The following is a 60,948-nucleotide window of genomic DNA, read 5'->3' as shown; positions in this document are numbered from 1 at the left end:
CCTTGTTAAAGTGCCATCTCAGCAGTGGCTGGGATCACTGTTTGCTTCCTGATCTGCATGTCCTCTATCCACATGGGGAGCTTCCAGCCCGCTGTATGGCAAGACTGTGTTATCTGCCTAACAGAGGGAATAGCGATATGCTAAGCTCAGTGTACACTAGTGCACAGGGTTCTTGTGTGCTGGACTGATTTCAAGAGCTTCAGAATTCTGTCATGCCCAGCAGACCTACATCCATCCACCTTTAATTAGGTAATGTGATTGATGCTCATGTGAAATTGAGGGCAAGATTGTATGACAAAGTATCTTTTGAAAGGCATTGAGCAAGTTCCTCTACTGACTTCAATGCAAGCTGAAGGCACACAATTCCCTCATTGTTTTTCACTGGGCTTTTTATCTAGGCCCATGCTGCAGAATGACACACTCAAGAAATGAAAAAATAGGACTTTTGCTACCACTCTGATTACACTAGAGGAGGTGCCAAAGTGATTTCATGTATTTGGATCTTTTAAAATATTGCTGTATACACAGAAGCTAAGTTAATGCTTCTGAAAGACTGTATCATATTCACGTCTTACTAGCTTAGGGTTTTGATAGTAACACTACAGACCTATAAATCTAGTTTTACTCTGTTCTCTGTTAGCATTAGTTCAAGCAGCTGTCAGGGAGGTGAATCCAGTGAAAAAAGTAGAATTAGAAAGCCATGACATTACTACTAGTAACTTGTCTAGATGTTAGTCTAATGACTACATGCCTTACAGCGGCTTAGTGCTCGGGGTGAAGTGGTATTGCTTTCTTTTCAGCATGGTAGGAGTCCTTTACACGTTTATAGCAAGAAAACAGTCTAGGTTTTGGAGGTGCTTTTTCTCATTTTCATGTAATGTTAATACATTTTTCGACGAAATCTATCCCCCAAATTGTCATCCTTTGTTTTCAGTCATACTCGCACTTTGTAAAACCTGTTGGTGAAGCAAGGCCCTAACCACTCTCCCATCTGAAGCTGTACACCCTAGTTAGGCCAAATATGAATTACAAATGCAACTCACAGCTGTGACTTAAGGCTTTACACTGTTTCTATTTAAAACAATAGGATTTTAGCCATGAATTTATGTGAAGACAAGCTATGATTCCTAAAGTCTCTTTTTTAAAAGTGCTGTCTTCTCATTTTAAGCTGCTGTGTACTCTCATCTCCAAGTCATTTTGCAAAGAGCAGCCAGCATCTCTGGAGATGAAATAACTACAGATCAATATGCCACGCACCTCTATAAAGCGATAATTGCCTCAGTGTTCACCAAGAGATGAGGTTGTTTAGCACCTTTGAAAAAAGACCTTTAAAATGTTTGACTACATAAAGGCTTAAAGATAATTTGGTACTTCTGAAAGTCCCACTAAGCCCTTAATACTTACCTAAATCTGACCTTTATGCTTCCATTTTAAGCACTGAGGTTTGAAAGTTTTGGACTACAAAAGCGGTTTAGTTTGCAACAGTGATAAACTTTGACATCTGATTAAACTCATACTTACAAAATTGCCTAAATTCATAGAAGATGCCCAAGAATATTAAGTATTATCATGAGAAATCACATTTTGATTCATCTTCAGGGTGTTATAATCTCAGCAGTACCAGCCTCTATTGGCTCATTAGAAAAGGAATGAGGATTTGCATTTTAAAAAGCAGATTTTAAGAAAGGGCCATCCACCTACATTGTGTTTCAGGTAAATTAAAAAAAAACATTTCCACCATGAAGTCACACTATGCCTGTTAAAAAGATGCAGACATTAAGAAAAAAATTACCATTTAACAAGCACATGTAAGCATTAGCATTGTTGTAGATATGTTTATGGTTATTGCTCTAAATTTGGTTGGAATTTGACAGGCTTTTAATGACATCATTTTGGAAATGGTTCTGCTTGAAGGAATGGCTTTGTGTGTATGTTTCTCTGTATAGCTCTCAGCTCACGTACAAAAATTAAAAAACAGCGTATTAACACTATCACCAGAAGAGTGACCATTCCCTGCTTGGAATGATGTTGTACCATCCTTACACTTAGTTTTTTTGTACAAAGCTTGAGTAAACAGATGACATTTTTATGTTCCCCCTGCTTGAATTCATGCGCTGATAGAACTATTTGAAAAGGGGAATTGAAGTTCTGCCCCAAGCCCTTACATAGGCAAATCTAGAAGCAGCTGTCCTGCTCATCTCAGCAATTGCAAGAGCAGTGCATTCCAGGTGGCCACGCTCCAGACTGCACAGGGTTTCACAGATCAAAACCCAACATAAGAGTTGCACTGCAGACACTACAAACCTTTAGTATCACATAGAGCATGTCTCAGGCTGCCATACTCCTGATCAGCTCAATTGTCAGAGCTGCCCTCAAACACTAACTCACCAATGCCTCACATTTCAGCAACTCAGTCAGGCATGGATAACTTCTGAGGCCTGGCAGAGGGCAGGAGCAGTTCCAGATTTCTGGCTAAATGCATAGGCCAACACAGCCAGGTTTTGTGATTAGCCTAATTTTTCAAAACACTACAGCCACCTGGAATCACTCTGTATCGAAATAAAACTATTACTGACCTCAAAGAAAGGGTTACATCCAGAGAAAGGCTGGAACATCTGAAAAGGCCAGCATCAAGTCAGTAACAAAATGCAAAGTTCATTATCATGTGGCATTTAGGTTTCATTTAAGCTTTTTGAGGTCTTTTCTGGGGCAGGTAGGAACATCCCTTCCACACACAAACAACTAGTCTACTATTGGGCTTAGTTTTGAATCTAATATCCATATAGTTCATTATCATATACATGTGGTCCAGTAGCACCTTGATTAATGTACAACAAATACAAGACATAGTCCCTACTTCATATCATTTGTAAGGAAATGGTGAACATGGTTTAGATCCTAAAAATAAAAAAAGAGAAAAATGGTCATCTGCTCAAGAATGACAAATACTTTAGTGCATTCATTCTAGTCTGAAACCTTTTGTCTTTAATTTAGAGCATACCATGTAGTTCTCAAATTCAGAGCAATTACCTCCCCCTTCCTATCCTCCTAGTGTCATGTTACAAAATAAACAGTACTGTATTAATTGGAACCCGATAGATTTTTTTTTTCCAAATGGTAATGCAGTATCATTTTTCTTTCAGTGTGATAAAACCCTCTAAAAGATGCATCTCAGCATCAACAAAATTAGGGAATACACTACATACATTAGAGGTTGAGTCCAGAGTCATTTGCTTCTTCGGTTCAGCTTTAGATATGGTTGTGGTGGTGGGTCTTTAAGGAATACCATCTACACTCTGTGCCCTCCTCAGATTTGCCAAGATTCACAGTAAGAAAAAGCAACAACAGTGGTGGGAAGAATAACTAAGCAATAGTCATACTTCAGATTATTTGCTGTAAAAATTCATGGTGTTTGTATGACTGTCCCATGCTGATGTGGTCTATATGTGACATACATATGGGTGAGCGATGTCAGTTTTCATCTACTGGAAGCTTATACCTGTAGCAGTCAGTGCTTTGTTCAACAAGGCTTGGGGACTGCTAATGTAAGATCAAGTTGTTCTTTCTTCGTTCAGCAATTAACCAGATTGCTGCTGTGTCTGTGTTTGATTTAATTTTACAATCCCCAGAGGGTTTAAAGAGCTGCTGTCTGAAGCACCTGCTTCTGAAATATTCATGTGTGTTTTCTGCTTTCTTTTTTTTATACTTTTCCATTCTCTTTCGCAGTACCATGGTTCGCCATGCTCCTGATTTTCTTATGATTTCCTTCAGAGGCAAGTTACAGTGGTCCTGATGCAGTTTGGGCACAGCCACAAATAGCCTGTCCTTCCTCTCCATGTATCATAGTTAGAAAAGCGTCATTGTGCACACAGTTCTGTTGATTTCAGTGGATGAATCCAGTTCACCCATCAACGTTAGGCAGTCAAAAAACCCAACAAAAAACTCAAACAAAAGAAATTGTCTAAATCCCAAACAGGCATCTTTGGAATCAGTAGTGCAAAATGTTTGCGGATTTCTTTTCCTTGACCTACTGCAATAATCTCTTAATCTTCAAGTCTTTCCTAAAATAGTGGATCTGTAAATTTAAAACATAAGAACAATGAAAAAAGCAAACATAAAGGTGGTTTGTTTTTTTTAAATCACTCTCTTCAGATTCTCACTTACACCAAACCGTTATACATCTCTAATAAGAGATGTAAACTGTAAGAAGATAACCTAGGGCATTTTTCATCTGCACCAGGCCTCTTTTGCATGGGTGCAGCACTATATAAATGCTCGAGTGGAGGGAATTCTTTAAACAGTGGATAATTTGAGATTACAGTTACCTTTTATCAGTGCAGCCTCAGATCTGTAGATTAGTCTTAAATGGAAAAGACCTCCATCAGAGGTCACATTTTAAATGCCAGCGCTTTACAAGCTTTGACTATCAGTGCAGCACTTTGGAGGTACTTTAGAAATGAGCTGATAAAATGAGTAGTCACCTTAAGGATTTCCACCTGTCTTTTTCTGTCTGGTTTTCCGGACTTTCACTTTCATAGGAAGCCAGATACAAACCTGGAAAAGGGAAACGTGTTATTCCAACAGCAACAGTAATCCCCCCGTCCCTGCATTTTTGTATGTCTTATATTGTACCACACAGCAAGAGAAACTTCAAAACTTCCTGGTCCATCAGGTAGCTGGTAATCGGTAGGAGACTGATGTTTAGCTCAGATGTCTACCTTTGGAAAGCTGCTAGGTTAATTTTGATGGAACAGTAAAGCAGCTCAGAGTTAAAATATGTTAGCATGACCTTCTTAGAACAATATTAAACAGTTACATCGTCTCTGGTTTTGCATATAGAGATCTGGCCCCATTTACTCCTTCACAGCACTGCTACCAAAGTGTTATATGAACATTAAAAAAAGAGACAGCGAGAACTGACAGCTAAACAAATAAACTTGTTAAAATTAAGGATATTCCCATTACTTAACACAACTTTATCTTCCTCAATCTTTTTAAAGCTTATGGGGACATAGTATCATAAATGAATACCAAACACCTTCAAGATAAGAATGAGTTACAGAAACCAGAGAAGGAACACAGTAGAAGAAAATAAACAAGTCTTTTTTTTTTTTCTGCAAAACTTTGCATTGTAGAATGCATTTTATGATACCAAAATGTGTCTAGGCTGTAGAGTCTCCTCTGCAAAAGCTGGCGATGCATTAATATCTTACTGTCTTCACAGATTTTTTTAAAAATTGGCTGTGATTTGCATTCACACACATTTCCTCATTTGACTGTTTAGCAATGCTTTTAGCGACGCTTATTCTTTAATGCTCAAACCATCCCAGTATTCAAGTCCGTGCTACAATTCAATTGCATTTTAGTATTCAAGTGTTGGCCCACTATTCCTCCACACTGTGACAAGTGTAGCGCAGCATTTCACGTACCACTGCTGCATCTCTAATCTACTCTCTCACCGTTTACTCACGGCAGGTTTTTCTGCTCTGCGCTTCCCCTGGGTAACAGGGGAGGCCTGCAGTGGCTTCTGCAAAGGGCATCTCATGAAAGCAGCATGGATATATAGGAGGTCATGAGAGAGAAAATCTGCAAACAGTTACTGGGTTGAGGTCACCCTTTTTTGGTCCAGCAGCCTGAAAACTGTACTTTTAAACACCACCTCTGAGATACCTCTGACTTTTACTTTCTGTCCCTTTAGAGTCTAGAAACAGAACAAATGCCTCCATACTATCTCCTTTCAATACATACTACTTTAATCAAATTAATTATTCTATTTTGGTAGCCATTATTCTTAGGATTTAGGTAGGATTTTTGAAGCAGTATTTTGTGTTCTGAAGTAGTCTGTGAAATAAAAACTGTCTTGTCTCCTTAACTTGCATTAGTACAGAAAGCTGCCTCTAGAATAAAAAAAAAATAAACCCAACACCAGTATAGCTTATGGGAATATAGCTGTAGACAATTCTGTGCGTGACAACGTACCAAGAGGCAACTAATGTGAACCAATATGAAATGATACGGTCTGACATGCTGGATACCAAACTGAAGAGGACACATAAGTATAAAAAGACAATCAGAGAAATAATTTCAGGACAGGGCTTTCATAGCTACAGCTTAAATTGATTACTAGAAAATATTTTTCTTTAAAACTCTTTTCTGTAGATATATTTCTTTGGTGTAGTGGCGGAGGTCAGCTGGACTACCATTGCCCTGGGCTGTGTTCACTGAAGAGATTAGTTCTGGCTCCATCTATCACAGAATGAGCGGCTAAGGGACAGCTGACATTCACAGCAGTCCATGACATGGTTGTGTGGCCTCTTTTCTTGGTTACAAAAATAGGGCCACAATGGCAACTTCCTAGACAGTGCCTTATGGAGAAGCTATGGACAAAAGAAAAGCAATCAGGCAGCAGCTTCATGAGCTAGAAGGTTCTACTTGCAAAAACCCATCGATAGACTGGCGATAAACATGCTGCATGACAGGAAAGCTAGGAAAGAACCGGGACTGGTCAGTGAGAGAGATCACCAAAGCATGGATCAGAGTGTTAATTAGTAATGAGGAAAAAACATATTTTCAGTGATTAGAGATTGTACAGAGGCTTACCATCTTCAGTAAAAATGGGAGCAGTATGCAAGTAGTGGATAATGTTAGGGTCTTGTTCAAAGGGACACTCCACTTGCTTCCATGTTATAAATTCTCCTACTTGCTTAGCCAGTTCCAGAAATTTCTGTAAACGTAAAACCATTACACTCAGATACAGTAAGATTATCTAATACAACCACATCCAAGCAGAAGACTGATTCCTCATGCCAACCCCAAGGTTATTAGGAGAAAAGAGCCTTGCATGTGTTAGATGGGTACATTTTCACAGGTCATTTACAGGGGAAAGTGAGAGGAAAGGGTGCGCTACATTCCTTCTTGCAAGCCAATTCAGTTTGTACTTAGATGAAAATGTATCCATTAACAAAGTTATGGGTTACACATATGTACTTTAGAAGACAAACTTTGATGAAACAGGAGGGAGCAGAATTAGATATAAATTACATAAAGTGGAGTGACTCCAATGCCTCATAACTCTTTAGGTCTTTTAACAGTTCTGATACTAAGGCAATGCCAGGCTCAGTATTTTATGCATTACTCACTATCTCACAATGCCAATAACGGAAGGAGAAGTTTAATGCAACCAAAGTGATGCTGAAAAAATGATTTACAAAGAATCTGAGAGCTCAGAAAGTATTTTCTCATTGACACTGGGCAGTTCTTTCAGAAGGACCCCACCTCTGCCCTTCCACCAGCCTACAAGAACACAGCCACCACAATGCAGAAACCGGAGTGCCTGCACACTGCCACTCCCAACAAGTTGTACTAGTGTAAAACCATCCGCTCCAGCACAAAACTGGGATTACTCAGGATATGGGACTAATACTACCTAGTTCCAGGCTGTGAGGGAATATAAATCCTTCTACTGCATTTAATAGAAATTATTTTGTGTAAAACCTACAGGCAGGAGATAACACATTCAAATCCTTACATCAGCGGCATGACATTTACCGTGGCTGTGTACTCCTTATGTAATTCTGTTTGTATTCTAGTTTTTCTCCAATGACCACAAGTAATTTATAATTTACTTTGCCAAACCTCTTTATTAAAAATGAGAAAGGGATAAAAAGGCAGATAAAATGAAGTATAAAGCATTTTATACTGACTTGTTTCTCTGTGTGTGTTCAGGAAAAATAGTTTCCCATGTTTTCTGAAAAAGTTATCTTGCCCTCCAAGCCGTAAGTATAATCATTTATACTACTGACATTATGTTTCTAGCAGCCAACCAACATAAAGCAAGTTAGGATGATCTGCGTGTAATGTTTATCTTAAATATACTTATTAATTCTTTTAAAAAACATTCTGGGATTGGTTTAACCTTCACACAGTCACTTGAGATCATTCCTTTTGGCATATTCAGACTTTGTTGGCCTGCACTGAAATTGCAGGCCAACAGTCTCAGATAGTGCTGTCAGAATGGGATAGATGAAAACAATTTTCAGATCTTACTTCAAAGTTGACGTGTCCATTTGGAAGGCGATTAGCACATCCTTCGTTCAAAAAATAAATGTCTTTGATCAGTAGGCTGAAGAAGGGGATCACAATCTGTGAAGAGAAATGACATAACTATTATCTTTCCAGTTCACTATTTTCTCTGCATGAAAGAAGAACTCAATCAGGAGAGAGAGGAGAAAAAAAGAAATACTAACTTTTCAGTGTTCTGTGCACTTAAAAAGCAGTATAGTGACAGGCAAGCATAAGGGCAGTAAGGTACAGAGGCACCTTCAGCCATCAGGAGGATGTACGCTGAAGTGAATATGAACTGAAGACAATGTTCACTCAGCAAAGTAACATGACTAAGAAAATGCTAATAACCGAGCTTATTATTAGCAGCCTCACTGTTTGACGACAAGATCAGACAGCAAAGAGCAAAATAAAATGGCAGAACTCTTCCTTTCTCTGTTGGGTCTTTATAAGCAAAGATGTTGAATACACAATTCGAGCAATTTAAAGACAGCTGGGAACCAAAGAACCAGTATTGTCCCTGAACAAGGAAAGACAGAATAAAATTCGATGACAAAGGACTTGCCTACAAACAGTTAAGGAGCTGTTTCATTTTCAACAGCTCCATGCATGGCTACCTCTCGAGGCATGTAATTTCCTTCCTGGTGCCTGATTAGTACAACCTGCTTCTCCAAATTAACCTGCAGACAGTAGGATTGAAAATACTAAGTTAGTTGACACGAAACTGCCAACAGTAGCCAGAGAGATCATTGTAGTGCTCAAAATAAGCCCTGAGCATCATTTAAGGCAAAGTGGCATATAGCAGTGATCCAAGCCTTCTCTCTAATGCCATCAGAGGCAGGTCGTAATTTGCTATAGGAAAAGTCTACTTCTAGGTAAGACTCTTGAAATTAATGGAATTACAGCAGGGATAAATTTGATGCCAGATGTTCTACGGCAAAAACCAGCTACAGCACTCTTGAAGTGCATTCCCAGCACTTCAGCAGACTCCCTCTGGGTCCTCTTGTGTCATAACTCAAAGGGAAAAGAAAGATAATACGAAGGACCAGTCCCTGACAAAGCTGACCCCCAGGGCTCTGGGATTCGATAGTCAAATCTGAGTCTACTCATCGCTCCAGCACTGGCACTGTGATAGAAAAAGGCCACTGGGAGGGTTTGAGCTCTAAGGTCAACAGCCACCTCAGTGAGCATTTTCCTGTGGCAGCAACATCTGTCTTTTAAGCCACTAAGTATAAACTTAATCACCATGAACTTAAAGGGAAGCACATCGCATGGTAGAGTGTCCAGTGTTTCCACTGTTCGGTTTGTAAATTAACTCAGCTGTAGCTTAAGTGTGCAGCAAAGTTACAAATGCTCTCATGGCACGCAAGACAGGCCAAGGGAGCAATCCTTTAGTTAAGTATTTAATGTCTTACTGTTACTCCATCTCATGCTGTACATCAGCTGTAACGGGATATGAAATGGACCTAGAACAGGATTGGCAGCTGTTATTTTCCAGTCTACAGCCTTCACGATGCAACAGTGAGTGTGAGCAAGTCATAGACGTGACAACACTTACTGAGGCAAGGAGTCTACAAGCCACCACCAACTCTTGCTGTGAAAATGGAAGCCAATTTCTGTTTCAGATAAAATACCACATGCAGTAAACTGCTAAAGATCTGCATCTCTGCTGGCTTTTTTATGGGACAGCCATAGATAAACTCTGTCATGTCAGTGCAATAGCCATAAAAAAACCCCTGGACTGACATGCCAAGAGCCACCGGCATTATCCCGATACATCCCACTGACATAATATAGGAATGGAAACAAAGCACAGCCTAACCCCTCAAAATCCTGAGCCCTCCTATCAGGGTGAGGTGGAACAATTTCTAGTCAAACTGAGCTAAGTGTGTTTCAAGATTCACTTCTATATCATCCAAACTAGATCAATCAACATGAGGTAAAGAATGCTATTCAGTCTATGTGGTATATTTTCTACCAAAAATGATAACTCTATAACCAGTGTGATTTTCTAAGGTGGAAAGATACAGAGAGCTGGAGCCAGACACTGATGCCCAGCTAGAAATTACTGCCAGGTTCTCTGTATGTATTTTTTGCAGGCAGATGTGAGCTTGTTCTGCCCTGCTCCATGCTGCCAGGGAGCTAGGTCACGATCATTAGTGGTACTAAACATAAACGAAAAGCCTTGCTGAGAGGGAAGGTATATGAATGTGGGCTCAATGCCATGCTAATACGGCTACAAAGCCACCAGCCAGCTCCAAGTGTGGGTAGAGCTTGTGCTCATATGCATCCAAAAGGCATCAGAGACATAGGCATCAAGGATACCAATTCTCTACAATACCTAGGATACCAATTCTCTACAGATTTCCAGGGGATTTCTGTCTTTGGGTCACCATTTATTCCCCCAATAAAAATATGTTACCCTGTATGTTTTTTTTTCCAAATAGGAAAAGCAACAAAAGTGGATATAGTTACACTCTAATGTTGGCTTCAACCCAGGCACTTTGCTAGCATAAAATCGGGGTTAGTGCCAGAAATTTCACTCGTATTTCACTCCCTTTTGATTCCCCCCTCCGTGCCATCCAACCCACCCACATGCTGAAGGACAATTGCCTCCTGCAGAAAGAAGAAAGCTAATGAGATCGGACATGTTCTTCCTCCATAGTATCAGGCAGAAACAACGCACAGTACTGCACTGTACATACTTCCAACATTTCAAAGCCAGAGAAATGTCATTAGCACAATGCAGGGTTTCCCAGTGGAATGACTTAATTTTGGAGATGGCATAGGTCAGCTGACTGCACAGATAAAACTAGACTTAGTTCCTAACAAGTATACCTCTCCGAATTCTGCATGAAACCATCAGCCCTTCTTCATTACCAGTTCTCTTGCCCTGCACTTTGGAAGGTTTATCTTCTGCTGCTGTATTGAGGGCTGCCTTGCTGTGCCTTTTTACAAGCCTGCTCCTGAGCAAGTAACGAGTAGTTATAACTATGCCGTTTACACACAGAGAGAAGGGCTGTATGAGAACAGTGAGGACTGAGGTCAGGGGATTCTCCATGGGTATATCGAGACCCTTCTCCTCCAGCCTGTGCAACAGTCTCACATGAGCACCCTGAGGATGAGGATGGAGCAGGTGACAAAATCAGGCAGTGCTCTTTGTGCCAGAAGGCCGGTGTCACACGAGGGATTTGGGTGAGATGTGTGCACAGAGTAGGAGGAGGGAGGGTGCCCCAGGTCACTGGCTCACCCTGTCTCCCTCAGGATATAATTTAGGCGCTGAGCTGTGCTTCTGCTCAAGTGCTGTTCAAAATTCAGCAGGCCAAGACACCAGCCCTGAGGAGAGAATAAAGTAATGTTTCTGGTGAGGTTGCCAGTTAAACATTAGCTCCTCTGAGCCTACACGCAGTTCTTCCTGTGAGACATAACCCACTGCTTAGTTTGTTGGTCTGCAACAAGAGCGCTCCCTCCAGAGCTCCTTCCTTCTCAAGCAGATGGACTGAGGCCTGATGCCTCCACCTGGGCTTCTGGGGTGGCCACTTGTCGAGAAGAGGGGTGGAGAAGATCAGATCTCAAACTCTGGTAAGCACAATTCAGTTTCAAGATAAAAATTTTCTTCAGAGTGAGCTCTGCCACAAGTTTGCCAAGAAACAACATTTTCTGTCAAAAAAGTGACCATGTTCTTTCAATTTTATTCAAACTCATTAAAATAAATAACCAATAATCTATCTTATAAACAAATGTCCTTAATTCATCCAGCAAGAATTACAAAATCTTGATACAAATTCTGTTGTATCTGACACTGTAAAATACCCAGTGGGAGTAGCTACCAAATCATATGCTTGAACATTTTCTTGAACTAATGTTACCTACACAAGGGAAACAGAACATGGGCTTTTTCTTATGTAAAATAGATTCCGTTCAATCTAATAATCTCTCTGCCCTCAGACTTAAGCCGCTAGGGGTAGAGATATGACAGAGATTGCTAACTTCTGCAGGAAATTAAGTAAAATGATAAAGCAACTGTTTTGAATATATGACGGTCGCAGAAGAAACGAACTGCAGAAGCATCTCAGACTGACAGGTCCTCACTGCAGAGTGTGAGAATGACAAGAATTTCTCTGCCAGTCACAAACATACAAAGACATTGACTCTTCTTTGCGCAGAGCAGTGCTTTTCAGAACAACTCGGTATACTCCCATTGCAGCTGAGTCAGCCTGCGACCAGATGCTGATCTCATTGCACTGTAAATGCTGTGAGATTCCATTAGCTTCAGCAGATTTACATCAAATTTACAGCGATGTGAGAGTAACATCTGGCCTGGCTCCTCTAGTGAATGAATACTAAATTCCATATTATGCTTGTTCATGCAGCATCTACTTTACCTTAGCCACGCTCTGTGCAGAGAGTACCCATTTATGACTATGTGCAACTGAAATGTTAAAAACAAACCCTCTTTCATAAAACAAACAAAAAAGAAGAAAATTTAATGGAGAAATAAGAAAATTAACAAGAAGCACACTGGGGCACAAAGCAGGAGGATCCTGCACTAACATGTCATCAATCTGATTTTTGCAGCATCAATGACATCTCAGAAAGCTACATATCTGCCACAAACACTGATAAAACACTTCAATATTTGTTCACCGAGATGGCAGCAACAACCAAATGAAATGAAAATTCATGAGGACAGAATTTCACCCCAAATTTGCTGCAATGGATTCAGACCAGACTTCTTTGCAGGACTTGTGGTAAGTCATCTTTCCCTAATGCAAATGGAGAACCACTTCATCTCCGAGTGCTATGCCCTTTGCTCTCTATCTCAAATCACACGCTGCGCAGTAGGGGCTTGTTGGCACAGAGGCCTGGCTGGCACAGTTGTAACAAAAGCACAGTTCCACCTGGGCCTGCCAGGCTGATGTTCCATACCAAAATAAAAGTAATTTTAGTCTGGAATACCTGTTCCATCACGTTTTTCAGTTGATGTGAATTTTCAAGGAGTACAGGGATTCTTGCAACAAAGTCCTCCACGCTGTGTGTCCTGACCTCCCTAGCTCCCCAATGTCTAAAAGCAAGTCCAGAAAAGCCCTGTGATCCATCTCAGACTCCTTTTGGCCACAGATTTACATTTTCAATTGCATTTAGCAGTGCACAACCCTTGCACTGGTGTCCCATGGAAGGGAGGAAAGCATTTGCGTCAAGTCTTTGAGCCACTGACCCTCAGCAGCAATGCACACCATCCATTTGGGGATAAATGAAATGTGGTCACACCTACCTTCTCCCTATTGCTGTGTGCGGTGAGCGATCTGTGAGCAGCGCCCCGCAATGCTGTTCTGTAATTATAGAAGTTACCAGTAGGGTCCATCTGGTGCTAGATACACAAAAGACGACACATTGGTTAGGAAGCGACCTGAGTCCTCTGAAGACAACTTTACCCTCAGTTGTAGCAAACCCTGAACAGAGCCTAGCCTACATCTTCAAAAATCCACAAAAGCCTTGAACCGAAAATACAGTGAAAGATCTACAGATTGTGGCTGTTTGTACCTTTGATTTTTCTAGTAACAGCTTACTGGGTTTTTATGTGAAGAATAAGGACTGCATGTTTTGTATATGCCAAATCCTGGTATCCTCAATACAAAAACCAACCTTGGGCCTTGTTCAGCTTGTTCAACCTTGAGAGCTTTACACTCAGCATTGTGTCTGTGGCCAAACAAAAGTGGCATCAGTGGAAGCACTATGGCTTGCAATCAGGCTCGTATTTTTGTTCTTTTTCCTCCTCTTATTTACTTGAGTGCTCCGATTTCCCTCTACGTATCAGCAGCTTCACACCTTCCTCACTACACCTGAGAAACCTTAGCCAGAAACATGTCTATAAACATCTTGTGCCTGGATAAAAATGTCAAAATTCACAAACAAAAAAAAATCCAGAATATAATTCAAGCAGTTTATCAGCACTTTTTTTTTTTTTTTTTTTTTTTTTTTACCTCAAGAATGAAAAATTTGGCTGTTTTCACTTTTGACCAAGTCTTCTTTAGCCTGGAGACTGGACTCATGTTCATCCCAGCTGTGAGTGAGAAAGAAGAAAAGAAAGCCATGGATGAGAATCAGGTTTCCCCTTTTCATCCATGACAGCTGATGGAGAGACCTGGTTAGAAGTTGTACTTACAAATGATTGCCATCAGCGAATTAAAATTCCCTATGTTAAAGCACTCTCGGGCAACATCAATGAAGAATTCGATGACTTGTGCTCGCTGTTTCTTTTTTGCAGGCTGCAAATTAAAATAAATTAATATCTCTAATAAGCATATGCAGAATTGGAGGGCATCTTGGGTATTTGTTACATACATAGCAGGGGTCCATGTACAACTTGGGTCATCGTCTGTCACTCACTGGCCCTAATTCTGTTCCACCAGTCCAGTGGATGCTGGTGACTGGCAGCCTCTAAAATCAAAGCTTTCATTGCAGTGACACAGAAGAAATTCACGGCAATTCCCAGGCTTGCCTCAGTTAATGTCTTAGCGTTGGAACAGGCAGGCCAAACAGCCCCGAAGCAGTGCCTCAGCTCCCTGCTGGCCTCCCTCACGTCAGTGGGCACATCAGCACAGACATTCCTAAGGGCAGGATTTCACACCCATGTAACAGCAGCATCTTTGTCCCAGAAAGACTTTGTTTCACTGTATTAATCCCTTTCCCCTCTCCTGGCTCTTTCGGCAATATGGCCAAGGAAAATGGTAGCTTGCATTTTAAATACACATTTTAACTGGACTGGAATCACCCCACCTTTTCCAAAGATGATTGTCAAACGGTAATGCTTTTGAGTCACGGGCTATCTAGGCTGTTTATAGCATTACTATTCCCCCCTTCCACATCCTTTTCAAAGGAGAAAACATTCATTTCATTTTGATGGGGCCAAGTTAATAAAATCACTACCAAGTTAAAAAAAAACACTAGTCACAGCTACAGTATTGGGCAGCAGGACAAAGAGCCATGCAATGGGAATTCACAAGCACAACAGAGTTTTGAATGACAGATAACAAATACTGCTCCACTAGAATCTTTTCCAGCAGAAATCTCACAGGATAATTCAAGGCGTTTTTCCCTGCAGGGTTCATTATTCCACACTGTGCTCCTACTACATCAAGAGAACAGTGTAGCCCCTGTGTGTCACCAGCTTTGTTTTGCAATATGTTTGTCATTTATCAGGTCGCTTCTGCGACTACATATTACTAAAACTTACCGTCAGATGCCTAGCTGGGTCATAAGAAATAAATCTCCAGGTTTGCTTATTAACGTATGATCTCAAACTGGTACTTCAGGCATGCGGTAAAACATGCCACATACTTTTCACTTACCATGCAAATTTCTGTTGCTACAAGATAGCAGAGTCTATTGAACCATTTCACATAGGCCTCAAGATTACTGGTCTTCTTCTGTTCACTGAAACAACTCTGGGGAGAAAAAAAGCACAGAAAGACATATAACTGTGTTTCAGCAGCTGTCTGATCGCTAAGATAAATACTACACAAAGGTAATTACTTGGCTACATCTCTCATGCACGTGGAAGACTGTGCATTGAGGGTCCCTTTCAAACAGTCAGCGGGTAGGTGGGACGCACAGGGTCTAGCCGAGTGTGTCACACCACACAATTCACACTAGTGTATCGAAAACAGCCCCATTTTGCCTGCAGCAAGCATTCACCAACAGAGTCTGCATTGACCCTTGTTCACTGGGATATTAACAGCTGGGGCATTGCAGAATTCAGGCAGCAACAACAATGTGCAGAAAAAGTAAGATAAGCAGAGTCTTCCACAGCATGCGCAGTTTGTGTCTTTGATTCCAGGACCTCCTTCACTTTAGTAAATGCAATCACTCACAGCCCTTTTCTGGAGCAGAGAGACCATAATTTTGTGAAGTGAACAAGAGATAAGCAAAAGAAAACACAGTTCTAGTTGCTTAAGTATTTTCCTTATTGAGTTTTCAGGATAATAGGCTCTCCAGTGACCAGCTCTGTCTTGATGGCTGCTCTTGAACAGGTCACTACATGCCAGAAATACTCCATCTGTAAAAGCCATTACAAGAAGCACATTTTTCACTTTTTTATGTGAAACTTAACATAAATTCCCATCACTGATACAGGCTGTGGGAGCAGATACTTGGCTGAACTCTTCCAGTTCCTTTGACATCAACAGATAATTTCACTTCATCAGAGTGATAGGGCAGTTCACACAGCCTGAAGATGTTACTTGGGATTATAAGAATTCAAGTTCTTTTCCCAGTCCTGAATTCTTAAACTGTCCATCTAGGACACACTGCGCTCTAGAGTTCACGTGATTTATTTGAACATTCATTAACATCCACTAGAGGGTATCAGAGAATACTGCTTTTTTGTTATATTAAGATGATAATTTCCCAGAACTACCATAAATACACGCCACTAAGAAGAAAATCACAATGCATAACACAGATCCATTAACATCAATGAGATTACCCATATTATCTAAGTTAAAGAAGTGAATAAAACCCCTTAAGGAATAGGGTTTAGTATGATTCCCAAGGTAATTAAAGAAAATATTCATCTGTGATTCTGTATACAGGCACGTTTAGAAACAGAAATCACAGTACCATGCTATGGAGCAAATCTTAACAAGCCTGAAATTCCTCAGCACTTTATGAGTAGACTACATATACAATAATAAATATATTTTTAAAGCATCTCAAAGGTAAGCAAGCAGCATGTAAATATCAAACAAAACAAATGAAAACCAAAGCAGCCCCCATCTATCCATAGCAGTTGCTTTTCTTGTGCTTTGCAGTATTGTTCCTTGTTATAGCAAAAAACTACACAAAACCTAAGTTTTGTTCTGAATACAGTAGTTCGATCTCAACACTGCTGTCCTGTGTCAGGGCATAAGAACCACAGCTAATACCACAAAACTTGTGAAAAATGTGCAACGGTTAAAGTTGAAACAGACTGCTTTTTAAAGGTTAAGCTTTATAAATGGCAACAATATTTAGCACCTCCCTAGCATCCTCCATCTGCAACTCAAAGTGCCTGATAAACATTCATAAGTGAAGCCTTTTGAAGCCCTCATGCAAGAAAGATGTTTAATATGATCTCCAGCTGGAGGGAATTCAGACCAGAGCCAATTCCCTGTGGTTAACAGGGGTGGTCTTCATGAGTCGGGGAATGATATGTCACTCCACGTAAAGTTTGTGCTCCTATGTACAATGTTCTGCCAAGTCCCACACAATCCCTTGGCTATACCTTACCCTGGTGTGCAGGCTCTTCTAAATCACTGGCACCTCTGGTCAGCCCAGGGTGGAGAAAAGTTGCAGACTATCTCTACTTTCATCAGCCTTGCTAACTTGAAGCCTAATAATTTGTTAGTGCCACGTCCTGTGTGAAAATGTTACGCCCGTTTTGCTTTAACTAAGGAGATCCTCCTGCAGGAAGTCATTGCCTTCAACTTCAAAGGTAATGCAGCGGTGCATCCTTGCTTTGCGCCTGTTATTTTCTCTGTTGTTACGCACTTCATTGAAGTCACAGAACTCTTACTGGGCAGCACCTCAGTGTTCAGATTTGCATTTGAAGAATATGCATAACTGTCAAACAGCTTGTCATAGTCTGTCAAGATGATTTGCTCAGCTCTCCCATCCCACCATTATTTTCAGGATCTCTGCCTCTCATTCTAATCCTTCCCATCCACCTTAGCTGATGTTTCCTTACCCTTACCTTGTAAACTCAATTTCTCTTCACATCTTGGTGGTATTCTGTGCTGGCCCTGCATTTGAAATTCCAGATACAGCTTCAGCTGTTGTGCATACATTAGTTTATTACTGAACATTCCTTCTTCGTCTTAGCACCCCTTCCCCTCTATGGCTTTATGCAATTTGATTTCACTCACTGCTGCCTCCCTCCCACTCTTCCAAAACTCACTCAAATTTAGTGCCCTCATTTGATCTCTTTCATTTTACTTCACAACAGATATGACAACTGTTCATTTCAGTCTTGTCCCTTGCTGAAAACTCACTGTGGCTGGTTTGGTTTCATGTTTCTGACACATCTTTGCTACCTTCAGGTTCCTTCCTAAAGGATGTGATCAATGCTCAGAATACTTGAAACACCATCTCTGCCCACTCCCCTCTCCCTGAAACCAACTGCAGAATCTTCATAACTCCAATAACAGAAGGAAAGAGCCCAATGCTGCACTTTTTATCCATCCATCCATCCATCCATTTTTTTTACCATTACAAGCTATTGTGGTGCTCTGAGGGCAGCACTATAAAGAGAGTTCTTCCTGTTATGTTCAGCATCCAATGATGAAATTCTGCCATTGATCTATAATCTCAGTGGGAGTCCATATGCAGTTCTGGTGAAGAATCTTCCACTCTCTTTTCTGGCAGTATGTGAAATCTCTGACTCTCCCTCTCCAGCCAGGAAGTCTCTTTCCTTATTGAGGCACTCACTGAAACGCTGCTTCAAACCCCACTGGAATCAGTGGAAAGAATCCAACTGGCTTTCACAGACTTTGGATGAAGCCCTGATCAGACACTCCATTCCCTGCGGTGCTTTGGGTTAAAAGCTATTGTGTAGAGAGAGAAGAGTATGTTGATTCATGACGCACTGACTCATTACTGTGGTGTCTGGGCACACACTATGGGCATTACATCACGTCCAGAGTCTTTACGCTTCAACGCTGGGAACAGACATTCCCTGGCTGTGTACAGCCGCAAGCCATCTGCCCTGGTCAAAGCAGGTTAGGAGGAACAAGCCAGAAAGCAGAACATCAGAGTGCTGGCCAGTCTCAGGCTAGAACATACTTTCACCAGGAAGGAATGGCAATGACCTGCCAGTGTGAGCTCTACCAACAGGTCTCATCCTTGCTGTGAGAATACAGGTCATCAGCTGCCTGGCCATGGTCAACACGTGCCCCAGGCCTTGCTCTCATGGATCTCATTACACCAGTTCATCTAGAACAAATAGTGATTGCAGGAGATACTTTGCATGCAGACAAATCATACCTTGGTGCCATCCAGAGGGTCTTTATGTACAAATGCCTGCACAAACTCCTCAGGTCCAATGTGACTTAGCCTTTCCTGTTAGGTGGGGGGGGAAGAGAGAGAGAAAGAAATAAAACACCCCAAAATCTCTTCTGTTTCTCTTGGTAAGACATCCCCATTATCTGTCAGCTCTGAATGGTGTTACTGAACTGGTAGACAGCGAACTAGCACCAGATATTAAAATTCATAAGAACAATTAGAGTTATTTCAGCAGAAGGAAGAAAATGAGAATAAATACATCTCATTACTGACAAGCCACAGGAAAAGCCCTCTCCACTGCACAGACAGAAGGGTGCTGGATGCACAAGGCTCCATCTAGGAGCCGGCAGACCTCAGTTTTGTGCTTGGTGTTGCCACAGACCCGCTGTGGTCCAGCATTACTCAACAGCCTTGTTTCCCAGCTGTTAAAATGGCAGCAATAACTGTGATCTGGTAACCACGGCAATCCATTGCTCATCTGCACACACAGTGCCCTGACCCTACCTCCCTACCCAGTGAAGCTCAGGTGAAGCCCCAAGGTGGTGGCTCTGTGCCACTGGGGAAGGAAGCCATTAACATAAGCATATGCATCTGCAAAGACATTGCTTATGCTGTAGAGTGTCCCAGGCATTACCCAAAACAAGAGTAAATAAAGCATTCAGATCTGTCTTAGTAAAGAACAGTCCACTTCCACCAGCTCCTGAACAAACCTGGCAGTTCCAGCCACACCACTGGCCTTCTTATTAGGCTTTTCAATTCCCTTAAACGTGTTTATTAGAAAAAAATATTTGTTGTAGGCCACAAAGGTATTTCAGAGGAGATATTTTGGAATTACTACAGCCCAAACTTAGAAGACTCAAGCAACAACAAAATTAATGGTAGTTTTGCTTAAGTGAAAATGTTATGGCAATTCCTATGCCATTTCTCTTGGCTTCTCACCTTGCCACTGATAACCATATAGGACTCTTATTAGCAAGTAACTGTTATTAAATAAATAGCAAATAGTTCTTACTAACAAATAAGCTTCAAACAGTTTCAGTGCAGAGTAGTTCGTGTACCAGATGCAGTAAGTGAAACAGAAGGTAGATATCACTGATTATAGTAAAGTGGGATGAAAACCTCTAGCTGCATCAGTCTTAAAAGTGCAGTGGTGCCCCAGTTACAGGGAATCTCCTCTTGGAAAACAGTTGTATTGTGGAGGGAAAGAAAAGCAAGAAAAAAAAAACCCTCAAGGCAGAAGGACTTCTACTGTCTGGCTTAAGTCATATAAAGCAGAGAGCCAAAGTTGCATGTTCTGAAAACTAAGGTGAGAAGATGATCCTAAATTTGGGGGTTCTGAACTATTCCACTTCTTGCCAAATAGAGCATCAACTACCTTCAGAATTCCCAAGGCTAACTCCATGATATTCACTCCAATCCACAGTCCATTTCATGGTTGGTTTTTCCAGCCTTTCAAGGATGAATACTGTCTACAGGAGGACAGGCAGCAGGGAATCATTACAGCACCAAGAGATCTGCAGATGGCAGCAATTTTTTATGTTCTTCTGTGAACATCCAAGAGGTCTACACGGAGGACCTGAACCTGGGAGAAGGGTGTGCAACACAACAGTCTGTCCAGCATCTGGGTACTGCAATTGGAGTGATTACCACCAAAAGCCTGTTTGAGAGTGAGCTGCAGTCCACGGAGGGAAACAGCAGGACTTTGTGTGGGTGGTATTTGAACACCCTTGTACGTCCATGCACAAAGTCCAAAAGGGAAGAATGAAAACCACATCAGACAACTCAGATGTTTTGTGTACCTGTTGGAACAGATTTGAACTGTTAAAATTTCTTCCAAATTAATAAAAGGGCTAATGACCAGCAATTTCAATAGCACCTTCAGGTTGCGGGGCTCAGGGTACCTTACAGAAGTGGGAACCCTTTGACCTTCCTGTGACTATGACTCGCATTTCACAGATAAGCAGGGTGAAAAGTGACCCACCTCGAGGTGCACAGGAACACGGATATACAGCTTGCTTTGCAAGCATCTCAACCTGTCAAACCCTGCCTCCTGCTGCAGTGCTGATACAGCATGGGATGTGCTGCAGCAGTGCAGACATTTTTTGGTTGTGTCTGGAATACTTAGCAGCTGATGGCTTAAAATAATATCTCTGACTGCCGACGTTGGGAACCATTCCCACTTACCAGCTCCACATGTGTCAGCTGCTGAGCCAGAGTATAAGGGTCACTGCAGACGCTCAGGATTTCTCTCTGAATTGATGGAGGTTTGCTTTTAAAGGCAACCAGCTTATCAGAGACAGCAGCACTGATCTTGACAATCCCTTCTTGCCCATGGCTGAGGGTCGCAAGCTTCTGATTCAGGGTTTGCAAAAGCTGATTCATCTTTTTCCAGTAGGCCTGGAGAGGCAGGGAGAGGAAGACACATAAACCACCCACAGAACTTGACAAAGGAGTGGTTTTATGCTGAATTTTCCCTTCTGCAAAATACCCCTAAGCCAGCAACAGGTTACCATTTTATTTTCAACAAGCCTATTTCAGAATAAGCAGTTGGCTTAATTACAGTTCTGTGCTCTGGACCACAGAAACAGGCTGCAGTCAAGAGAAGAGGCAGGCAGGACTGGTGGGTTGGGCTGGCACTGATACTCACATGTTCCTGCCAACCTCAGGATCAGAGAGGTAATGCTAAAACATGAGTTATTGCAGCTTTCTGGAACACAGCAGCATTCAGTACCTATCCTTTATGTCAGCTACGTGTTGGCCAAGAACTCTACCTGTTCCTTATTTATTAGGAATAAGAAATGTTTCTAACACTATTCTCTCCAACCTTTTGAGCTGAGAGCAGCAGAAGCATGCTGCTACTTGCTGCCCAGTTGGAATGGTCTGAGCATCATGTAGCTTTGAGTATTTAATATCCAAAATGTTAACTGCTACTGAAGGAAGCTCATATCATATTCCAAGCACAGCCATGTGCTCAGCAGGATGATCATTACTAAGTTGCTCAGGCTGTTCTCAGAGCTGGAGATGCTCTTTACAGACACTGAGTGGAGCTGCTGGCCACGGAGGATTGGCAGAAAGAAATGCCTTCAGCTCTTCATGACTGACAGATGCAGACATCATAAAACTGAGATAATTGAGAGAACTGGTGGATGGGCTCTAAAGACAAGGATTAATTAGAAACGTTCTTGGGCAAAAACCTTATGTGGAGCATGGGGTGTACCCTGCTGAGGAATATGGCCTCATGGGCTTTCCCAGCCAGAAAAAGGAGCATCAGGCATAGGTTCAATGGGTGCTTGCTTGTCCTGGTTTCAGCTGGGATAGAGTTAATTTTTTTCCTGGTAGCTGGTATAGTACTGTGTTTTGGATTTAGGATAAGAATGATGTTGATAAGACACTGATGTTTTAGTTGTTGCTGAGCAGTGTTTACACTAAGTCAAGGACTTTTCAGCTTCTCATATTTCCCCACCAGTGAAGAGGCTGGAGGGGGGGCACAAGAACCTGGGAGGGGACACAGCCAGGACAGCTGACCCCAACTGGCCAAAGGGATATTCCAGACCATATCCTGTATATAAACTAGGGAGAAAGCTGGCCAGCGGGCTGCTGCTCTGGAACTGGCTGGGCATTGGTCAGCAGGTGGTGAGCAATTGCATTGTGCATAACTTATTTTATATATTCTATTATTATTATTATTATCATCATCATCATTATTATTCCTTCTTCCTTTTCTACCCTATTAAACTGCCTTTATCTCAACCTGTCAATTTTACTTTTTTCCCCTCGATTGTCTTCCCCATCCCACTGAGGGAGGGGAGGGAGCGAACAGCTGTGTGGTCTTCAGCTGCCTTCCGGGTTAAACCACAACACTGCTCAACTTCAAAGAGCGTGGTCACTTGGGAAAAGTTTGCAGGCTGGCCTACTACCAGCTCCTCTTCCAGCACAAAGACACACAGTGGAGAGAGCCTCTGGCTGCTCACAAGTGCAATAACTCCTTGCTCCCCATCCAAAGAGAACTTAGTAACATCACGTTGCCAGTAACATCAGTTTGTAATCTATCAGTGTGAAACCAGAGCTGGCACGAAGCCGTCTTCTGTTACATCTGTACTGCGCAGCAGATGTATACCCTGGCACGCTCCACGCAGTCCTCATCATCACAACAGGGACTTGGCCAGAGTGTGCCTTCCCATGAAGGCCAACACACACCTGTGTTGCACTCCAAGCTGGATGCAGCCTAAGTGAGGTCTTGGGAAGTACCACCGAATCCCATGGTTTAGATACAGCCTTTGTCTTCTTCAGATTTTTGTAGACTGTGGATAGTCTTCAGTGTTACGCATTGACAGCACTCATGTTTTAGGTGTTCAAGGTACCAGAAGGCAGAGTCAGTGCTCTTTTCACCTACACAGGATCCCATCTGCACATTGGAAGTAGCATCTCCTACTGCTTCACAATGAAGAATAACATGCTCATGTCTAACCTGTTTCCATTACAGTCTGAGGCTGGAAACCTTCAGAACATCCCAAGTGCTTCAACTTTTGCTGCAACACTGTAACTTTCATACATCTTTCCTAGCAGAAGGTTTCACATTGCTGAGGAACCTCTCATTTCACTCAAGGAAGATGGTCTCTTGAGCTGGGCTGGAACACGGACCACATAAGCAGGATGTCGTTAGGCATTTTTGCAAACAGAGCTGGTAAGTCCGAAATGAAGCAAGTACTTAGAAGGCAGGAAGGACTTGTCTTGGAGAATGACAACTTATGTTATATTTGGAAGCAAATCACACAGGAGGAGTGAAAATTGAGTGAGGAAGATGTTTAAAAAAAAAAGAGAAAATTAAAAAATATTCTTTGTTTTTATCTGTTCCTGATGTATACTAGCTCCAGGGAAGAGAGACTACTGGCCGTTTTCATCTAACTCCTCATTCAAACAGATGGTCACACTTTTGATTTACAAAGACTGTCCTGGACCCAAACTACTGATCACCATGTAAATATTTCTCCGGTTTACATCCAGGTGTGTTTGCAAATCTCAGCATAGCTTATCAAGCTCTATGAATACAAAGTTATTTTTCAGTGGAAACTCAAATAGCAACATAATTGGTATTTCATGAACATATTTTGTAAACAGGGGGATTAATTTTGGGGTTGGGGGGCAGGCATGGCACTAAAATCCAAGTCTTCTACAGAAGATAAAACATCTGACTAAAAAACTTCTAACTGAAAACCCAGTTCTCTTTCAAAAAGGAGTTTGGATAAGAAATCTTGGACCAGCCATGTCTCTGCAGTATTAAATTCTTCACTGTTTGGATGAAAAGCCAAAAAGCAGCATAAAATTGCTTGAAAGACATGCATATTACCCAGACTTTCAATAAATCCTTATCAAGAGATCTAGTTTCACCTAGTATTGTAGGGAATATGGCACAATAATATATATAGACAAGAGTAAACAAAGACTCAGGTAAGCCAACCACCTACTAAAGAATGAAATAAGAGAAAGACTTAATGGACACAAAAAAGATTACTCAGAGCTTTTGAAGAGATTCACTAAAAATAGGTTGGGTGCACCCTTGCCTAAAAAGCTTTTTTGTGCGTGTTGGAGGAGAAATTAAAAAAAAAAAATCCTGCTTTTGCCCTTTTAAAAACATTTCTTGCCTCCTTTAAACTATGCTCACTAAGTGAAAACAACATTGTTCATTACCTTCAACATGCTGGTAATTACCTTGCCACAAAGTGACCCCCTATTGTACAGGGGCTGCATGCTGGACTCTATCTCACTTCGATGCCACATTAACAGTCAATAGAAGCATACTACTGTTTAATATTTAAAGAAAATGTTTTGTTCTTAACTGGAAAAGTTCTTTGGAAGATGGCAGGCCTCAGCAGGTGGCTGAGGAGCTCAAATTTTAATTAAAATGTCTAACTCTGAATGCAAATCACAGCATTTACTAAGAAATGCTTCTCAGCATGGACACCTTTATAAGCACATCACAGAGCCTTTAGAAAGTGGACTCTACAAAGGACAGGAGCACACACTGCAGGGGAAAATCCTGCATTAACCTACATGGACTAGATGACCTCACAAATCTTTCAATCTTTAATTTCTATGATCCACAACGGGCACAACTTCCTTCCAACAACTAATGGGCACCACCACTCTTTCGTGCTGTCCCTTAAAAAAGGAAATTTGCATTTGCAGGATATGAGCTGCTTCTTAAATTAATTATTAATTTTTCTCAGGCATAATCACTTGCAATTATAGTACCTAGTAAAATTCGAAAAACAATGATTCTCCCCGCAGGGTACCCATAAGCATTGGTACACAGCTATGCCCACTCCAGAGTGAAGGTATGCAGCACTTGCTCAGGTTAGGCAAATAAACTATTGCTTTGGATGCAAAAAGTTGATTTTTAGCATTTATGGCTCTCACCAGGGCAGGTACTGCTTTTAAAGAGCACCCATAAAGCCCCTGTTCTCTGTCCTTTTGGCTGGTTCCTTCTTTCCAGTGGACATGATTTTGGTGAGCGTGTATGGGTTTCTCTCACTTCAGATGCTGAAGGGCTGCAAGGCACCTTTCTTGGTGGCTGGCAGGAGCAAGTTCATTGCCTCTTCCCTGTGAAGGAGAAGTTTTACTGCTCTGGTCAACAGAATCGAGGCCACCTTGGCTCTTTTTGAAAGTACTTTGTGTTCCCTTCACCTCCATCAAAGGGTCACGCAGCTTCCCCTTCCCACCCCTTCTCCCCCACAGGCTGGCCAGCCCAGACAACCAAGCCATGCCAGCCTAGAGCCACCCAAAAGTGCCAGCCGTGATGCCAGCCCAGCCCAAGAGCAGCTGTTTCCATTTCTCTCGTGTTTCATGTGGGTTCGAAGGTCCAATTTAATTTCTGTTGTGCTGCAACCCTGCTAGTTCCTCCTGTCTTCTCTCTACCCCTCTCTTTCTTGGACTCATGGGTATACGATTTTTGTTCTACTAAATTGCACCCATCTGTGGCCTGAAGCCAGGCCTTGATGTAGCCAATGGAACTGAATTCTTCCACATCCCATGGTTAACCTAGAAGTAATTAGAGACTCTCTATATTATTTGCTCTTATCCTTATTATTTTCATGGATTTTGTGGAATCTTTAATGTTTCTGAATTAGTTTATAGGATTCAGCCACCTGAATTTGCAAGCAGGTCTCCCAGAGACTCCACTCACTGTGTCCTACTCTGCCACACACATGGCTCATGCATTTGAACACCAAGACCACACAGCCATCTAGACTGAGTTTTGCCCAGCAGGCCACACACTGCTGTCTTCCACCACTTTCGCACTCCCAGAGAAGCTACATGCCCATAAATATCTGTATTTTCTTTAAATGTAAGGACTGTCCCTTGCTATCTCACCACATCAGCCAAACAGGCTGGATTCAACAGGAGCTACCTCGTGGCCCATAGGTCCTGTGAACTTTGATGGGGATTCCAGTGGCATCAGTCAAACTGTGATCAGAGTCTGCTGCTCTGTGCCTGCTCGCCTCCTGTCTGGCTCCCTGCTTTACAATATCACCCAGCTCAAGCATAGGGCCTGCGAACTCTTTTACACAGGACAGGAAGGTGTAAGCCAAACGCTTGTTAGAATCACTAATGAAAAAGATGACAAAATGCAAAGATTGTTTTTAAAAAACCTGACAGACTGAAGACATGTAAAATAAGGAATGAAAAATTAGGTTTCGGCACAGGTGGTCAAGGACATAAACAAATGGAGAAGGTGAGAGAAAAAAGGACCATAAACACCCTTTGGTGGTTACTCTTTCACAACCCCTCATTTTCTTAGAGAGAGGAAGCCTTTATCAGGTACCTTCAGGCAACTGATGATCCTTTTTAGCTCCCCAGTGCAATCACTTGACGACTGGCTGATTGCTTCACTCCTTGCTTGCTAAACTAAACATCCTGGAGCACTCCCTGAGCCACTGCTTGGCCAGGATGGTTGGTCTCCAGTCACGATACTTCACTCCTCTGCTAAACTATAGCTTGGGAGATCACAGCTCTGTTGCTATTTAAATCATGATCACCACATTCAGTCTATGCTATGCCTCAAATTTTCCCTCTGTAAACCAGGAATGTTATTCTCTTATAATCTGATGTGCAGTAGATAAATTCTGCTGATCACTCCAATGTGTCCCTGTGTCACTGCCACAGGGGTACCTAAACTGAGAGGTGTGGCTTTCAGGGAAGCTACTACATGTTTCAACTGTCAGAGTAGAACAAAACTGTAAGAGTTCCCAGGAAGAGACACAGAACAGAATACGCCAAAAGGAGGAACCAAGTGGGAAAATGAACATAACATCTCCACACAATGTCCCAGGTCAGACATCCTCACCTCATCACATGGGGCTATCCTGTGAATCATGTCTTTCAGGTGGCCAATCATCCGCTCCTCCTGAAAGTCATATGGGAAGGTCTCCATCCACTCTGTCAGCAACTGTAAGATTTTGGGTCCAAATTTTCTGACCCGTGCCTGAAATGGAAACCAAAATGATGGATAGGGATTGAAACATGTTTACTTATTAAAGTTTCCCAGCAAATATGTATCTCACTGAAAGCGGAGCCAGATTTTCAAAGAAGGAACTGATGGTTGCACCTGCAAAATCTGCACACATGCAAACAAATACTGTGGTGCACAAATTATATGTTTTGGTATGCAAAATATACCAGCACTTAGATGCATGCACAACTGTCTGTTTTACATGCAGATTTAAATATTCTGTACATGCAATTGGCCAGTTTATGGTTGGATGGACATTTTGTTGATGCAACCTTTATACCTTTTTTAAAAACATCTGGCCTTTTTACTCATTTGAACCACATGTTCTTCCATTTTGTACTTACAACCTTCCTACGTTTTCATCCTTTCCTGAAAAACTGATTGCAATGTATTTCTTGACCAACAAAGAGGTGAGTCTTTTGCTTTCTGGCCATAAGAAAAAACTGCTTAGTGATCACTGGCAGATGGAGCACAAGGAAGAAAATACGAACAAAACACCAGCACTTTAGTAACCTTACCTGGGCTACTGATAACGTTGCTCTCTTCCCAGCTGAGCTGAAGGTCACGATAGGACAAGGACACCCACTCACATAACACACAGCCAATGCCCACTTTATTTTTGGTGTAGATTTATCTGAGGATGCAGCAGTGGGAGTAGTCAGGAAGATATGGGGCAAGGAGGGAAATGTGGGGAATAGCACAATTGGTGCATTAGTATTATCTCAAAAGATGGCCAGTGCAGCTGCTTCCAAAGCTTCCATCCTCCGTTATCCAAGCACACGTGAAAAGGAAATTGCGTTAAACAACAAACTACATTTTTATTTACTGAAAACAGAGACCAAAACAAACAGCCTTCTTCTGCATCCTACGTACTATAGCTAAAGTACACCCTGTAATCAGGAAAAATTATACTCTTGAGCTCCACAGCTCTGTGCTTTTCAACCAAGGTGGTTAAAATGCGTATTTCAGCTTTCCAACAACAGCAGGTTTCAATGAACCACATCTCTAAAAATAACTGCTGTCAGCTAGCATTAAGCTCATGCTCAAAGACCAGCAGGTGGCTGCTAAAGGGAAAGCTTTATTGGAAACTACAAAGGTCTGGGGAGACATTTGCTCCAGCTGTGTAAATGGCTATTAGGAATTGAAGGAGAGGATTTTGTGCAAGTCACAGGACACAACTCAGGGGAAGGGAGGTCACTTGTGTGCAAAGTTTCAAAGTCAGCCCCACTCTCAGGAACAGAAAATCAGCTGTGTTGCACCAGCTCTGTGTTACTGCAGGCTAGTCCAAAATGTAGACTCACCTCAAGCAGAGTGGGAGATCTTAGTAGTAAGATAATGTTTCTCATTTTTTGCAAAGTTTAATGAGTAGCAAAACTTTGCAATGCTCACATTTTAATCCTCATAAATTTGCATCTGCCATAGCACTGGCGAACAGAACCCATCACACCTTGGAAAAGTTGTTTTGGATGCTGCACCTCATGCAGATACTTCCGTTAACACAGACTGTACGGGCAACCCAAGTGTCAGATTCCTGTGTAGCCTGGCTGATTGCTCTCCATAGTGAGAGCAGAGCTCCTGTTACTTATGCAACTGGTTGCCTGGGCAAAAACAAGAACACGTGTTCAGATGTTGGTGATTCAGTATTTGATGCTAAAAAAATACTGTTTCAAAGCTGGAAAGGCTGATCTTGAGAATCATTTCAGAATTCTGGGTTTTTTGGAAAGTTGCAACTAATACACGTTCTTCTTCCCTCCACTGCACTGAAGATGCACCTCCTGCTCCAGGTAATGTACTGGAGAGATCGTCATCAATGCACCAAGGAGAGCATGGGTAGAATCTAGCACTGAATAGGATCCAGTGGGATCCATCTCCACTGTAGCGTCTATGGGACTGCCAGAGGATGCACATGTGTTGTTACACACTGTCTCAGTCTGCACAGTCCCTAGGGAAAAACAGGAGGAGTGCCGACACAGTAACAGCTTGGGTGTTCTCATTCTGTTAGCTTGTCACAGCCTCACCACTGCTTCAACTCATTCCTGGTGTGCCAGACAGCGCCGCTCTGCAGCACGGCTGTGCGGACAATCTGCCAGTGCAGGCAACGGGAGGTTAGTGGGTAGCTGCATGCTGTTACATAGCGTTCAAAATGACAGGTAAGGCCAAGAGGAAATATTACTGTACCAGAAGCAAGAAAGCAAAAGGGCAGACGCATTAAGTAAAAATGGGAGAGTGGTGTGTCGACATCTGCAACTGATAGCGTGTGAGGTTTACATCCTACCTCCTTGCATTCTGCAGGCTTCATCAGAGCCTTAAAGAAGTTAAGAAGGAAAGTCACCTGGGAAGACTGAGACAGGGGGAAAGGGAAAATTAGAAGAAGATTTGAAGTGACTAGTGCCTGGAGCACTGCTCTTGGACATGGATGCTAGGATATCTCAATGTCAGGATCTCAGTGGCAACCATCATCCTTTATGAGAAAGTTTCATTCAGTCCAACGGGAGGCAAAGGACACACTCCAGAGCCCCAGAATTCTCTGCCCATTGAAAATACCCCCCATTTTTCTGCTGCAAAGAGAAACTAACCTTGTCCAGCACGGGGTCATCCAGCCGCTGCTGTTCAATGCACTTGTGACAAACACGGGACAAAAGCTCATGGGGTTCAATGAAGAGTCTGGAACTCAGCAGGAATGTAAAGATATAGGCTTTCTGCGGGAGAGAGAAAAGCAGACCTGCTGTAAGCAGACACCCAGTGGGTAATATTAGCCATAAAAACCCCAAACTCCACAGTTTTTGCATTTCCACTGGGACAGACCTTTGTCTAAAAGACATAAGGATTCTTGACCCTGAAAGCGGAACTGGTTACAGTGGACGCAGGAGGCAGTGGCATCTCCTTCCTCCACAGCACCCAATTCCAGCCTTTTGTTGGCCAAACCCTGTGCAAACATCCAGCGAAGACAATGTGTACGTCGCTCTACAGGAGCAAGCCCAGGTATAGGAGACAGCACAACCGGGGGGCACGGAGGCCTGTGAAAGCTAAATGTGTAGACACTCATGCACCTCTGTGTTGTACTGGGTTGTGAGCTGCAGACACCCCAAGATTAGTCACGACTTACTATCACCCTGCAGGTCTCACCCAGCCTGTTTTAAGGAATATTTCATTTATTCTACTAACTCCCCAAAATTCATTTCTATCAGCCAAGTCATCACGTGCAGTCCCACATCTGTGAAGCTGTGTGAAGCAGGCCTGCTGGATAAATCCTTGGATTATGTAAGGTATTCCAGCAGTGAATTTAAAATATATGCATGAATCCTCAGTTGTTTGCAACCTAACCCCTCCCGGTGCCTGAATTATCTTCTTTCCCCACACCTAGCCATGCTCCTGAGCAGCAGGTATAGTATTACATATCACATGTTGCTTAATGAAAATCTCACAGCCTAATCTGTCCATTACCTATTTTTATTGCCTGTCTGTTCTTTTTTTTTTAATTGATGTGCTTCTTTATTACTTATTTTTAGCTGATCAGAAACTGAGCTGCGGGAAATTTCAAACGTGCTGTCTGCTCTGCATTGATAACTTTCATAGTCTTCTAAACTGCCCAGAAGTCAATGCTACTCTACTACACTCAAGTGCTTTGAAATACAAGCCTTTCCATGGAGATATATTAGCACTTAAAAGTCTTCCAGTCAAACTTCATCAAATTCCACGGAGGATGTGCAAAATCCAGTGAAGTCAATGGCTTGCAGGATCATAAACCTGCTTCTAGTTTAGATCCTCACACTGTTGGTGAAGAAACACTGAATAGTCACTGATGGAGCAAGGATTAGGATCTGCACTGTGCTGTTCAGTGACTGCAGAGTTGGTGTGAATATAATCCTAGGTAAAGTATGAACCCATCAGGAGGATTGTCTCTGTTGTCACTGAGGGAATGCTTTGTACATGCAGACAAACCTGGATGCCTTCAGCAGCTGCTGAAATTCAGCTAATTTAATGCCAGTTCAGACTGGAAGTTTTTTGCTTCAGTCTTCATCAAAACCTCTCTGGGATGCGCTGCTATTTTTGAAGTGCTCCAACTGCTATATCACTAATTCATCTCCACCACAGCTTCCCCCCCCAACCCCATTCTCTTATTTAAAGGCAGTATCAACTTTGGGATCTGCTTTTTCATGGGAACAATTATAGAGCAGTGAAACAGCATTTAAAGCAATGCATCAATTTACCAAACTTTAATTGTATGCATCTTTTAAATTGGCCCTCTTTAATTCAAAATCTAACACATTTGCACTTCTGCATAAAGTGTTGCCCCAACTCATCAAAATTAAACTGTTTATTATACTGTGACTTGCTTACTTCAGGGTAGTAATCAGTGGTAGGTATCAGATGTTGGATTAGAGCATCCAGAGATGCTGAGGTAAGGTTTCCATCCTGGAAGATCAGTCCTCCTTGTTCATCTTCTTTCGAAGTATGTAGATGAGGGCTGAAGCCACATGGGGTAAACATACTGGTAGAACTCAGCGTTTGGGGCATGCCTTCCTACAACAGACAGAACTCACATCAGGGACAAGATTCATCAGATTCACAGCCACATCTGTCTTCTGGTTGATTAGAAAAACACAAGCCACTAATGAGAGCTTCCTGTTCACAAATTAACCTGATCCCTTCATTTATAACCTCTTTTATTGTTGTCATTAGCAGACCATGCCGGCGACATGAATTACACAGGAAAATGGGACATTTTGATTTATGCTTTTGGGCTAGAAAGGGACAGCAGCTGCTTTGGGCTCACACTCCAATCGAGAGCTCTGTGGTGATCCCCTTTTTGCTACCAGTCTTGGTCAGTCCCATGTAAGAGAGGTGAGATACTTGGGATTTGAATTCAGCAGGTTCCTGAGCAGAACAGAGCTGTTCGTTTGAACCTCTGTCCTGCTGAAAATGAAGCAGGGAGAATTTAGGGTGAGAGAGGGAGAGGAAAGGGGTGCGGCCTAAGTCTGGCTCAGGATGGACCTTGAGAAATGCTCTGTGGCTCCCACAGGACAGGAGAGGTGTCAGAGTGAGCGAGGGTGTAGAAGCAGGAGCAGAAGTCAACTGGAGGAGGATGGAAAAAATGAAGGGAGTCGGAGGAAATGGAGAATGTGGGAGCTGAAGAAGAGATTAAAGAGCAAAGAAAAGAGAAATGAGGAAAAGGGAGAAGGCAGACACCTGCACTATTTTTGGAGCCTGAAGTTAGTCAGTCCCAGATCTATACTTAGGCACTAAATAAATGTTTCAACAAGATCCTGAGCACTCATCAGCTTCACTAGAGTTGCAGAGTCCTCAGCACCTTCAAAAAGGAGGCCAGACAAACTTGGAGCATGTAACCCAGTTTCAAGCTCCCTGTATTTCAGTTCTCTGGGCTCTCTGGGTTGCGTTTAGGCTCCATCTCAATTTTGTGGCTTACAATCAGCTTTTAACATTTCTTCTCTTGAGCAAAGTTGTTTTGTTCCTGAGTTGGTGCAGGAGGACAACAGATTTTGCCCTGAGAGCTTTAAAGCATCTCCAGCTGCCTCCAAAATACCCCCCTAGAAGCTGCTCCACTCTCAACAAGAGGCAGTGTCATAGGATGTAGAGTAGGAAAAGGACAGAGTATGCTCACCCCCAGGTCAGCAAATACATCATCCAGAGCAAGGGACCCTTCTGTGACCTGACAATTTGCTTCTAAATTTGATTTTACTTGGTGCAAGGGAGGATGGGAAAGAGATGAAGGCAGAAAAGAGTCCCAGAGCCAACCTATACTTCCTCGAGCAGCTACAAAACGTCTCCCAGGACTCTAACTCTCCCTCCTGAGTATAACCTCTGTCTGCTGGAAGAGCAAGATCTGCACCCTGCGGCCCGCTGAGCTGGCACCGACCTCCCACGTAGGAAGGCACAGGGCCACACGCTGACACCGCCTGCCTGCCACTACACCTCGGCCTGCTGGTGCTCAGCCACAAGCAGTCAGCAGATACGCCTTATTTTAAAATATATTTCCCTGCCCTTTTCTGTATCCCATTCCATCTGCTTTTCTGCCTCTTCACCATCCCATACAACTTCAAAAGCTGCCCCATGGATTTGGCTTCAAAATTTGAGTTTGCGTTTCTCCCTCACATCTATCAGTAGATGTGCTGTGACCCGGACAGTCAGCTAGCTTTAGTTCCACACACAGTATGTTCTATTTTCTCCTGCAAGAGCACCTCTCTGCCTGGCACAACCCATCTACTCCCCCAAGCTCAGGCTGCTGCAACTTGCCAACTCTGAGCAACCTTGGGCCGCCAAGGGTGAGAAGGGCAGTGTGCCTGTAAGCCAGGCAGGGTGTGAAGCCCTGGGAGAGGCTGGGAGCTGGGTCCCAGCACTCGTGGGAGATCAGGCTTTACGAGCAAAACTTGGGTGACTTCATCCTTCAAAGAAGGAACCGTTCCCCGGGAGCCAGAGGTTCGGTTACTGCATCTTATCTCCTTCTGGGAAGCTTGCACAGGCTGCCCCCGGGATTTGCAATCAAACAAAAAGGAACCAAGATGTCAAACTCAACAAATTCCTGCCTTGATTTAAAAACAAAACATACGTCAGGGATTTTAGTTTAGTTTAAAGACCAGAATATCTGAATGTCATCCCAGCCAGAATAGAAGTTGAAGTATCTAGTTTTAATGAATGTGCAGATGTGCCTGTTAATAAGGCTCCCAGAGCAAGTAATTGCTGCTTTTTGTACACAGCTCAGACTCTGCGTAGTAAATGAGAGAGACTGCCAAATCCCATTTGTTACTTCTAACACGCTCGATGTTACGTCTTGTTTCTATGGCAATAATCCCAAGAAGGACTGCATGTCCATATAGCTCAAGAAATAAATCTGATGGGCATATAGCTGTCTAGGTGAAGAAAAGAAAAAGTTAAAGCAGCTGTGAACTTACAGGAAATATCCTGGCTTCAGCATAAAACAGAACTCAAAGTAATAATTTATTCAGTGCAATCCCTCACTGTCAACGCCATTTTTATTATCAAATAGAAACGTATCTAAACAGGATATTGCCTGAACTTTTGCATCTCATTACATGAGAAATCTTGCTGGAATACATACGCTTCTTAAGAAAAAGTTACAATTTAAAAAAAAAAAAAGAATAAAACCAGCTATACAACTGTCACTGAGACATCCATCTTGGCTATTGTTAGGAAATCAAATTTGACTTTTTATTATGAAGTTCCTGGTCTAATCTCAAGTTTTTTGGGCAAGGCCTGTGTCGTCTCTGAGCTGGTGCCTGATTGCCACCTTACTTGTCACTGAAGAAGACCTGAAGGTTTTAACTTCGTGCCTTTTTGCTCCCTATTGACTGATACTGTTAACGTTCACAGCAGGATGAAGGCCAACTGCACAGAGACTAAAAATCTCTTGCGCTAGTAAGCTTGATAATAACTAACATAAGTATTTGGCAGACAGGGATTTAGGACAGGGACTTCACTGCTCGCAACACCTCATTTCTTTTTCTGTTCATACAGTTTCCAAAATACTTTTTTCAAAAGCACTAAATAGAAATAAATCTTGCTTTGAAACAGCCCAAATATGTGATTGCCTGTAGTAGGCAGAAGATGAGGTTCTGCTGTCAATCACTTGCAGAATACAGAAACAACAAGGGAAGCACTGAGAGGAAAACAAACAAGTAAACAACCTCAAGGAGATTTTTTTTATTGTACTGATGGTGGTTTGGATGATGGAAAAGGTAGGTGGTGTAGACAGAGCCAGACCCTTCTCAGAAGAGCACAATGACAGGATGAGAGGCAACACCCCCAGGCTGCAGAAGGGAAATTCCAGTTGGGCGTAAAAGAAAATCCTCCCCTGAGCACCTTGTGAAATTGGAAGAGGAACCTGGAAGGGATGTTCAATTTCCACCCTGGGAGATTTTCAAAACTTAACTAGACAAGCACCTGAGAGACCTGATCAAACTTTGAAGTTAGCCCTGCTTCGAGCAGGAGCTTGGACTAACAACCATAAGAGGTCCCTTCTGATTAACTTTTCTGTGATCTCTTTCTCCAACTGTTGCAGTATTGCCCTATTTCTGGGCTTTTTAATGTAAACCATGGCAAGTGAAAAACAAGTCCAGGTCATTAGATATTTGTAAAGAAGTCCATGTTGGGCATAAAGCCTTTTTTCTACTTTTCCTGGGAACAACAGCTCGCATGTCATAAAAATGGCCCAAAACCTCACTTTGAAGACCACTCGGACCTAACCTGAAGTCACTGAGATTTAAGCATATGAAAATTCATCAGATAAGCGCTTCCCTGACCTTTAGTCCAATTCAACATACTATGTTTTGCCATTCCTGTCATTTCAGAAGGAAATCAGATGACAATTTCAACCAAAATTTGCAGGATGATGCAGAGATCTCAAAAGCATCTGAGTTCCTCCACATGCCAGCTAGGTAGAAGAGAAAGACCCAAATTAGTAACCTGGGCAGAGAGCAGCAATGTGAGCTGACCTGTCACTGGATTCAAGAGGACTTGTATGGAGGTGAGAGACCTTATGAATACATCAGTTGAAGGAACAGCATCCACCAACTTTTCTAATAAGTACAGGGAAACCTAAGTATGCAAGAAAAAGACAAACTGCCAAGTTTCACAACTTCTGCTGCTTTTATGCATACTTACTATGACCTAGAAATTTCCAGCAGTAAATGTACCAGAAGGCTGGTGCCCTGACTTTAGAAAGATATACTGCTATGCACTGGTCCTAAAACCAGACTTAATGCTTGTGGGTTCAGAGGGAGCAGAGATGCTTTGCTAACAGCACACAGACTCTGGTGTCAGTGACAAGAGTAAAATATAATGTGTGCCTTGTAGGTCTGCTTTGATAAATGGTGCTCTGGAGGGAGCGCTGCTGGTGGAGGGATCTTAGTGAAGGGCAGACTTCCACACCCTGCCATGCAAAATAACTGATGATACAGGTGTCTGCACACATACAGCATTTAAAGTACCTCTGTGCTCTAAAGGACTGAGACCTGGAAATGAGAAAACGTCTCTGAACTGGCTTTAAAAGAGAAAAAGGAAAGAAATGCAAGGGAAGGGAGACTTGCTAGGACCACTCTCCATTACACAGGACCTCCCGTGCAGGAGAAGGCAGCACATGTAGCTCCTCCTTTGCCTATAGAAAAACAAGGTTATAAAGTGGAAAAAAGCAGCTTGGACTCTGCACTGACATCTGCACAAAAGCGGCATAAAGCATTTTGCATTTATTTTACCAAAATGTTAAGACCATTGGCAGTGGCACACTGCAATTAATAATCCCAGCTCTATGCAAGTGATGAGCAAGAAGGCACACGAAAGGTCCCTCCTCACATGTTGTGGCACTCTGCAATAAGGTGTCCTGGTGATCCTCTTTTCCCAGGTACAAGGACCATGGTGTCACACTGGATCATAGTGGGCTCCTCAGTGTTCTACCCGACGTTGGGGTTGTTTGTTCAGCCAAGGATTCTCTAGGAAATGCAACAGCTCAAGCAACAGCTTGTTAAACTGTAGCTTCTTTTGGATGATAAAGTCAGGTTTGCTGGAAGTGAGCCCATTGCCCATGCAGAGGAAATGCACTTCTGGGGTGTTATGGTAGTAACTGGAACAGGGAATCTTCTCCTGGTATTTATTTCTACCTCTACTCTGTTTTGCTGTTCTTCTGTTTCATCATTCATCATTCTTATTACAAAGTGCGTTTTCTTTACATTCTTTTAATATATTTCATACGTTCATAAGACTGGAAAAGAAATAAAAAAATAACAGCAATACACTGCTTTTTAATTTTCTCCACAGAATCACAGAATCACTAGGTTGGAAAGGACCTTCAAGATCATCAAGTCCAACCATTAATCCAGCGCCACCATGTCCCCTAAACCATGTCCTGAAGCACCACATCCACACGTTTTTTTGAACACTTCCAGAGATGGCGACTCCACCACCTCCCTGGGCAGCCTGTTCCAATGCTTGATCACCCTCTCGGTGAAGAAATTTTTCCTAATATCCAATCTAAACCTCCCCTGGCGCAACTTGAGGCCATTTCCTCTTGTCCTATCACTAGTTACTTGGGAGAAGAGGCCAACACCCTCGTCGCCACAACCCCCTTTCAGGTAGTTGTAGAGAGCGATAAGGTCTCCCCTCAGCCTCCTCTTCTCCAGACTAAACAACCCCAGTTCCCTCAGCCGCTCTTCATAAGACTTGTGCTCCAGAACCCTCACCAGCTTCGGTGCCCTTCTCTGGACACGCTCCAGCACCTCAACGTCCTTCTTGTAGTGAGAGGCCCAAAACTGAACACAGGATTCAAGGTGCGGCCTCACCAGCACCGAGCACAGGGGCACAATCACTTCCCTACTCCTGCTGGCCACGCTATTCCTGATACAGGCCAGGACGCTGTTGGCCTTCTTGGCCACCTGGGCACACTGCCGGCTCATGTTCAGCCGGCTGTCAAGCAGCACCCCCAGGTCCCTTTCCGCCAGGCAGCTCTCCAGCCACTCCTCCCCAAGCCTGTAGCGTTGCATGGGGTTGTTGTGGCCAAAGTGCAGGACCCTGCACTTGGCCTTATTAAACCTCATACAGTTGGCCTCTGCCCATCGATCCAGCCTGTCCAGATCACTCTGCAGAGCCCTCCTACCCTCCAGCAGATCAACACTCCCACCCAACTTGGTGTCATCTGCAAACTTACTGAGGGAGCACTCAATTCCCTCATCCAGATCATCAATAAAGATATTGAACAAGACCGGCCCCAGAACCGAGCCCTGGGGAACACCGCTTGTGACCGGTGTCCTGTCCACTGGCCAGGACAGCTCAGTATTCCAACAGTGACGAAAATAGGCAATCCATATACACTTCTCACTATAAATTGTGCTGCCTACACAAAAATATTTAAGGATTTGATTCACTGAGACAAAACATGGAACCAAATGATCACCAATGCCTGGGAGAAAAGGCACCCACAAACTCTGCACCTATCTACATCCACAAGTGCCTCTGGAAAACCAGCGCCCAAACATGGACAACCGAGTAGAACATGGCTTCAAGAAAGGACTGCCTAACCATGCACGTAACAGGCCCATCAATCTCCAGCAAGAGAAGTTCAATGTGCTAGAGGATGGCTAACAGGCTGCCAGCTCTGCCCTCCTGGTGCCAGCCAGGTGACTTGCAGCAGAGCCACAAAGGTAAATACCCCACCAGCATTCTCCAGCTCCACTGCCTGCTGTTACAAATGTCCCCATGGCAAGTACAGTTAATGCATACGTGGACACAAAATGTTCAGGAAACATTTAATGTGTTTTTCAGTGGCTTTGATGTGCTAAGTGTTTTATCCTTTTATCAAAAACTTAATCACACTGTTTACTTTTGATCTTCATTTCATCTCCGCCTTCCATCTGCTCTGTCTCTCTCAAGGGGAAACAAGAGCTGGCACCATGTGACGAATGGAGCGGGGCTGCAGACTTATCTTCCCACCCACTTAACTTTCAGATTAACAAAATAAATAAAACCCTTCCCACTTCAGGGATGAAAGGCACAAGCTTTTGACAACCTCCCACCAGAATTATAGGAGCTAGAGAGGATGGTAAGGGATGGTGTGGAGGTTGGGGTGTCCATCTATGAGGGAAGCTCCAGTTACACTTGCTATCCTGACCGTGACAGTGGGCTCCTCCTTGCAAGACCTCAGGACATGCCAGTCAGTGCTCAGTGAGCATGAGCAGGGGATAAATCAAGGGTACGGGAGACTCAAGGTCAAGTGCAATTTGGCAAGGGACAGACTTTAACAAATATCCCTAATCTAGAGTGAGTTGGACAGGTTCTTACTCCCATCTGGGAACAGAGGTGGGAGACATCTCCCATCCCATCCTGTCTCAATCCTGCATAAGTCTTTATTGATCCAACTTTCACCAAAACCAGAGAGTTCAAGGAAGTGAAGATGGTTCACAATAAAACATTTTGGAAAAATATCTTCTTGGAGAATTCTTGGCCAGCTTTAGTAACCAAGCCTATTATCCAACCATTGCTAATATCTCTATGTGACATTGGAAGAGCTTTGCTGAAGGATTTGCTCTGCTCCAAAAGCATTAAGAACTAAGCGATGGAAAAGCAGGAAAAGAGAAAGAATCACAAGTAACCAGCATCTTCAGCATGGATGTTGGCCCAAATGATCTAATGGCTTGCACAGGGCTGCAGTTCAGAGCAGACATACAGATCTCTTCTCCTGCAATGTTTAGTTGCAATACCACCAAAACCAAGGCCCTGTTTGTTCTAATTCACATACAGATGAATCCTGCTGCAAACTGAAGTCACTACTGTGATCAACAAATGGTAAGATAGGAAACTGGAATCAAAGGTGATCTACTTAATGCCACAAATGGGAGAAGAACCAACTCCCAGTCCTATTCATTGGGCTTTGGGGTCCAAGCTATAACCAGAGTAACCATCTACATAGCTTGGAAAACAGTTTGACTCCTAAATAGAGACTCAAGTAGGTAATGACTGAAGGAGCAGAAACAATGGCACTGTGGAGCAGGCTGCACAGTGAAGGAGAGTTTTGAACCCTCCCCATTGACAAATTCACAGACAGCCTGAACACAAACTAGAGCCAGAAGGATTTAGCTCTTGTAGATGCATTATTTGACACTTTTATCAATGATGCTTATCATCTCTGCCACATGATCCTTGCAGGTCAGGATACAGCGAGAGTCCTTCAGCCATTCCCCATAAAGCACGTGCCTTCTGCCCCATCCTCAGGGGAACAAACCCTGCTCTTGCTCTCAGCCAGGACAGCACGAGACACAGTCCGGTCTCATCTGCTTTGGTACCTGTCCATCACTATCCTACAAGCCCTAAATACCAGTGGGCTCAGCAGAAACTTCAGTAACAGATGCTCATTTTTCTTCACATTCCTTTCAGCAATTTTCCAGCTATTCTTCTTTGCAAAGAAAAAAAAAAAACTTCAGAAGATAATCATAATGAGATAAAATTCAGATGTTTCTCTATTTGTTTTGTAGGGAGGGAAGCAGAGGAAAGAGGAGAGCAAGAATTCTAATGTTTCAGAAAACAAAAGGAGAACCACTGCGAAGCAATTTCTTCCAGTTGTCAAGGCCGTGGTTACAAACATTTTTTTCAGCAAGAGTACCTGGCATTACCAAACTCTTAATGTATTTTATGCTGTTGTAATTAGGAAACTGGTAGCAGATACAACTTTCTTTTCACCTTTTCAACAGGCCATAAACCATTCAATTTACAGTCCATGAAGTTGTGAGATTGCAGAAAATGCAACCTGTCAATCCCAATACTGTTGGAAATGGTTAAATGAGCAATATAATGAAGGTACACAACTTAGAAACACAAAAGAATCACAGAGGAAGAGAACTGCAGGATGGGAAAGGTGGGGAAAAAACACACTTAACTGCAGTATTCTCCAACTCAGTAACACTGATTACATCTTGATGCAGGCTGGCTCCTTCCTCTTTCCTACCCATTCCTTGCAGCAGCTGAGGCACTTTACTGAGATTCTCATGAATAAGATTGCAAGAGCAGCAAGTGAATTTAAAGGTTCAGGGTATCTAATCAGAATTAGATGACAATTCTGTATCCTTTGATCCCACCTGGTTCTCATCTCTTACTCATGTCTCCTCCCAAATCACTTCCCTAAAGAATTCTCCCCCACAGTCCTCTCACATGGAGACTCCTTTGGGTGTTGCAGATCAGGAGGGGGAAGAAAACTCCTGCTGGATCCAAACCGGCAACCATAAAAAGCAACCTTAAGTACGGGAAAGGAGATCAGAGCATCAAGGAGTGAGAGCACAGCTCTGCAATGAGTGCCCCAGAGCCTGGGAGGGATGGGGGCTAGGAGCCTCAGGGTGCCTGGAAAACTTTTTACTGTGTAAAATGCCTTTTGCGGGTGACAAAATTCCACTATACACTTGGTTTAGCCCAAACTGAAGTGCTTCGAACTATCCTGGGGTTTGCTGGAGCCTGAAGTTTGGATGAGTGCTGCTGCCCATCCCCATTCCTGGGGAGAAGGAGCCCAGGATGGCGAAGCCCCAGCACAAGGTGGGGAGTGGGATGCGCCAGGGAGCTCCAACTCGGGGAGAACAGGCTACGAGAGCAACTGAGCTGCAGCTCCCATGGTGTGCTGGGGACGCACCTGAAGCACAAACCCTCTTCATCCAGTTTTTCAAGGAAAAACTCAAACCAAAGTTACCTCTGCCATAAAAAGCAGCTACAAACTCACACACTGAGCAATTCTTGATGGGCTTCCAACTTCCCCATGAAAAAGTGTTCTAATCCAAAAGAGTAATTCCAAAAATTCAGTCCAGAAACTGGGCCCAGCACCTCCAAACCAGCATTTACATCATCCCAGGAGCAACCTGAACACACAGAGAAGCTCTCAGTCTCCATCCTCTCCCTGCTAGCACTTGGGCAACTCTTGGAGCAAAGACTACTGCTGATGGCAGGCACAAAAACAATCCCAGCTTCTTCCTTTCCAGTAAACATCCAAACCAGAAGGGCCCAGTGTGAACAGTGGCTGCAGCTTACACTCCCCTAAAGACATTGCACTGTAACAGGAAAAAGATTCGACTCAAACCCCACAGAAATTACTGGGCTTTGCATCTCACATATATACTCCAGGCTAGAACAAGAGCTTTTATTCTCTGAGGTAGGCACATAGCTGCATTCACAGCCAGCCAACGGGAGAGGCATGCGTTTGTCTACCAGCTGAATTTTTTCCACTGTGTCAGTAAGAATGATCACAGCTACTCTTGTACTAGAGGTTTATGAGAAATACCTTGCAGTCAAAATACTACAGTGAAAAAAACAACTATGCTAACCAATTACCTTGAAATCTGACGGACATGCCTCAGAAGGAAGACCAGTTTATAGGTAAGGAGGCATTAAATCAATTACCAGCATGATGCAAGCAAGAACAAGGTCACCTTGCTGAAGCAATATTTCTGTTTATGCTCATGTCTGAGTATTTTGTTCAATAGAGAAAAATGAAAACCTGATTATCACGAATTTGGTAGACTGGTCTGAAGCAGAATGTAAACCAGAAACGAAAAGATTTATGGCCAATTAAATTGAACTCCAATCAAAATCCCATTCAGGCAACAGTTCCCTGGGGGCCTCAATTTGTTAGTGACACATTTTTTTAATAACTTTCTTTTTCATGTAACATCAGCAATAATAAAAGCCGTTCAATAACAAGCAGAGCCGTGAACATGTTATTTATCTTAAAATGCCATCATTGCCTGGAATCAGAAAGCATTGAAAGGACTCACCATAATTGCGGAGGAACAACCCCCTGTGGTTGATGTCAATGGGTGTCAAGCTTTTTTTCTTAGTCTCAGAACAATTTTTCTTTTCATTAATCTGGTTCAAGTCCGAAGTATTTCTTCTGAGCAAGAGTGAGTTGGCACTGACCCCGGCATGAGACTGAACGCAGCCTCTGATGTCTCAGATGCTTTCCCAATATTGCATGTGCATGTGAAGGACAGGGCCCGTGGCATATCTGTGCCTCATCATCATCATCAGATTTTTAGTAGTAGTAGAAGGCGAACGCCTACCAATATATTCCAGATGCCCTTGACAGTATTCAAATGTATGCTAAAAGCAGCAGTCTGGATTTCTCTGACTTTAGGCTAGGAAATCTATTTTCTGCTCTAATGTGCTTCTCTCCCCTTATGCCTCCCCCTTCCTCCCGAGTTCCTGGTGAAACCCTTAGACAATATAAAAACTATTCTGGTGTATAGGTCGGGGTTTTTTGGGGGGGGAGGGTTGTTGTTGGTTTTTTTTTAGAAAAATTTATCCTTTTTCATTTCTTAAGGAAAAAAGAGATTTCCTTTTCTTTAAGGACAGAAAAAGGATAAATAGAAGGAACAAGGAAAATGAGAGTGCTTACAGTGGAAATGAATTACTGCACCTTTTGTTAAACACAGAACTGCAAAATTTGCCCTAAGTGAAGTCAAGGCTCAACCAGGCGTGGACAGAGAGGGAAATCCCGGAACAAAACCATGCAGGCAGTGTTCCCAGAAACCACTGACATCAACAGGAGCCTTTTGGATCAGTTCAGTCGTCGCTGATGGACACCACTGCGACTGCCTGGAAATCAGTCAACGCTTGGATTTTCTTGCTTAGGCAGCAACAGGAAGAGGAGAGGAAGTTATTTAAGGATAACTAACAGTTGTCAGTCTGAAGGGCTGTGCAGTTTTGTAGGGCAGTCTGGACTGTGGCATCAAACTCACACTTATAAACGAGAAAGCTACTGTGGGAATTTTATTTAATATCTAAATACATGGGCATGACATCACAACTGCCTTCAGACCTCAGCAGCCACCTCCTCTCAGGAACAGCTTCTTCCAGGCCAAACCTGGAGGAATCAGAGCAGCTTAAAAGCAGCATGGCAGAGTCTGGCCCCTGCGACACCGACAGCTTTGCATGAGCAAGGACGCCTCTCCTCATCTAAATGAACGCTGTCTCTACCGCTGTCAGAATTACAATGGAAAGCCCGTAAATAAAACAAAAATGCAGACCTCGGTCCTCCTCTCATGACATCTTAGTGAGAACAAGCCCTGACAGGAATAAAAAAAAAACCTCCCACACTAAGCAAAGCATTTCTGCTATTTATGCAGAAGGAAGAAGGAAAGCTGTATATCAAACAAATAATTACAAGAGCAGCTTTATCAGTCCCTGCTGATTACTCTCAGCTCGGTTTGATGATTCTGCCAGTGCTCCGCAGGTTGTTCAGAGGTGCATGTCACAACATTTCACTCACAGTTCTTTCATTCATTAGCACCTACTGCTACCTGTCTCTTAGTCAAAAATCTTGGCATACATTTAGAAATTGGTCTCCTGAAGTCTGTCAGGGAGGTTTAAAAACCTATAAATCATATTTTCATATATACACATACATCCTCAGACAGACTCCATGTGAATATGAATGCATAATGACGTATTTTGGCCATTACATATATATATGTGCAGTCATATAGTCTCACACACATTTTTATATAAGTGCACCCTCCCTCCCCAATATGTGAATACAGCAATTCAAGTAACTCGCTTATCACTGCTCCAGTTTGGGTGGGACAACATTCCATCTGACTTTTTTTCTTCACAAATTCGCTAAAATATTAAATGGAAGAGGGTCTAATCATCAATGCCTTCTGAAGAGCAGCATAAGCTCTGTCAACAATGTCAATTTATCACCACTGTTAATTACACTGTATTTGAGCAATGCTCAGCCACCAGATTAGCACAAATGTCTCTTAGATTTTTGCTCCTAATTGCCACGGTCTGCAGGCACCCCTGAGATTTATGTCCAACTGCAAGGCACCCTTTGTGGTGAGCACCTCTGCGCTTCGGTGTGCAGTGCACAGCCGAGGGGACAGACAACCAAGTACCCGCTATTTGGTGCTCACAGCCCCTATCTTCAATTCGCCTTCACGAACTGTGCACAGGACTGTGGACAGGAAAACTGAGAGGTCAGAGCTGAGCCGGAGCAGTGACGGATCTGGCCATGCGGGCTCCCTAGGTAATTCCTCCCAAACATCACCTCACCCCAGGCTGGAGAGGCACTGGTGATGACACTCGAACACAGGGCTCGCTCCCTTCCAGCGAAGATGGACAGAGCACAGGGGCTACACCAGTGCAGCCAGCATCAGGCTCCGGTCTTACAGATTTGGGTTATTTCATGCTAGCATCCGCAGAGCGCTCCAGACTGATGAGCGGGCTCTTGTACTCTATGGGTGGCATACGGACACATCTCCCAAAAAGAAACAAGCTCATGAGCTTCTGGATTTCCCCTTCTGGAGCACCATCTGCACCCGCTCCCAGTCCCACCACCCGCTACCGTGGCATGACCCGAGGAGGCTGGGCACGAGCCGGTGCTGGGGTACTTGCCAGCCCCACGCTTCTCACACGAGGCAGGAAAGCAGCAACAACATCTGTAGCTGTCCCCAAATTTAAACACATTCACCTGGAATAGTCTCAGCCCATGCAAGTTCCACCTTCGTTTGGGCAGGCAAGGAGTCTTCTGCTGACAGATTTCCTCTGGCTGCATTAAGTATTTTAAAAAAAAAAAAAAAACAAGAAGAGATTCTGCTGACATTTAGGATAACGCTGCAAGTCTGCAGCTGGAAAATAAATCCCTCAACTTCAGAAAGAGGAAATTTCAGCTGCAGCCCAAGTTCTGCTGCCACCTTTTCTCCAAGGCACCGCAGGTGAGGGTGCTGGGCCCACGCGGGTCCTGCCAGGGCTCCCGCACCCAGGGGAGCGCCACGCTCAGCCCCAACCACCTCCTCCCCAGCGGGCAAAGGACAGGGGGGAGTCACTGCCGAGATGACTAATTGCTCATTAGCCAAAATTAACTCTGCGAGACATTTCTGTGATCATTGCTAAAAGGCTGTCATCAAAAGGGACTGCAGACATCAGTTCTTTGCTTCATATCCAAGCACCAGCTATGTGATGCTCTGGCTTTGGGATCAGCAATCTGCTCTCAGGGAAACATGGGGATCACCGTGCCGGGCCCCTCCAGCTCACCCGCCTGCCTCTCACGCTGGCCACTGTCAGATACATCACAGAAAGGGGCAAGAGTGCTGCGGAGAGCAGAAATGCAATGGTTTGCTCACTACAGCAGCCTCTTTCTGCTCTCTGGTAGTTAAGAGACTAGTTCATACCCTGAAGCACGAGATTTAATATCCATCCAAAACTTGCTGTTGTTAAGTTATTCTCAGTGCCCATATAAAATTATAACCTTCAGGAACCAGCAAGCAGAAGCCTTCCTAGAGCTATGGTACGGAGCTCAGTGAAATACACATTGTGTTTGAGGATCTGACGTTAAGTATCAGGGGATGAATTTTTTTCTTGGCATCATCCCACTGATTTTTGTGGTATAAAAACCAAGGGTGAATATGGTCCAAGATATACACAAAATGAGCTAAATTCTGAACTGCACTTGCTGACCTCATAACTCTTCAGCAGTTGAAATGTGGGTTACAAAGCCAATTTCCATAAAGGACATGTTCGGTTAACAGTAGGAGACTGTGCTGACTCGAGCTGTGTGAGCACACTACTGAGAGATTTCCCACATAATCTACATTCATTCCATACTTTTTTGAAGTGCTCCTCAAAAGATGGTGTCAAGGGTGCAAATCCTATAGATCAGAAAGATATGTGACCCGTCAGAAAGCACAGAGCTTTAACTCATTATTCTGGTGCTCTAAGCCACAAACACCAGGGTTTTTTTTGTTGGGTTTTTCTTCCCCCCAACCTCCAAGGCTGCAGGGTAGCAGCTTGCTTAGTGTATAGGCAGCGCAGATGGGGAGGCACATCTACCCCTCTGTACCACTTGAAGAAGGACATGCTATACAGGGACACAATGAAAATCCCAAGTTTTGTCTATGGATGTTCCAGGGCCCAACATAAAAAGCTATATTCATTCATTCATTTTGCATATTGCTTGAGCAACAGGAGGTTTGTAAAGCAGCAACTACCATCGTTACAAAATTGTACTATTTTAATAATATAACAAACTACCTGATACACAATTTGAATGTACACCAGAGTTGTTACCCTGTGGCTAAATGTCTCACCCTTACTTAATCTTCAAAGACTCTAGACCTGCAGAGACAGAGACATACACACCAGGACCTTAAACACTGTAGGGGAATTTCTGGTAAAATTATGCATGTATAGATATGCAAAGATGTAGGATTTGCAAAAGGAAGAGTCTAATGTCACCTGTAATCTCTCAAACCCATAGATTTATATGTGCAATTGAAGAAAACCCTTGACTTTCCACTCCAGATGGGAAATTGGATGAATCACGTGTTCAAATTAGGTCTGGCACTGCAACATAGCTGAGGCCAAATTCTAACCATCTTATTTCTGTTCAGTGGCCACAAACTCAACGTGCCTTTGAAATGACTGTGACTGTGCTTCTGTGTCATATGGATAAGGGGAGTCACCTCTGCTCCCCAGATGCAACTGACTGCTTGTATAAATATTTACTGCAACAAGGTTAGACATGACCTTTAAAAATTCAGTCTCTGGTATTTGCAAATTTTCTAGGAGTGCTAATACCAAAACCAGAAATGTGCAACTTGTCTTGAAATGTTTAGTCAGCTAAATAATCATTTCAGTTTGAATAATTCTAAAGGAGCTGAGCCAGCAGCCTGTTTCAAACAAAGAATATCGACAGGAATGAGTAAACACTGGTTTATGCTGAGTTTAAGGCAATAACTAGAAGAAACGTACAGTCCATTGTCAAATGGATATAAAACAAGTAGGAATATGCAATAGGAGAGAGAGGCCTCAAAAGCTATTTTACCACAACACAGAATTTAAATAGTAACAGAGATTAGTGGTCAAGACAGCAGCAGTGTGTCCAAAACTTGCACAGATGGGTTCCCAGTGCAAAAGACCCTGCATAGACCCAGTCTTTGGGAATACGACTCAGGCTGCATTCACACAAACATTTGCTGTCGCAGGAGTTTGCAGAAGGGTGGACACAGGACAGATGAAGATTTCATCATGAAATGCTCTGCTGGGATGCCCTCAGCTGCAGCCACAATGGACACAGCATATGAAAATCTGATTAAGAAACAGTCTGAACTCTGTGAAGGAAAGAAACTGTGGAAATGAGGAATGTAGTGAAGTGTGCAGCATTCAATGCAACAAAGATATGGGTTTGAAGGGCTGTAAACAATCCTAAGTGGACCAGAACATACAAGAATGGCAGAGTCACACAAGCTTTTGGCAAAGTTTTCAGCAGTATAGACAAGAAGCTGGAACACCATATAGAAACAGCGATGTCCCTTCTCCTGGTGCGCTTATGACACAACGCTTTAGACGTGCTGTATGGTTATTCTGTTCTTTGGGATGGCACTTTAAGATCAAGGATGCCTTCCCTGCATTTCAGATTTTCAAATGCCCATTTCAGCAGTCCCTGCTGTACTTTTAGATGGCGCTGAAATTTCACAGTCGGTATTTCCTTAGCGACACACAAAACTACCGAGAGAATCCATTTAGGAGGGAACAGGGGAGGTAACCAGCTGGAAACCCATGATGAAGGAAAGACTACTTGTTACCTCCCCAAGGGAGGCAGGGGAGAGTAAAAGTTAATGGAAGGATAATCAGGAACTCTTCAGGGATATCAGTTTATAGGCCAAGAGCATATAATAACTGAGACTTGTTTGCATATCAAGAGACTCCAGGAGAAGGTGTGACAGCCAAATGCAGCTTATGAAAATATGGCTATCTGTAAAGCCGATAGCTTCTTTGCATGTGAAAACACAATCCTAACGTTCAACTTGGTGAGTGAAGGCTAAATAACATCAATATGTCTGTTTTGGGCAGCCTGTACAGTGAAATCGCTTCTTATGACATTTACAGTGTTTCCAGCAGACATACCTGGGACTCAGAGAAACAAGCTGGTTTTTTAGGGATTTCAAGGATCCCTGCTTAAAATATCCACAATTAAATACTCAAGCTTTAAAACAACATGGTGGAATTGGGTACTTTTTAATGGTCGGTGAAGAAAAAAGAACAACTTGGAAATTACTCAAAAGAACAGGACAAGATGTAATTCAGCTTTAGACAGAGTGCCAGGTATTTAAGTTCTTCAAAGTGTTTTAGCAGATTAAACTACAGAGAAGCTGCAGTGTCCAAACAAACAGCTGCAACATCCATTTACATACTCTGCAAACACCAGAAGCAGTACATGTCTACAGCCGTGCCACCTCACCTGGAGACCTCTCCACATCTCAGCAAAGCCAAGAGTCCCTGTCAATGATGGCATGGGAGCCCTTTTGGGAAATAGGAGTTCACCTATCTCTCATTTCCTCCTGTGCTGTAATAAGGATTTTGTTCAAGTATTATCTTCTAATTAAAGATATCTGTGAAGATCACCCCCGTCCACATCAATAACTGCAATTCACTTCCATTCTGCACATTTAATAATCCCCCCAGCTGGTCCCTGCAAGCACCACCACGCTCCAGCCAGATCTACGCCCCGACCTTCCTGCCAAGGCCAGCACAAAACTCTCCTTCCCTCCCTGCTCTGGACGGGTTGGCAATATCGCTACAGCCTATTAAACAGCATGAAAAGGAAGGATTACTAAAAGCCTTTCACTGGGCTAAGCAATCAAACCCAGGATTTTATTATTAGAACCAATTTTGTCAAAAAGGAGCATATTGGCCAAGATTATCTCAGTCTGTTTTGTGATCATTTCAGTGAAATCTTTCATGTTAGCCAAATCCAGAAATGTGTGGGAAATTAAGTTATTTAGCCCATTATGCCTTTTTTACCACACTAATGACTAATGTTCTTCTTTATTGTGCAGGGCGTTTTTAAGTGTGTGCCCATCTTTCATAAATATGTAAGTGCTTTCTGGTTTATAATTTTTAACATATTGGATATTTAGATGGACACCACATACTGCCTGGGGAGAAAAAAATTTCCATCTTATACATGGTACAAATCACCAACATTTTCCAGGACTGTAGTCCATTTTACCAGCCAAGTCATTTCTCAGTGGGAACTTAATTCTGAGATTCCCAAATCCTCCACTTCTAAAACATCCCTTTTCATGATACCTGGGCTCTTCATTCCGCTCCACTGCCACACCGCACACCATGAGAAGCCTGAGTCAAGAGGTTATTCCAGAGCTCAGGCCACTGTTATTCAATGCTCATTTCTACAAAAGCCTCCAGGAGCTTCCAATTTCCAAATGACCCTCCCACAAGGAAAGGTTTTGTTCCAGCACCATGTCTCCATCCTCTCTAGAATCCTATGATTTTATTACTCTCTTTCACATCTTCAAATCTTTGATAATTTTCACCTCCTCTAGGCAGTTCACTGACACTTCTGATTTGCAAGTGAGTTCAGGCAGGAGTTTTACTGGATGAGTAGTTTCACTATCCATATGCATTTCACTATCACATCAGTATTGGCTTTCTTCCAACCAGGAGACTTAGAAGAATCCTCAAGAGGTCTCTGTATTCAGACCAAGCCTTCTGCTGAGCTGTGGGCACTATCTGTAAAGTGACTCTATGAAAGTTACATCATCGTATGGCAAACATGTTCTTCCTACAGTAAATTTGTTTGGCATGCAAAATCAAAACCAAGCTTTTTCAAATTGTCAGCATCTTGAGCTCAGTCTTGCAGCTAAATACCACGTTGTGTTCTTTTTACTTCATGTCTCATACACCAGCAGCAATACAAACTCGGCAATCAAACCTGAGCTGGCGTTTTTTGTGATGACTCACAGAGATGATTAAAATACAATTGCTCTCCCAGATCTGGGCTGGCTCAAAACATCAGCGAATGTATCAAAGAGGTGTCTCTTAATTCCCCACCCTTTGTTCAGAAAATTAAATGCACACAGAGAAGAGACAGATGCAGTAATGGAGTGCGCATTTTACCTTTGTTTGTAACCGGTCCAACTCTTAACTAATGGGGCTTAATGTAGTTGTACGTTATTATTTCAGATGGGCGTCTTTACTCACGCTGAGTTATGCACTCCATGAGTAGCAGCAACAAAACCACGCACTCACCAACTGGAGCACTGAGAAATAAGGCTGGAGTGAGACTCTGTAAGTTAAAATGACATTTAGTAGCATAACAGCCACATAACCTCAAAATAGAAGCTCTTAATCCATCACAGGCTTATTTCTAATGCTGTGTTTGTCACAGGTGAGATGTAGTTACGTGCTCCCCAGACAGCAGTGACACACAATAGAGAAACCTTCAGTCTCTCTGAAGGCAAAAGTATTTGTCCTTGTCACCCAGCAAAAGATGGCAACCCCAGCCCAGTGTGAGTTGTAATCACACCAGCACAGCAAACCCAGGGTGAGGAAAATGAAAGCAAAGAGGTAGTGCCTACCTTTTGAACCAATTTATTTTAGGGCATGCCTTGTAGCCCTCCTCTGCAAGACACCACTGCTGTGCACTGGCAACCTCTCTAAAGCAGTCAACAAGTATCGACCTCTCAAACGCCAGCCAGGCTCTTCTGTACGAACCTTGGATGTGACTCAGCGTGGGAATACAGCTTCAAAAGCAAGAGTTTCAGACAGCATTCTCTTAAAAAAAAAACAAACAAAACCAACATACCTCCCAAATAAACAGTTCATTTCAAATCACTCTTCTTTCTTCCTTTTGTTTTTGTTTTTAATTGCACCAGGAATGAGGTTTTTTGGGCTACTATTTTAAAAGCCTAGGCCTAGGAGAAGTTCTGCCAAGTGCTAGCAAAACACAATGTAATTTTAAAATTACAGTCTGACAAACTGCTGCTTTCAGAGAATGATCATCTTCTAAATGACTGGGCAGGCTGTCTCAAATCGCTGCTTTACATGAGCTAGAGAAGAAGGTGCCGCCAAGAATTTGTAGCGGTCACTGCTCTAACTCCATGCAGGCCCTTGACTTCAAAGGCATCTGGACATCACTGCATTGCTAATGAAAATCCCAGGGAATTGCTCTTGCACCGTCCCTGCTCAGCCTGAATTTGGGTACTGTGCTGAAACATCAGGAGGGTACCAAGGCAAGTCTGCTTGCACCTTCTTACAACTCCAGATGGATACCACATGGCTCCATCAAACAACAATAAATCATGTCTCCCAGATATCATTAAATTCCCTTGTGTTATTTAAGACTGAGTTGGACTGAGCACTAGAGAAAAATCAGACAGAGACTGGGCACACAGGGAACAGCAGCAATCACACAAACAACTCTGATGCTCTAGACAACAATCTGGATTCAAGCTGGAGGTGAGACTGAAAAAACAGTGATGGATGATCTCCAGGTCTCACCAGAGATTGGAGAATCATCTATTTTCATTCATCCAAACCCCTCTACAGCTTTCAGACCTGTCAACAATAAAGCACTGCCCAACACGAGCAAAGTAGTTCAGGATAACCCTGCGACGTAGCTCTTCCAAATCAGTTGGAGTGATGGGCGATGGCACCTCCACTATCAATCCCACTCTGGAATCCCACTCAGCACCTCCTGAACTACAGCATGAAGGGACATGCAGGGAGGATTTGAGAAGCTGTCAAAGAGCAGAGAAGACACAGTACCACTTGCCTGTCACTCAGCCATATGCAGGTACCAAGAGGATGCCCTGCACAGGGGAGGATGACAAAAGGGCCAGAAAGCAGCTGGCTGAAACTGAACCCAAACTTCACAGATGTGATGCTACTCAGCAAAGAAAAGTGGTTTGGAGAAAGTTCCATCCACAATGCTGTCTTTCAGCCCAAAACAATCCTATGCCCTGCAGTCATCCATCCTGGGTCTGGGCTGAGGGACAGCGTGTGACATGCTAGCCATGTTGCCGACAGCCCTGCTGGCAGGCAATGAACAGCTTTTTTTTGATGGATGTGAACCCACATCCTTCAGCTGACTTACCAGAGGCCATCAGACTTTGAACCTGCAGATCATGTCCCTACAGTGAAGGCCAGTGCAAACCATCCACAGTTCACCTCCCAAGGTGCAGGGCCCCAGGGAGCCAACACCAGCAGTGCAACCTGGGGCCACCGGCACCACAGCTGCTACCTCCAAACAAGGAGGGCAAGAGGGCAAAACCAAGAAAAATATGAGTTGTCTAGTAGACGTTCAATCATGGCATAAGCCGATTTATCCAGGGTAGAATTCACCCCGAATTTGCTCCAGGGAGGAAGGCCAAACTCACTTTTAATAGTTTACATACTTGAAAAAAATTCAAACAACATGAAACACTGCAGCCCAAAGCAGGCGTGTCCCCCTGTCTTCCAGCTTTAGCAATCTACAGAGCTCTACTTGCTGCTGGCTGTAACCTAGAGCATTAACACTATACAAGATTTATGTTTAAAGCATATTAGTGACACTTTTTAATGACGGAGGCTTTTTAGCAAACAGTAAATTCTGCAGAAACTGTGTTTGGCAGAGTTATCAATAATCCTATTAATGACAAGGTGCAATTTGCAGCAAACTGGCAGTGGAAAGATACAGGACTTATGTGAAACAAAAAGATAATACAATATTATTCCATTGACTGTGCTTTCTCTTAATTGCCTTGTTATGTACACTCGGGGCACACAATCTATCACGGATGAAGTTGTTTGTTCATAAAGCAGCACGCAAGAGGTTTTTAATCCAAGATCCCTCTAGCTGCATTTCAGGATTTATTTCAGAGTTGTCTTTAATTTTTCTGTTTTGTGTAAGTTTATCCGAATATTAGCAAGCACCCCTCTGAAAAGAGACTGCTGTGCTCAGCTGTGCTACTTGCACAGGATTGTGTGACTGCTTATTAAGGCTTTACTCAGTAAGAATGCACAGAGAGACATGATTTGCAAAACAGGCTACAGACCTCATGTCACTCTTCCCTGTCCCCAGGTTTGCAGAAGGGCTGCTGGCTCTCAGGACAGAATCCAACTAATATTCATTTGTGCATGTCCAAGTGACCCATGTTCAACATGCCATGTTCAGTGCACGTATTATAACCAAGGCATCAAGAATTCGCTTTGCATAATTATGAAGCAACTCTACCAAACTGAATGCCATAGTTTTAATGTAACAAGCAAATTTTACCCCTAAGAATGTATCTATCCTATTAACACAGGAAAAAACACACTGGAAACGGGAAACTTCCAAGATTGCAGAAAAGATGCATTCAAAGCTTTAAAATTATTTAAATGATTTGTTTTCTTTTCAACATTAACTCATCTTCAGGTGTCCACGTGGGAGGGCAGACAGATGGTTACTCAGCTGAGGAACTTTAGGTTGTTCTGTCTTTGTATCATGGTAACAACCAGCAGTCTGGAAAGAAGGCAGGCTTCAGACCAGGCCAAAGTCCAAATACAGGAGAAGAGACTGTGGAAACATCGTTTAAGGGAACTGCTCAGATCTAGCTTTTGTGTGGTTTTGCTTCAGCTTAGATTCCCAAGACTCTCACAGATGGATTTGGTCATTATGTCATGAACAACTAAAAAGCCCAAGATGCACATTTTTATACCATATATAGTGCTAAGAATCTAAGCTATGCTGGGAATGAAGATGATGATGAATGAATTTATTTTATTTGTAGTTTTAATTATCGGGTAAATTCCATTTGCCACCTAGAATGTGAATGTGTTTTATTACAATAATATGCCTCCGGCACGAAGCCAAGACAGAGCTTCCAAGCAAGGGGGAGGGGGCATTAAATTGTGCTGGCTGGTGTTGAAAGCACTTGACATTTCTCCATTTCATTTCCTAGGTGCAACATAATAAATAAGCTCAATAAACTGTTGCTTACAGCCCTGGCCAATTTGAAACCCTACCTGATAGATTTATTTCAAGTATACCCTGTCCTCCAAAGCTGCTGGGAAACAACTTATCACTGTCAACCTGTTATTTCTAGATCCTACATTGTCTGTAGCATCAGCAAAGCCATTTCCAGTGTTTGCTTGCAGAGCTGCTGCAAGTGACTGGAAGCTGATGGTTGCCTGCACTCATTGCTGAAGATGCAGAGATAAGCCAAGTGACATTTAGCTGTCCTACATCACTTGCACTGCCAAAAATGGAGACCACAAAAATGCAGAAATAGATTTGGATTTTTTCAATTCATATCCCACAGTTTAGGGGAACTAGAGAATTATTGCTTGCTTAGGATAGTAACATTGGCTAATCTTTTTCTGGAGCTCTACTCACAGAGCAACCAAGTTGACTTGCACCAGAATAAATCAAAGTTTTTACCTTCCCCCCCCGCCCCTTACAAAAGCCATCAGCTTGGCATTACCTGCCTCTGGCAAACACAGAGCAAAAATCAGATGAAGGTGTTTCTCCAGGTATGTGCTTGTTAAAATACACACATGTGGCTGGCATCCTCCATGCAGATGACTGATATTAAGAGTACTGGGACTTTCCCATCTGTGGTGAGTCTTACCTTAAAACAAACTGCAGATGAGAGTCACGGTCTACTCTATTAGTTCAGGTACACAGTAAAATTAGTGAAACCAATTCAGTCCTGGGACCTGACGCCTTAGTGACAAGAGGTGCAATTGCTTTGTACAGCTGATGCAAGCTGGGAGCTCACACCACAAGAAGCATTTGCAGCACACACCTATCTTTGGGTTCTCCAACTCAGAAAGCTGTTGCACACCCATGCTGTTATGCGGCTCTGGCTGGTATTTCAGCTTGCAAAAATCAAACCTTACCCTGTCCATCCCTTGACAAGGCCATTTGCCACCCACTACCCTCCACATGTCCAGAGTCCTACAGCAGTACTTCCCTCTCACACACTCAATGCAGCAGTTTGGCCTCTGATCCCAGCTGGAGCTGCGGGGCAGGGAGAGACAGTGCAAAAGATTTCCACATTATCATGGCTGTCCATGAATGCCTTCAAAGGAACACACAGATCCTATCTTCAGGAGATTAGCTGGAAGCATGCCGCCTGCATAGGCAAGCTTATTCCAGTCTTTTATCCTGTAACTTGCAGGATCTCCACACAGCCGAGAGAATTCAACACCACATTTGCCCAGGCCTCCTACACTGGGTCTGCAGGATGGTCGTTTCCACCTGCAAGAGCTATAGAGAGGATGGGGCACCACCGCCTACAGCCTCTGCTATAGGACACAGAAGTGTTTATTCCAAGGTACACAACAACTACCATTGTTTTGGTTAATAAGTATTCAAATCTTGTCCTGTTTTGAGTTCCAGAATTACTTTTACTGGTTAGTTTACACAACATACATAACTACATTTCCACAAATATAGACCCCATTTCCTGTCGTGCCTTTACATTCAAATAAACAGCTCAGCAATACATAAATGCACATGTCTGAAGGACAGCAAGTCCCTGGGAGCTTTAGGTGCATCCTTACAGGAAAGAGCTTTGCCTGCAAAGCGGGGAGTAGGAGCTGCACCTGCCAAGAACAGTAAACAATTCTGTTGTCAAAAAGTACGTGTGGGTTCCTGTGTGCAGCTGTGAAGCCCAGGGGAAGCTCCATATGCTGTTAGATTTCTACTTCATGCTGTCAGGCAGAGGTTGCTTGTGCTCTTACACGCTGCTGTGGATGGGGCCAGGACAATCCCTGCTCGCAGCTCTGTGCGAACACAAGTGCTTTTCCAGAAGTTGGGTTTCCAGCAGCACTGCAGCCGCAGCAACCACCAGGTTGCTACCCACACCAACGCTCTCAGACGCACTTGTCAATTTTCACAAGTGTCTCCATGTTTGACAGACTCTGGATTCCCAGACATCCTACCAGGACAGCACTGGAGAACCAGGTACAGAGTAAAGGCACACTCTCCATAACTTCTGCAGTGGCTGAAATGCATAAGAGATCTCAGTGAAGGCAACATAAGCTGAGCTTCACCTCCACATCCTGCTCATGCCAGCTGGAAGAGGAAGGTTAGGGCAGACAGAGAGCAAAATCACATGGTTGCAGTTTTCTCCCAACAGCTTGAGCTCAGCGTACTGGCAGGGCTCCCTGCTGGGCTGCTGACTGGCACCCCAGCTCCTCCAAGAGCCAAACCCCCTTTGTTCCTCCCAGCCCGTGCACACTCAGGGTGCCTGGCAAGGCCTGCCTGCAGGGTGTTTCTGTTTCCTCACTGAGGTTCATTTGCGTTTCGGTTTGCAAAGTTACAGGGTGGCAAAGAGAAAGATGGTGCAAGCTCCCCTCTCCTGGATGAAACCTCGGGTCGTGCCAACTGGTGCTGCATTATGCACATCTCAAACTGCTCCAGCTCCACATTAGCATTCTGGAGCACAGCTTCATCCTCCTGCCTCAGAGACCAGCCCCTGCTTTACATAAATCTTTAATGAAATGCTCTGCCTCAAGCACTGATGCCTACACACAAAAGGCAGAGTTGAAGGAAAACACGGTTTTACCTCCAAAAACCAGAGCATTCGTACAGCCAGCACATGGAAATTATGCTTGCTACACCCTTCTAAGAGCCCTGGAGCACCACTAAAGAGAGGGTAGAGCATCAAGAAAAGCAAGGAGCTGGGAATAATTGTAAGTACTTTCCAGAAAGGCAAGGAGGAGAGTCATTCAACTGTTGTACATGCTAAAAGACAGCAGGATGGACCCAGTCTCGCGACACGCGTGTCTGGTTGATGCACGTGCGGGAGGCTGTAAGGCTGCACATGCTGGATCGCTGGCATTGAACGCTCCACAGCAATGAAACAGGCTTCCCACTGACCAGGAGACTGATGTTAAAACCTCGAGATTTAAAAATACATGCATAAGTCTATCGACTTTATATTCCCTCTGGGATTTCTAGCTTATGGTTAATGCTGTCAAGTGTTTCAAGTGCTTCTTTCACAAATTTAAAGGCTGTAAATGTCCATCTCTCCCTACAACATGCGCTAAGTAGAAATAAGAATAGAAATTGAGACTACTGTTGTGAATCAGGACTAGGAATTGTGATTTTAAGATAAAACGAAGTAGCATGAAACTAAAGATAAAATTGTAGGGACTGGCAACGCAGTGTGGTAAGTACACTTATGGTCTTGACTTAAAACAGTGACCAGGAGATGCTACAAGGCCCATGCAGCCGAGAACACAGACTGCAATGTAAAGACATCAAGCATTTAAGGCTTCATACTGTAACACTTGATTGATCTTTTTCAAAGCAGTCTACAGGAATTAAGGCATGTATCTTCCATTAATCTTAATGGAAAATGCTTAAATCCCCAAGACTGCCTTGAAAAAGAATTGTTTCAGCTTCACAATCCGTATTGGATGCCTAGATTTTCATTTTTAATAGTCACATCTGCATGTAGGCCCCAGGTCAGTAAATCATTTAAACATGCGTTTCAACATGCAACAGCCAATAAGGCTACTCATGTGCTCAAAATTAAGTAAACACATAAACATCCCATCCAGCAGAGATGGGGTTGCTCACATGGTTCTGTGTTTTGCTGAACTGCTGCCTAAAACTTGCAGAGTGGGTGCCATAAGGAAGTTACGATTTTGCCAACAAATACCATAGTGTTTCCATGTATATTCTTATAAATCAACACAAAAGGCAATGTCAGAGACATACTCCAAGACAGACCAGTGTCTTGGAGATGTCTGTTTCTTGTGCACCTTGGCTTTCTTATATATATTTTGGGCTCCCAAATCAGAGATCTGAACAAAGTTGAAAAACTGTACCCAACTGAACATTTTTCAAGTGTTCCTTTAGTTTTTCTGAGCAGCAAGAGTTCTGGACTAGATTTTCTGTATCACATAAGCAGCTATTGTGAGGATTAAAAATAAAGCAAGAAACCCTTCCAAACCCCCAAAACAATACCTTAAAATGATAGTAACATGGAGTAGAACAAACCCTCCTCCCCAGCTAGATTTCAAATACACAAAATACACATAGTTTCGGCAATTCAAAATACCTTCAGCTTTACTCTCCTTACCTCTGCAGGACAGCACAGGATGCCCAGGGACAGGAACTAAACTCAGGAACTTGAGCCAAGTGCCCAAAGATGGGCAGGGGGTTGTTATGCCCTTTGGGATGAGGCATTTCAGGAAGGATCACCATGAACATTTGGACCTAATCTCCAATTTAGGAACTGAGGTCTCTGAAAGCATGGAAGTATTTGGATCCCATCATCTGATTCTTGCTTACCCCAATCAGCATAAGAGTCTGACAATAAATTAATGACTTCATGCACACAACATTTTAGCTTTTTGAAGCCAAAAAGCTATTTGTGGTTGCATTTTGAAACTCAGAACCCATCATATAAAGGCTCAGCAGTTCTCATTTGGGGGCACATTCAAGGTAAGCAGTAAGTAGGTAAGACAGCAGTTGGATGTTGAATATAATCTGGTGTGACCATGCACAGTGTGAAGGAGAGATCCTGCTCTCCCACCAGTGCCTGTTGCTTCCCTTGCAACAGAGACAGCAACTGGCAGACAAGCGGGGTGAGTCTGTTCAATCTGCTAACCTAGCAGAAAATTAACACACCAAGAGGTACAAAACCCTCCAAGGACTGCTCTGACTCTTATCAAACTTGAACACTGCCCACGGGACGAGCCCAAGAAGTCCACTCCTGTCAGCCACACAACCTGCAAACCCAAGGTAAGGGAGAGGGAGGAGTGGACTTCCTGGGCAAAAGAGGAAAGAGACTGTCCCTTTTGGCATCAGTTCACGGGTAGGGTAAGTGATCCAAGCCACGCTCTTGGTGAGCAACTGGCATCCAGCACATGTCTGGGAGGAGACAAAGTTGTGGGTTTTTGGTGCTAGCCAGCAGACAGAGGCAGGTTTGCAGAATAATACATAACCAGTACACGCAGAAATGTGCACATAAAAATCACAGCACGTGGCTGGCAATCTGCGCAATTCTTTCCCACAGCTGTGCTGAGAGGCACGCTCAAATTGGAGGGGGCACATTTGGCCTCCTCTCCATACAGCTGCAAGCTTGGCCGAAGTGCTGCCAAGCACAGAGGAGGGCCATTTTCATACCAAATCCCTCCTCCCTCCCTGAAATCCTCCATGTATTTTCGTGATTTGGAAAGAAGAGCACATGTGAGAGAGGGGCAAGAGGACTCATCTATCCAGTGTGCATCCATAGTTAGGTGCTGAAGGTATGTGGCCCATTTGCACGGGGGCAGCAGGCTCAGGCCAGCAGGTACCAGCCACAGCAGTTCACTGTTGGACAAATGCACAAACTTCCACCACCTTCCTCGGGTGGCTATCACAGTCTGAGCTGTGTCCACATTGTCCTAGAGACACTCTGCTAAATCCATCTGAAACAATCTTCTACTCATTGCATAGGTACTGCCAGCAGAGAGAAAGCAAGTTGCAGTATTTTCTGCAGCCCTTTATTCCTGCACTCTGTGGTAAAGTTACTACCCTGGCTCTTCAGCAGGCAAACACTTTCAGTACCCACATCTTCCCAAACATACACAGACCCCTACTCCTATATTAAATCCTGGTGTACTTGGCAGTGTTAGGTTTACGGTTGAACTCAATGATCTTAAAGGTCTTTTCCAACCTAAATGATTCTATGATACTATTAGGGCAAGACAAAGACTTATGTGAACAGGTACTCGGGAGTCACAGCATACCCTGCATGAAGAATGGAGTTTCCCTGAATTTGTTTCTGTATGAATGACAACATTTTCAAAAAAAGAAGCTCATTTTGATCCTTCTGAGTAATTCCACTTATTGGAATCACCGGTAGATTGCTCTGTGGCTCATTGATTATGCTCAATGTGAATAATTACATTACTAAAATTAGGCTGGCTCAGGCACCACTGAAGGCAAGTCAAAGCAGCCAGGTATGGCAGAAGCAGGGCACCCACCTGGACAAGCGCTGCCCGAGCACCCTGATTCCAGGAGGACAGTAGGAGGTGCTTGTGCGGCTGCAGAGAACTGTCCTCCAGAAGGTCTG

At 43.3% G+C, this 60,948-nt stretch overlaps 1 protein-coding gene across 1 annotated transcript; it reads right to left on the bottom strand.

Annotated features, from left to right (window-relative positions):
- Nucleotides 1-4,050: 4,050 nt before the first annotated feature.
- RASGEF1C (RasGEF domain family member 1C) lies at nt 4,051-35,474 on the bottom strand (the record flags this gene model as incomplete). Its single annotated transcript, XM_082005989.1, has 14 exons — nt 35,295-35,474; nt 31,952-32,134; nt 30,187-30,309; nt 27,446-27,583; nt 21,286-21,498; nt 19,084-19,158; nt 15,414-15,509; nt 14,228-14,330; nt 14,046-14,125; nt 13,337-13,432; nt 8,047-8,142; nt 6,601-6,724; nt 4,482-4,554; nt 4,051-4,075 (listed from the first exon to the last, which is right to left on the bottom strand). Exons 2-14 carry the CDS (start codon nt 32,126-32,128, stop codon nt 4,051-4,053), a joined length of 1,419 nt encoding a protein of 472 aa, XP_081862115.1. The 5' UTR covers nt 32,129-32,134; nt 35,295-35,474.
- Nucleotides 35,475-60,948: the final 25,474 nt, after the last annotated feature.

The sequence above is a fragment of the Phaethon aethereus genome (assembly GCF_964289735.1).
Source record: "Phaethon aethereus genome assembly, chromosome: 14".
NCBI lineage: Eukaryota > Metazoa > Chordata > Aves > Phaethontiformes > Phaethontidae > Phaethon > Phaethon aethereus.
Note: the sequence above shows the minus strand (reverse complement) of the source record. Positions and strands in the feature narration are given on the sequence as shown.